Genomic DNA, 64,397 nt, shown 5'->3' with positions numbered 1-64,397 from the left:
GCCATTTCAGTCTGTTTATTTTACCTTTGAGTTCAGGATTTTCTTCAAAAAAATGCTTCGCACGTTCATTTGAACATTCCACGATGTGCGCTACAATATCACCTGTGATGAATTTTTTCACGCACTCTATCACTGATGAGTCACTGCTTATTCCAAGGTTGGGATTCACACCACTATAGGCCTGCCTTAGGGGAGGTACTGAGTTAGGCCTCTTATCGGCAAAAACATCAACACGTGACCATCCACCACCTAAAGAAAGGAATGATTCGTCGTCACTTTCATGGATATCACTCTCCATTGACGTATAGTCTTCACTGTCTGAATCCCCCATATCCTCCTCTGGATGATATGAATCATCACTGTCCGAAATTTCAATGTCAGACATTATGAAATCAACACAAAAAAGGCAAAAACACAGCAGAAAACGTTCGTATGTCCGCCACCAACAAACAACTCCCGCGCGACTGCTGGTGATGCTGCTTCCACAAAGACGAATGCCCAGTTTTCTTTTATTCTGGAAAATCCCATTTTCTATAGTAGACGAATAAGAGCACCACAGGCATTACGAATAGGGAAAACTAATCTATTGTGGCCATTCCGACTTTCTTTATGTCTCTGTGGGATTTAATATAACCTTGGGTCACCCGTTCGACCCATCGTAATATATACGGCAAAAATGATGGGACACCCGTTCGACCCGTCGTGCGGAAGAGGTTAAGGGGACGAGAGGCGTTAACCAACGTACAGACGTTCCCTCTTTGGTATCGGACGTTTCTCGTCAAGATCGCCCTTACCATAAGACGGGTGAGACTGTGTTCTCCTCGTCCTCCGAAGACTTATCGCACAAGAAACCTTGGCGCAAGGTTTCTAGACCCTTGAAGCGAAAGTCTGTCCCTTCAGGACAGGTCCAGCGTCCTGGCTGTAGCCATTGGGACAGCTCTGACTTTTTGCAGTCGTCGGAAGACTGTTCGCCTATTAAGCGCAAGCGTAACACGGGGTCCGAGGGTCGCGGTAGAGGCAATGTTTTGCCAACGCAGACGTTACCGACGTCACGGCCCGTTCCGACTCCCGTTGATCCGAAGTGGGTTGTCCTGCGGGACATGCAGTCTAAGCTTGCCTCCCTTATGGAAGAGTATGACGTTGAGCAGGTTCGCGATGATCCTTTGCTTTCGAGTCGCCATTACGCTGAACGAGACTCTGGCCGTCAGCCGCCCAAACGAGTATTCACTCGTCCGTTTGACGTTAGTGCTGACGTTTCTAGTACTTTGAAACGTGATGTCAGTAGTCTTTCACGTCAGTCACGTGACGTGGATCCTCCCTTGCTGCAGTCTCGTACTGACGTTCAGCTGCTGCCGCCGCAGCCCCGCACTGACGTTCGCCGACCGGCTCCGTTGCCTCGACGTGACATTGAGCGTCAGTCACCGCAGTCGGAGGTTGTTTTGCCTGCTCAGTCTATGCAGTCAATGCAGTTCCGACGTGACGTCGAGCGTCAATCAACTTCAGCTGTTGTTGGTCAGTCACAAGGATTTCAGTCTTTTCAGCAGCGGCGTGACGTCGCTTCCTCTTCTGCTACTGCTGCTCCTTTGCTTGTTGACATTGCCTGTCAAGCGTTGCCGCCTCGGCAGGTCTCTCCTTTTCATGAGACTCGGCAGTTGTCGGACGAAGTTCCGTCGGATGAGGAAGTCGCTGATCCCCTTCCAACTGATATTCCTTTGGGGACTTTGTCAGACGGTGAGGAGCCTAAAGCTGCTCAGCCCTCTCTGGACTTTAAAAAGATCATGCTGATTTTTAAGGATCTGTTTCCTGACCATTTTGTAACTGCTGCTCCTCGTTCGCCTCCGTCAGAGTTTACGCTAGGCCTAGCTACTTCGACGCTTTCGTTTACTAAGCTAGTGCTCTCTCGCTCTTCTAAGAGAGCTTTGCGTTTGCTAGGCGATTGGTTGATCTCCAGGAGGAGTTTGGGGAAGACAGCCTTTGCTTTCCCCCCTTTTAAACTGGCTTCTAGAGCGAGCGTCTGGTATGACACGGGAGAAGTTCTCGGCTTGGGAGTTCCTGCCTCTGCCCAGGGAGACTTCTCAAGCCTCGTAGACTCTCCCCGTCGCCTGGCCATGAGACGCTCTAAAGTTTTCTGGTCCTCTTCGGACCTTGATCATCTCCTCAAAGGGGTTTACAGGGCCTTCGAAGTTTTTAACTTCTTGGATTGGTCGCTGGGAGCCTTGAGCAGGAAGATCTCTTCGGCCGACCGTGATGTTTCCGTGCTTATTATGTCCTGCATGGACAAAGCTATCCGTGATGGCTCTAATGAGCTCGCCGCTACCTTTACGGCAGGAGTCCTTAAGAAGAGGGAGACTCTTTGCTCATTCCTTTCGGCAGGAGTAACTCCCTGCCAAAGGTCGGAGCTTCTCTTTGCCCCGTTGTCATCTGCCTTGTTTCCTCAGCAGTTGATTAAGGATATTGCGGCTTCTCTGGTGCAGAAGGATACCCACGACCTGATGGCTACGTCGGCGCGCAAGGTTGCTCCTTCATCATCTTATGTCGTAAGACCCAACCTCGATACCCCAGCTACTAGGTTTATCCCGCCCTTTCGTGGCAGAGCCCCCAGTAAGGGAGGCGCTCGTGCCGACAGTAAAAGAGGCAAGAGGAGAGGATCCAAGTCCTCCCGTGGCAGTCTGACTGCCCACGTCCTCAGACAGCGGTAGGGGCCAGACTGAACAACTTCTGGCAGGCCTGGGAGAAGAGGGGTGCAGACCGAGAGTCTGTCTTGTTGCTCAAGGAGGGGTACAAAATACCTTTTGTACGGAGACCTCCTCTGGTAACAGTTCCTTTAGACCTCTCTCCCAGGTATCGAGAGGAGTCAAGGAGACAGGCACTACAACTGCAAGTGTCTCAGTTGCTAGAGAAGGGAGCGGTGGTGAAAGTCTCGGACCTTCAATCACCGGGATTTTACAACCGTCTCTTCCTAGTCCCAAAGCATACAGGAGGTTGGAGGCCAGTGCTGGATGTCAGTGCGCTCAACGTTTTTGTTGTCAAAACAAAATTTACGATGGAGACCACGAAGTCCGTCCTAGCAGCGGTCAGAGAGGGAGACTGGATGGTCTCTCTCGACCTGCAGGATGCGTACTTCCACATTCCTATACACCCGGATTCTCAACCGTATCTGAGGTTTGTATACAGGAATGTGGTGTACCAATTCCGAGCACTGTGCTTCGGCCTCAGCCCTGCTCCTCTTGTTTTTACGAGGCTCATGAGAAATGTGGCAAAATTTCTTCATTTATCGGGGATTCGAGCCTCCCTGTACCTGGACGACTGGCTGCTCAGAGCGTCGTCCCGTCATCACTGTCTGCAGGACCTTCAATGGACGTTGGATCTTGCAAAGGAGTTGGGACTGTTAGTGAACTTAGAGAAGTCTCAGCTGAATCCCTCCCAAACGATTCTCTATTTGGGGATGGAGATTCGCAATCTAGCTTTTCGGGCTTTTCCGTCTGCCACCAGGATAGATCAAGCCTTGCTCAAAGTCCGCCTCATGCTGAGAAAAGACCGTTGCTCAGTGAGAAGTTGGATGAGCCTCCTAGGGACTCTGTCATCCCTGGAACAATTTATCTCTCTAGGGAGACTTCACCTTCGCCCTCTCCAGTTCCATCTAGACTCCCATTGGGACAAGAGCAAGACTTTGGAAGCTGTTTCAATCCCGATCTCCGAACCAGTAAAGACGTGCCTGAACTGGTGGGACAGCAACATAAGTCTTCGAGAGGGTCTGTCCCTGGCGGTCAAGAACCCAAACCACGTGTTATTATCAGACGCGTCGGATTTGGATTGGGGAGCGACTCTGGACGGTCTGGAATGTTCGGGTCTTTGGACGTCGGATCAGAGGAGCCTTCACATCAACTGCAAGGAGCTGTTGGCTGTTCACTTGGCCTTGACGAGTTTCGAGAGTCTTCTCCGAAACAAAGTGGTAGAAGTGAATGCGGACAACACCACAGCCTTGGCGTACATCTCCAAGCAAGGAGGCACTCACTCCCACACACTGTTCGTCATCGCAAGGGACCTCCTCATCTGGTCAAAAGATCGAGGCATCTCACTGTTGACAAGGTTCGTCCAGGGGAAATTGAACGTCTTGGCGGACTGTCTCAGTCGGAGAGGTCAGGTGATCCCCACAGAATGGACCCTCCACAAGGACGTGTGCAAGAGTCTTTGGATGACTTGGGGTCAGCCCACCATAGACCTCTTTGCGACCTCTTTGACCAAAAGGCTCCCGACCTATTGCTCTCCAGTCCCAGATCCAGAGGCGGCCCACATAGATGCCTTTCTGCTGGACTGGTCTCACCTGGACGCTTACGCATTCCCGCCGTTCAAGATCATCAACAGGGTTCTGCAGAAGTTCGCCTCTCACGAAGGGACAAGGTTGACGTTGGTTGCTCCCCTCTGGCCCGCGAGAGAGTGGTTCACAGAGGTACTTCAATGGCTGGTAGACGTTCCAAGGAGTCTACCTTTAAGGATGGATCTCTTACGGCAGCCCCACGTAAGGAGTCTTCATCAATGCCTCCCCGCGCTTCGTCTGACTGCCTTCAGACTATCGAAAGACTCTCAAGAGCTCGAGGATTTTCGAAGGAGGCAGCCAGAGCGATCGCGAGGGCTAGGAGATCATCTACTATCAAGGTCTACCAGTCGAAGTGGGAGGTCTTTAGAGACTGGTGCAAGTCATCCTCTATTTCCTCTTCCAGTACCTCTGTAGCCCAAATTGCAGACTTTCTCCTGCATCTGAGAAATGTTCGCTCCCTCTCTGCTCCCACTATTAAGGGCTACAGGAGCATGTTGGCTTCTGTGTTCAGACATAGAGGCTTGGATCTGTCAAATAATAAAGATCTCCAAGATCTCCTTAAGTCCTTCGAGACCTCTAAGGAGCGTCGTATGTCAACTCTTGCTTGGAACTTAGACGTGGTCCTAAGGTTCCTAATGTCCGACAGGTTTGAGCCATTGCATTCAGCCTCCCTGTAGGATCTCACCCTAAAGACGCTTTTTTTGGTGTGCTTGGCTTCGGCTAAAAGGGTCAGTGAGATCCATGCCTTTAGTAAAAACATCGGCTTCTCTACAGATAAAGCCACATGTTCGCTTCAACTTGGTTTTTTGGCCAAGAATGAACTGCCTTCTCGTCCTTGGCCTAAATCTTTTGATATACCTTGCCTGTCAGAAATCGTAGGCAACGAGGTTGAAAGAGTACTGTGCCAAGTTAGAGCTCTTAAGTTTTATTTAGCTCGTACTAGACCTTTACGAGGTGGGTCTGAGGCCTTATGGTGCTCAGTTAAGAAGCCCTCATTGCCCATGTCTAAAAATGCTTTATCGTACTTTATTAGATTTTTAATCCGGGAGGCACATTCTCATTTAAGTGAGAAAGATCGTTGTTTACTTAAGGTCAAGACGCACGAAGTGAGAGCGATAGCAACTTCGGTGGCTTTTAAGCAAAACAGGTCTCTGCGAAGTATTATGGACGCGACCTTTTGGAGGAGCAAGTCGATGTTCGCTTCATTTTACTTAAAAGACGTCCAGACTCTTTATGAGGACTGCTACACCCTGGGTCCATTCGTTGCAGCGAGTGCAGTAGTGGGTGAGGGTTCTACCACTACATTCCCTTAATCCCAATATCCTTTTAATCTTCTCTTGAAATGTTTTTAATCTGGTCTTGGGTTGTACGGAAGACTGGGAAGTCTTTCGCATCCTTTTTGATTTGGCGGGTGGTCAAATGTCGTTTTTTGAGAGCGCCCAGATTAAGGGTATTGATGAGGTCCTGTTGTATGGGTGGTCGCCCTGGATATAACAGCTCCTGGGAGTCTTTCAGCATCCTGAGAGGATGGCTGGGCTTCGTGAGGAAAGCGGACTAATAAGGCAGAGTAATCGTCAGAGTCAGCTTCCTTACCAGGTACCTATATTTAAGTGGGTTTTTTTATGATATAATTGTCAAAAACTCATGAGTATATACGCCTTTATTGCATTAATACTGGTCTCTACCCACCACCATGGGTGTGAATCAGCTATTATATATTCACCGGCTAAGTTTAATATTTAAAAATGATATTCTGATTATAAAATAAATTTTTGAATATACTTACCCGGTGAATATATAAATTAAAGGCCCTCCCTTCCTCCCCGATAGAGACCCAGCGGACTGAGAAGAACTGGAGAACTTGACAAGTATATGCGGTATCTGGCCGATAGTCGGCGCTGGTGGTCACACCCGCAACCTTCACGGCGATCGCTCGCGAGTTTTTGGTATCTGTCGAGCCGTCCGAGACGTCAGCTATTATATATTCACCGGGTAAGTATATTCAAAAATTTATTTTATAATCAAAATATAATTTTTTTGAAAAATTATCTTTGACCGCAAACTTGCAAAGCAACGCAATTGAAAAGTATCGCAATATCTTTGTCCAATGACCCTTTCTTCCCTTTTTAGTTATCCAATTGACTTTTAACTATTTCAAACTAATATTTTCTTTAAAAAATACTGTATTTCATTTTTTCCGTAAACTAATTTTGCAAAATTAAAGATTAAATTTTAATGTCATTGGAAATTATATAATTTACTTTACTTAAGGTATCTGCAATTAATCCTGACTTCATTCTACTTTAAAGAATAAAAGTTTCCATATAACATCATAAATTCCAATAATTATAACTTAAGTACGATGCAGTTTTGTGGAAAAAAAGAAATAATCTATTTCTAGTATTTAAATCGCTGTTACTTATCAATTTGGGTTATATCGAATCAACTTTGTATCAAAATGACTTTGAAGAGGGTTTGCTGTACTTGAACAGCAGACGATTTACAACATGAACAGCAAACGATCTACAACATGAACAGCAAACGATCTACAACATGAACAGCAAACCAATCTTGTCTATACCAAATTATAGATACGGAGGATTTCAAGTTTTAGGAGCAGATACACTTGATGGAATGGATATTGTGGTAAGTTTATGATTTTTAAACATTAAATCTGTGTAGTTTAACTATGAAACAAGATCCCTCCAGACATCCAAAAGACAGATGATATTTTGCAATGACTTTCTTGTTTTCTAAGTTCTTCGTTAATGTGTACAGTATTTGACAATTAACATGGGATACGATGTTATACTCTTGAGTACAGTACCTAAGAGTGTATACGAAAAACAAATCTAGTAGGTTCTGTTGTGCATAGGGTTTCCCTGTGTGATAGGATCAGGGAAACAGCCTTTAAAGTAAAATGAAAAGATAATTTTCGTATGATTAATACAATGTTTTAAATATTTAACTTAGCCGGTGAATATATAATAACTGCAACTCTGTTGCTTGACAGACAAAAAACAGTAAATACTTGCCAGCGATCGCTATACAGGTTGCGGGTGTGCCCACCAGCGCCAACTGTCGGCCAGATACCATACTCGATGTAAACAAAGACTCAATTTCTTCTCTGTCGACGTGTCGACAAGACGTACTTTACTCGCTGTTGAAACCTGGAGTTTTTCCCATCATATTTGGTGAAGTACTTTAATTTGGTTTGAGCTTTCGCAGTACAGGTGTTTTTCTTCAAATAAATCCTTGAACTCTTTTTTTGTATCGGATTAATTGTTGATGACTTAAATCGTTTTTTGGAATTTTCCCTTGACCAATTCAAAATGGCTGACCTTTCACAAGTTCCCAAGTTCAGAAAATGCAATGCTAGGGACTGTCATAGGCGTCTTCCAAAGGCTTCTCTCGACCCTCACACTGTTTGTTCCAATTGTCAGGGTAAAACCTGTCAATTGGAAGATCGGTGTGAGGAATGCGTGGGCCTTTCGGAATTCGATTTTATCGAATTTGAGAAGTATACACGCAGACTAGAGAGAGATAGGGTAAGGAGAAGTTCTTCTAGGTCGGTAGATTTTTCCTCTCCTCATGCCCCTCAACCTAATCCTTCCCCTGTAGTGGTTGTTCCTAACCACCCTCCTAGCACTCAGGAACCATCGATGGCTGACATGATGCGTGCTATCCATGCCTTGGGGGAGAGAGTTGAGTCCCTTGCTAGTGACCGCAATCAACTCTTGGCGGACGTAAAGGAACTAAAGTGCCAAAGTGCCGCGGGAAGTGTTAAAGTGCCTAGTGTTTCTCAAAGTGTTGTGAACAGTGTTGCGCTTGAGGGTTCGTCTGTTCGTGCCTGTCGTCCTCCTAGTCCGGGACCTCTTGCAAGCTCCCAAGCCCAGGGGAGAAGCAATGTCGTACGACTCATGGGTTCGAGAGGCCTTGATCAGCGAACAGACGTTCCCTCTATGGTATCAGGCGTATCTCCCCAAGATCGCCCCTACCAACGTAAGACGAGAGAGCCCGTTTTTACCTCGTCGTCCGAAGGTGTTTCTCGTAAGAAACCTTGGACCAAGGTCTCACGACCTTTGAAGCGTAAGTCGGTCCCTTCAGGACAAGTCCAACGTCCCGGTTGTAGCCACTGGGTCAGTTCGGACTCGTTGCCGTCATCTGATGACTGCTCGCCGCCTAAGAGAGGCAAAGCGGTGCCGCCTCAGTCGCTCACCCCGTCTGTTGCCGCACCTGCTGCCGTAGACCCTAAATGGGTGTTGCTGCAGGACATGCAGTCCAAGCTTGCGTCCTTGATGGAGGACTTCAATGCGGAGAAGGTTGCTGCTGAACCTTCTGGCCAACAACCATCCAAGCGGTCTGTTGTGCGTCCTGTTGACGCTGAGGTAACTTTCTCGCGTCTACCAGTTGGGGTTGTACCTCCACCGATGCGACCCAGTGTGGGTTGCCAGCCGCACGTTGACGTTAGGCGACGCATGGAGGTGGTTGTTGACGTTCAGGACGTTCAGCAACCATCAGAGGTGACTTGTTTTGACGCGGTGCGTCAACCTCCGCAACCCGGTATGGTGTTGACTGCACAACCCAGACGGTCTAAACAGTCTCGGGTGGACGCTGTGCGTCCTCGCGCACCCATGGTTGTTGACAGTTCACAGACTGTGCAGCAGTTCCATGACGCTGCGTCCGGCTCAGTCACGCATGCACCAGTGCGACCGGACTCAGCGAGCCAAACGTTGCCCACTCCTTTGCCGTTTCCTCATCAGTTTTCGGATGAGGAACTATCAGATGAGGACGTTGCTGAACCACAAGAGGATTAACCTTCAGAACTTGACGAGCCTAAGGCAACTCAACCATCATTGGACTTTAGAAAAGTCATGGCTGTATTTAAGGAGTTGTTCCCTGACCACTTTGTTTCTGTGGCTCCTCGTTCGCCGCCGTCAGAGTTTGTATTAGGCGTGCCTGCTACCGCACCTGCCTTTACTAAACTCGTTCTCTCTCGCTCATCCAAGAGAGCTTTGCGGCTGTTGGGAGATTGGTTAGAGACTAAGAAGAGTTTAGGAAAGACAGCATTTGCCTTTCCCCCATCTAAACTCTCGTCTAGATCGAGCGTCTGGTATGCCACGGGAGAAGTTCTCGGCTTGGGAGTTCCTGCCTCTGCCCAGGGCGACTTCTCAAGTCTTGTAGACTCTCCCCGCCGCCTTGCCATGAGACGCTCGAAGATTTGTTGGTCACCATCGGACCTGGACCACCTTCTTAAAGGGATCTTTAGGGCTTTCGAAGTCTTTAACTTCCTAGACTGGTGCTTAGGAGCCCTGAGCAGGAAAATCTCTTCTGCAGATAAGGATGTTTCCTTGCTCATTATGTCCTGCATGGACAAGGCCGTCCGTGATGGGTCCAACGAGCTAGCCGCCTCATTCACGTCCGGAGTCCTGAAGAAGCGAGAGTCTCTCTGTTCTTTCCTGTCTGCTGGAGTGACGCCATGCCAAAGATCTGAGCTACTCTTTGCTCCCCTTTCCAAGTGCCTGTTTCCTGAAGTCTTGGTAAAGGAAATTGCCTTATCTTTAGTTCAGAAGGACACCCACGATCTAGTTGCGTCCTTGGCTCGTAAAGCTCCCCCTTTGCCTACATTGTCTGCTAGACCGAGGATAGACACTCCAGCGTCTCGCTTTATTCCGCCCTTTCGTGGCAGAGCCTCCAGCAGAGGAGGTGCTCGTGCCGAAGGGAAGCGAGGGAAGAGGAAAGGATCCAAGTCCTCTAAGGGCAGAGTCTGACTGCCCGCAACTTCAGACAGCAGTAGGAGCCAGACTCAAGAACTTCTGGCAAGCCTGGGAGAAGAGAGGCGCAGATCAACAATCTGTGAAGTTACTCAGAGAGGGGTACAAAATCCCTTTTGTACGCAAACCCCCTCTAGCGACGTCCCCCATCGATCTCTCTCCCAGGTACAGAGAGGAAGAAAAGAGACAAGCCCTGAAACTGGAAGTGTCTCTTTTGCTAGAGAAGGGAGCGGTGGTCAAAGTCTCGGACCTTCAATCACCGGGGTTTTACAACCGTCTCTTCCTAGTATCAAAGAAGACAGGAGGTTGGAGACCGGTGCTAGACGTCAGTGCTCTGAATGTCTTTGTCACAAAGACGAAGTTTTCCATGGAGACCACAAAGTCAGTCTTAGCAGCGGTCAGAAAGGAAGACTGGATGGTCTCTCTAGACCTAAGGGACGCCTACTTCCACATCCCCATTCACTCAGACTCCCAACCTTTTCTGAGATTCGTCTTAGAAGATGTGGTTTACCAGTTTCGGGCCCTGTGCTTTGGCCTAAGCACAGCTCCTCTCGTATTTACGAGGCTGATGAGGAATGTGGCCAAATTCCTCCACTTATCGGACATCCGAGCCTTCCTTTATTTGGACGACTGGCTTCTCAGAGCCTCTTCCAGTCGTCGCTGTCTGAAGGATCTCAAGTGGACTCTAGATCTGACCAAGGAATTGGGACTCCTAGTCAATTTGGAAAAGTCGCAGCTGGTCCCATCCCAAACTATTCTGTATTTAGGGATGGAGATTCACAGTCAAGCTTTTCGGGCTTTTCCGTCGGCCCCCAGAATAGATCAAGCCCTGCTATCCATCCAGAAGATGCTGAAGAAAGAACGCTGCTCAGTCAGGCTTTGGATGAGTCTGGTAGGGACGCTGTCATCCCTGGAGCAATTTTTATCACTAGGAAGACTACACCTCCGTCCTCTTCAATTCCATCTGGCTTTTCACTGGAAAAAGGACAAGACACTAGAGGCGGTCTCGATCCCGATTTCCGGAAAGATAAAGTCTTGTCTGACTTGGTGGAAGGACAATATCACCTAAGAGAGGGTCTTCCCCTGGCTGTTCAGATACCCAACCACGTTCTCTTCTCGGACGCATCGGACTTGGGCTGGGGCGCGACGCTGGACGGTCGGGAATGCTCAGGTCTGTGGAACTCGAGTCAGAGGAGCATGCATATCAACTGCAAGGAGCTGTTGGCAGTTCATCTGGCCTTGAAAAGCTTCGAGTATCTCCTTCGAGGCAAAGTGGTGGAAGTAAACTCGGACAACACCACGGCCTTGGCATACATCTCCAAACAAGGAGGTACCCACTCACTGACGTTGTACGAGATCGCAAGGGACCTGCTCATCTGGTCAAAAGGTCGAGACATCTCCCTAGTGACGAGGTTCATCCAGGGCGACTTGAACGTCATAGCAGCTTGTCTCAGTCGGAAAGGGCAAGTAATTCCAACCGAATGGACCCTCCACAAGGATGTGTGCAAGAGACTTTGGGCCAATTGGGGTCAACCAACCATAGATCTCTTTGCAACCTCGCTGACCAAGAGGCTTCCAATCTATTGCTCTCCAGTCCCGGACCCAGCAGCAATACATATAGATGCCTTTCTCCTAGATTGGTCACATCTGGATCTCTACGCATTCCCACCGTTCAAGATTGTCAACAAGGTACTGCAGAAGTTCGCCTCTCACGAAGGGACAAGGTTGACGTTAGTTGCTCCCCTCTGGCCCGCGAGAGAATGGTTCACCGAGGTACTTCGATGGTTAGTAGACGTTCCCAGAAGTCTTCCTCTAAGAGTAGACCTTCTACGTCAGCCACACGTAAAGAAGGTACACCAAAGCCTCCACGCTCTTCGTCTGACTGCCTTCAGACTATCGAAAGACTCTCGAGAGCTAGAGGCTTTTCGAAGGAGGCAGCCAGTGCGATTGCTAGAGCAAGGAGAGCGTCTACCATTAGAGTCTACCAATCGAAGTGGGAAGTCTTCCGAGACTGGTGCAAGTCAGTTTCTGTATCCTCGACCAGTACCTCTGTAGCCCAAATAGCTGATATTCTCTTATACCTGAGAAAAGGTCGATCCCTTTCAGCTCCCACTATCAAGGGCTACAGAAGCATGTTGGCATCGGTCTTCCGGCATAGAGGCTTAGATCTTTCCAACAATAAAGATCTGCAAGACCTCCTTAAGTCTTTTGAGACCACTAAGGAGCGTCGTTTGGCTACTCCTGGGTGGAATTTAGACGTGGTACTAAGATTCCTCATGTCAGACAGGTTTGAGCCTTCACAGTCAGCCTCCCTGAAAGATCTCACTCTTAAGACACTTTTCCTGGTATGCTTAGCCTCGGCTAAAAGAGTCAGTGAGATTCATGCCTTCAGCAAGAACATCGGATTTTCGTCGGAAAAAGCTACTTGTTCGCTGCAACTTGGTTTTCTAGCCAAAAATGAGCTACCTTCTCGGCCTTGGCCTAAATCTTTCGATATTCCCAGCTTATCGGAGATCGTAGGCAATGAACTAGAAAGAGTCTTATGCCCTGTTAAAGCTCTTAAGTTCTATTTAGATCGTACTAAACCTTTACGAGGCCAATCTGAAGCTTTATGGTGTTCAGTTAAGAAACCATCCTTGCCTATGTCAAAGAATGCTTTGTCATACTTTATCAGATTGTTAATACGAGAAGCTCATTCACATCTGAGTGAGGAAGACCGATCTTTGCTTAAGGTTAAGACGCACGAAGTTAGAGCTGTAGCAACTTCCGTGGCCTTTAAGCAAAATAGATCTCTGCAAAGTATAATGGACGCAACCTATTGGAGAAGCAAGTCAGTGTTCGCGTCATTTTACTTGAAAGATGTCCAGTCTCTTTACGAGAACTGCTACACACTGGGACCATTCGTAGCAGCGAGTGCAGTAGTGGGTGAGGGCTCAACCACTACAATTCCCTAATTCCATATCCTTTTAATCTGTCTCTTGAAATGTTTTTAATGTTGTTTTTTATGGGTTGTCCGGAAGGCTAAGAAGCCTTTCGCATCCTGGTTGATTTGGCGGGTGGTCAAAGTCATTTCTTGAGAGCGCCCAGATTAGGGGTTTGATGAGGTCCTGTTGTATGGGTTGCAGCCCTTGATACTTCAGCTCCTAGGGGTCTGTCAGCATCCTAAGAGGATCGGGAGACTCCGTAAGGAAGACGTACTTACAAGGCAGAGTAATCGTCTAAGTCGACTTCCTTACCAGGTACCTATTTATTTTGTTTTTGTTATATTGATAACTTCCAAAATGAAATAAAAACTCTTAGCTTGTACGATGTAAACATATTTAACTGGTCTCTACCCACCTCCCTGGGTGTGAATCAGCTATTATATATTCACCGGCTAAGTTAAATATTTAAAAATGATATTTTAATTATAAAATAAATTTTTGAATATACTTACCCGGTGAATATATAAATTAAACGACCCTCCCTTCCTCCCCAATAGAGACGCAGTGGGATGAGAAGAAATTGAGTCTTTGTTTACATCGAGTATGGTATCTGGCCGACAGTTGGCGCTGGTGGGCATACCCGCAACCTGTATAGCGATCGCTGGCGAGTTTTTAGTGTTTTTTGTCTGTCGAGCAACAGAGTTGCAGTTATTATATATTCACCGGGTAAGTATATTCAAAAATTTATTTTATAATTAAAATATAATTTTTATACATAGCTTGTATATACATGTAAAAACCTCAAGATAGTAGTACTGTATGTGTAAATAGACTTATGCAGTATTTAACACTTAACTGCTTTTTACATGAAATGTAAGAGAATTATTTTAAGATATCATTCCAAGAATTTTTGAATTACAAAAATGCCATGTTGATTTTGAGAGACTGCTAACATTACTGATTTGTGAAAAATTTTTAAATGAAAATGAAATAGATTGAAGTACTGTACTTAAGAAATAAGTGGAAAAGGGTTTCCAGTTTTTGGAAATGATTGTTAAAATTTGCAGGTGTGTGGGCTGGCTTTGGCATCCACAGTAAACAGCAAGTTCTTGGGAACAAGTCAAGATCTTTACTGTTAATGGACCCACCATGATTAATGTTAAGGTAAGTCAGGGATCTTTGAATACCCTTATTTCATTTGTTAGGTTTGATCATTATTATTAGTTAAGCTACAACCCTAGTTGGAAAAGCAGGATGCTAGGAGCCCAAGGGCTCCAACAGGGAAAATATCCTAGTGAGGAAAGGAAATAAGGAAACAATTGTGTGCTTGAGTGTACCCTCAAGGAAGAGAAGTCTACCCTAAGACAGTGGAAGACCATGGTACAGAGGCTGTGGCACTAACCAAGACTAGAGAACAGTGGTTTGATTTTGGAGTGTACTTCTCCAAGGAGAGTTGCTTACCATAGCTAGTCTCTCTCTTCTACCCTTATCAAATCGAAAGTAGCCACTGAATAATTGCAGTGATTTAGTTAACCCCTTCAGTGAAGAAGAAATTTTTGGCTATCTTTGTGGTTTCTGGTGTATGGGGAAAGAGCTGGTGGAAAGAATAGGCCAGACCATTATGTATGTTTAGTCTACAACACTTTTGGAGACATTTTCTTGCGGTTTTTACCCATTTTTATTTGACTAAGGGTTCATAGATATACTGTCTAGTAAAATGCAGCAATTAGTTATATCAGAAAGATTTTATTTTAATCTAAAATTACCTAAATGAGGACTCATTCCTATGCTGATACAAACTTCTGCATCATTTATAGGGAGTTACTACTAATCATGTTTTCTACGACCGGCCTATCATAATTTGGTTGATTGGGTCATGCTTCATGCTGGGTAAATGCAGCGCATGCACAAGGAGGAAGAGGAAGGTTGCTCACAGCGTCTCCTCACAACACTGCTGGTTGGAAAGTGAAGAGGTTTTCCCACTTCCACTGTATGATTGAGCCTTTTGCATAATTCTTGTTTATCCTTTTAGTGTTTAGCTCTCTTGACTTCTGTTTTCTCTTAATTCAAGGTCATTTGAGTGACTGTTCGTTAACTGTGAGTTACGAGTGAGTACTTGTGTCCCAGTAAAACTATGTATTTTTTTCCCAGGACGGGATAGTAACTATTGTGGCGTCCTTATAAGCCGGGCGGGCATAGAAACACACACTCTCTCTTGCCTAGACTAGAGATGTTCAAGAGAATCTCCATGTAGATACTTTAGGGAGTGAACTTGCTCCCAATGGGGGAGATTTTTTTCTCTTCCTGGGAAACTTAACGAGATTTCTTTGCCGAGTCTCCCCCCAACAAGAGTTAGAAAATCTTATTCTTTGCAGCGGGAACCCCCCCTTCAGTTAGTTCATATTTTTCAGATTATGAGGATAAGATGTTCACCTTTAGAAGTGTTTCCAATCAGAACAGTGAAAGCATCTCGTTCTTGGAGAGGGACCTTAGAGTTATCCCTGTCACTTCCCCCCTTACCGGAGCAACCGTATTAGAAGTTCATGATTACCAGTCTCCATCCCATATTGAGGAGAAAGGCCTGCCTTGTATGTTTAGAGGTCCTGAGCAGAAAACAACTATAAAGAGTGGCCAAAATGAATCACTGGGAGGGTGGTCAGACTGCCTCGGCTGCATCCCCCCCCCCCTAAGAGTTAACAATGTCTTCATTGCTCAAAGCAGGGCTCTCCTTCCAAACCTAATAATGCTGGGAAGTAGAGTGTAACTATTACTGCCTTACTAAGAATTTCTTTGAAGAATACAGTTAGGCTGAACATTGAGATTGACAAATCCGAACGCGCTGCTGTATTTTAACAGGATGTCGTCACTGTGAGCGTTGTCTCAGCGTGTGAAGAAAATTTTTCATGTGTATGACAAGCTTACAACTCAAATTCTTCATGCTCAAGGCAGGCTTATATTCATCCCATGGTATTCCTCACAAGGGCAGATCATATGCTAGTTTGTGTGAGAACTTTTCCCTGCAACACTTCAAGGTTGAGACATCCTCCCTAAGAAGTCCAGGTGGTGGGCAAAGTTATCGCCCCAGGGACATTATTAATGAACATACAGTAGAATGATGTCTGCTTAGGCGATTCCCCTTCACGTATCTTGAAAGGTGTAGATACGAAAGAAACCTTATACCTTTAGCCTGCAATGTAAGACCACGGAGGTAGGAGCAGTAGGGGATTCAGCGTTATGAAGCTTCATCTGTGGTGGATAACGGGGGAGGGTGGGCTGTGGCACCCCTAGCAGTACCAGCCGAACTCGGTTGAGTCCCTTGTCAGGCTGGGAGGAACGTAGAGAGGAGAGCTCCCCTTTTCTGTTTCATTTGTTTGATGTCGGTTACCCCTCAAAATTGGGGAAAGTGCCTTGGTATATGTATGTAACTCCAGTATGCCTTAAGAGTCAACCTGACTAAGGCGTAGATGAAGCAGAGGCTTTTCAGTCGTGAAGTTGTTTGCTTGTAATGTTCCAAATCTGGGAAAAGTACAACATTTGACTGATGTTGAACGGATAAGAAGTTTCCCCACACCTACCTTCGCTGCCTCATCTCGCCTAAATGTGCCTACGGCTGGAGAAAGGAAGGACGTTCAAGACACATTCTGCTGTGAGCGCTAGGGCTGACCCAACAGAAGTCAACCCTCTTGGAACCTCTGTTGTTTTCAGAGGTGCCTCAGTATACAAGGTCTAACAGGTCTCTCAATCAAGGAAGGTCGTGGAGTTGTATGCTATCGTCCGAGAATCTCCCCCTTGAGGCTCTAAGGATTCCTGGCACAGACAAACACCAGCACCCTCACTTGAAGCATCAACAAACTACTCCATTTAGTGGAGTAGTCAGGGTACGACAACATAATGTGCTCTTTGATCAGTTCCTTGAAGTGTGCAAAGGCACAGTCCATTTCTGCAATCCATTTAAGGGTAATGGTTCCTTGCAATTTTTGTCCACCAGTCTTTGCAGATACTGGTTTGGCTGTCTGTGAGCACGTTTGGATAAACTTCCAACAGAAATCCCCTAAGCTCATGCGCAGAGGTAGGTTTATGGAAGTCTTCCACTTTCTGGATGTATTCTGGTACCTTACACATACCAGAATGTCCAACCAGATGACCAAGATACTTAACCTCGGCTTGAACCCAAGAAGACTTCCCAAGTTTTATCTTGAGCCCATGCTTCTGAAGAGCAGCCAAAACTCGTTCCACCAGTTTCAGGTGTTCCTCGAAAGAAGCCACAAGGATCAAGATTTCATCGATGTAGACAATCCCCTTAACTTTTGGGAACTCTTGTGAATACTCTGATTAAGGTTCTAAGGTCCCTAAAAGTGGCACCATACAAACCTCTTTGTCGAACCTCAGATCGAGACCTCTCCTTAGAAATGGTCTTCCTTTTGGCTTTAGCCCCATCTAAGTGTTTCACACTCCAAGGGGGGGAAAGTTCTGCCTTTCTTTTTTGTCCCAGAGTTTGTGGAAAACCAAGAATCCATACATTGTTGTTGACATTTGATTCCTTCTCCATCACAGCTATGAGAGGTAAGTGATAATCCGGACATTCTTACTTTTTCTTGTACGGTCAGTTAAACATTACCTTAAGAGAACTGCTCTTTTTTTTTACCCAATGCCCTTAACTTATTTTTGAGTACAGGTTGCAACAAAAGAGGGTAATAAAGAACACACACTCCTTTTGGTTGCGAGAAGTCATACTTAAAGCTTATAAATCTTTTGGAAAAGTGTTGAATGGGGCCCCTGCCTTTATTGCACATTACCTTGAGGACTGCACCTACAGTTCGCTGGACACTTTGTATGGGTCCAGTAATTGTTGCTCAATAGGTATTTTAGAAATACCCTTACAGGACAACTAACCATTTGTCATATTGTTGGTTATGTTCAGCATAAGTGAATGAGTTCTTCTCTTCCTTGCTCCTTCTGGACATCTCCCACTCGGGAATATCTACATTATAGAAACACTTACGCCGGGAGTTTTTTTGTCATGTGACATTTACTTAATTTTGAATATATTAAAATGAAATTATCATCTGCCTATGGTCGTGTAATCCTTCTGAGGCTAGTAACACTGTCACTTGCTTGAGGCTGACTTCTTGACCTCTCCTCATTTGATCTGGTCATAGAATGTCATCTTTTATTTTGTGTGGGTGAAGGGTTAGACAGACATTTGCCTGCTGTAGGACACTTCCTCCCACTTTAAAGAAGCCTCCCTGTCATGGGTAAATACAATAATTCACTCCACTGTCGTCAGCATTTTTGAAACAGCTTCAACGAAGAGCACCTGCATCTACAAGGGAACTGTCTTGTTTTGACCAAGATGTCATCGCCTTAATCAGTGGAGTCGGCATATTTTGAGAAACCCATCCTTGAGGGATATCCTTGTTTATAGAAAATGTCATCACAGGTGGACATGTGCTGCGCTTTTGTTATGACAACACAGGGTCCAGATTGCATCAGAAATTTGTTCTAGAAGTTTCCAGGAAGAGGGTTTGTTTTTACGTTGGAACAAGCTACTAATTTTAAAAGATAACGAGTTATTTTAAATGTACCGCCTCACCCCTTAAGCCTTGATCATGAGATAAGGGAGGCTGTTTTGCTGACTCAGCTGCTGCTCGTCAGCATGAATGGGATAGCTCGTAACCATACAATGTTACCAGAATCCCACAACTTCTTTAATTCTGTTCGTAAGTAAATGACGTAGAATTAAACATAAATGACTCGGGTTTGTGTAGCAAGGAGAAAGACAATTATCTTCAAAATTTGAATTTTTTCTTGACTTGGTAAATAATCAATGAAGTATCTTTAGGATTTTAGTAATGCAGACTAATACAGTTATGTTTAATTTACTGATGTAGTAAACATAATTTGTTAATGATCTTAATATGATCAGCCAAGATTTCATATCTTTAGTTTTGATAATTTGATCTTCAATATTTTGGTTATCTCCAGACTCCCTCAATGAAAAGCATCAATGGCAAAATGTCCATTAGTTTAGGTATAAATATTCTATATGGTACTGTATTACTTTACAAATTTCTGGTGGTTCTTGCAAATGTTTACTGAAAGTTCTCGCAATGATCTCTTTCTTTTATAAACTAAAGTCTATTTCAGGAAGTTGGTTTGAACAGCAGGTATTTAGAGAAAGAATCGGTAGTATCTAAGAACATGTAGCAAATTTTTGTGCGTGACAGTATGATTGAAAATATATTATTATTATTATTAGCTAAGTTACAACCCTATCTGGAAAAGCATGATGCTGTAATTATGCCCTAGGGCTCCATCAGGGAAAAATAGCCTTGTGAGGAAAGGAAATAAACGATATGAGAAATAATTAATAATTAAAATATTTTAAAAACAGTAACATCATCAAAACAGATATTTCACATAAAAATTATAAAAAGGACTTACGTAGCCTATTCAACAGGATAACATTTGCTGTAAGTTTGAACTTTTTAAGTTCTACCAATTTAACTACGGTACCTTGTTAGGAAGATCATTTCTAAAGCATGTTTGACAACACATTTAAAGTCCGGCAAAAATATACAGAATTTACTGCTCAGAACCACCCCTCACAAAGTATATTTAATGCTGTTTTTACAGTATTAATAACTTGGAATAGCATTAATATACATTTTTTTTTGCACAAAGCCTTTATTGCCAAAAAGAGCTGTCCGAACATTTTTACCAACTTCATTCAGGAATGTATGTTTTTATATTTTACTGTGGAATATCAATAGGAATGAAGCTGATCTATCATGATCAGTGTTTTTTTTTAACTGATGATTTATGATGTATCCTCTCGTATCCTCTCATACTGAAACATAGATCTTTCTTTTACAGGTTTATTAATGTAGCAACGGGCATAAACATCTGCCGATGAGAACATTCTGAAATAGCCGATGAAAACACTTGGGTGTCTGTGAAGGAGAACATTCGGACATCTGCAAATGAGAACATTTGGGCTTCTGTGAATAAGAACATTTGGGCTTCTGTGAATAAGAACATTTGGGCATTCGCCAATGAGAACATTCTGGTTGGTTTCTGCCAATAAAAACATTTTGGCATTGCCAATGAGAACATTTGGGCATCCGCGAATGAAAACATTTGGGCATCCGCCAATAAGAACATTTAGGCATCCGCCAATGAGAACATTTGGGTATCCGCCAATGAGAACATTTGGGCATCCGCCAATGAGAACATTTGGGCATCCGCCAATGAGAACATTTTGACATTGCCAATGAGAACACTTGGGTATCTGGGAACGAGAACATTCGGACATCTGGAAATGAGAACATTTTGGCATTGCCATTGAGAACATTCGGGTGTCTGTGAAAGAGAACATTCGGACATCTGACAATAACATTCTCAAGGTGCATGAAACAGGTCTCAAAAGCAAACTCAGATAAAAGCGGAAAATCCCTTTGTTAATCAAAGACCGATTGGATAGAGATATGATTTCCAACCCACAGAAGCTATAGTTTCCATAATGAATCTTTTGTAGTAAATATTATAAATTAGACATAGACTAACATGGAGGGGAGCTTCCATGATCACGATGATGGAAACGCCACAACTCCTATGAAAGGAAATACTGTACGACTTCAGTCAAGTTCAAATTAAGAAGAAAATTAATACAATTGATCATATAGACAACTGTACGTGGCATTAGGGTCTTCTGGTTATGAAGTCAGTGAGGATCAAAATTATGTAAAAACAGGGTCAAGCTGGGAACTATCTGGAGTAATTTCCATTAAAACTAAGAAAATTTTTTTTTGTAGAGTGTTTTGTTGTAACGTAGAAGTAAAAAGGTGCTTTAGTTTGTTTGGCTGTGTATTGAAGTTTTCTAGTTTAAGCAAATGTCTATTGACATAATCCAGCTAAAAGTGACTGGCAAACAGCACCTGGTTGATTAGTCATGTGAGGTCTCTGTGATGCCAGATGAGGCCCTACTGTAGAGCCAAACGAGGACATAGTAGGCCTAGATGAGGGCCAATTTCAGGGCCTGGTGATAGCCATTTGCAAGGACAATAAAGGGCAAGATGAGCGCTAAAAGTAATGCCAGATCGAGGCCAATCTTATGACTAGACGAGAGCTGATATTAAGGCCAGAAGAGGGGCGTGTGGGCAATGGGAGAGCTTTGACAGCAGACCTGGAATGTGATTTGGCCTTGAAGACCAAAATGAAAATAACTTCATCCGTAAGGTATGTACTAAGATGAGTCAAGTTGAATGTCCCCTGAAATGACCTGGACTTGGAGTGCTATTTTTGTTGTTCTTTTTGAGAGGTAGACACTCGGTGCTACCAGCTAATTCCCTATCAGCTTTTTACTGGAATGGAATTCACACTACACATCTTAGGAAGCTGGTGTGAGCGGTAGAGATTCAAACGAGGAATACCACTTGGTACTGAACTGTGTTGGTATTATCACATAAAGTCATTAGATAACCAGTTTTAGTCACCATAAGAAACAAGATCATTGGTATGTGTAGATGGCATTTTATTCCAATTAATCACAAAGGAATTGATAATTAATTACTGTGGAACAAGGAAACTGTCAAAATATTTCCATTTAGAGCAAAGTCAATGAGACAATTAAGAATAAGTGGGAACAGAAGGACTGAAAATAATGGAGGGATATAGGTATCTGGTATAGTAAAATAAAAGGAATGAAGTGGAGTTCTATCAATTTATCAAGGCACTTCCCCCAATTTTGTGGGTAGCCGACATCAAACAAAGAAACAAAAGGGGACCTTTCCTCTCTCTTCTGCCAGCCTGACGAGGGATTCAGACAAGTTTGGCTGTTACTGCTAGGGTGCCACAGCCTACTCTCCCCCGCTATCCACCACAAATGTTCCATATGCTGAATCCCCTACTGCTGCTACCTCAGCGGTCACCAAGGTGACCGGAGGAAGAAGCAGGAGAGTTAAGTATATTAAAAAGAATGTTCCACCTCTCAGAAGGCACTCATTACTAGTCAGTTGGTAGAGATAATCTTTGCAATTGATTTTAAAGCTGAAGTTAAGCTAATTTCATACCTCTATTACATAGAATATGGAGCCAGTCTGGGTGATAAGACAAAGGGAAAAGGGGAAAATGCAGACAAAAGCTGGTCATAAGACACTTTAAACTGAATAGTAGTTTAAAAGACCACCAAAATATGTTGCTTACCTTGGAAAAATGTAACTGCTTTACAAGAGAGAGTAGTAAAAGCTGGTGTAATTATAAGCTTAGAAGCTTTAGCACTATCAGTGTAGCAATAGTGTCCTTGAATATCTTTGAAATGAGCAATTAGTGACCAAGGTTAAATGAAAAAAGGACTAATGAATGAATAACTCTGGACACGAGTAGAAAAGGACATTGAGAAATAACTAATGTTCATAAAGTCATAGGAAAGTAGAAAAGCAGCTTTGGTAACATAGGAGCTCTGCTAAAGGATTAACGGAACATCTCTGGATACAAGAAAATCTGGACCAAGTTATGCACTCGACTTGTTGCAAGTCCAATTTCAGAAGGATGTCCTAGAGGGCGCGCGTGGTAGGTGTCGTTGGGGAGTTCAACCATGTTCTCTAGGGCCTGTCGCGGCCCTCCTCATTGATGAAGGGATTATCTAAATGGAAGACAACCTGTGAATAGTGGTTTTTCACACGCCTTTGTTTAATACACGACACCTACAAGGTGTTCGCGCGAGGGTTGTAACCTCTGCATTCCATGCTTTTATCTTTCTCTAGTATATTTGGAAGATTTATATTAGGAAAGGTATAAGGAAGGACCTTTTTCACCGGGCGTCACAGGCCTCTTCCCAGAAATAGATTTTTCCTTCGTCAAAATCCCTTCAGTATACACAATAAGCAATTAAGATCTGATCTCACGCTAATCTGGCAATCAATATGTGGAACTAGGAGTGTATGTTGTCTTGTATATCATATGGAAAATACATCACAAGGCCTCAGATGACCTCTCTGTCATCTGGATCTCCAACTTCTTGCCAATAGAGAATAAAGCTGAACATGCACTAATTTTATACCTCTGATACAGAATATAGAATAAGGAGCCAATCTGGGTGATAACATAAAAATGAGGGCTATCTGTGGACAGAAAAGAATCCAAGACAAGAGCTGGCCATAAGATTGTGAAACTGAATAGTTTAAAACACTACCACAACAGATTGCTAAACCTGGCAAGAATGTTGCTATGTTGTACAACAGAGTAGTAAAAGCTGCTGTAACTATAAGCCCAAAAGATTTTGCGCTATCAGTATTGTGATAGTGTCCTTGGACATCATCTCTGGAATGAGCAATGAGCAATCAAGAACAAAGGAAAAAAGAACTATTAATGAAGAAATAACTTCGAGACGAGTAGAAAGGGAGATTGGAGAGATAACGAAGGTTCATCAAGTCAGGAAAGAAGAAAACAGCAGCTATGGTGAAATTGGAACTCGACAAGTCTGTGCAAAAGGATCAATGGAACATCTCTGACAACAAGAAAATCTGGACCAAGTTAGTCACAGCAGGAAAAATGGACGAAAAGATGAAAGAAGATCAATTGTAAGGAGAAAAGTGAATGATTCAAACAAGGCGTAAGTGCTTTGTATCTACTTGGCAGAATTCGCAAATGGAAAGGCAGATGTGAATAGAACCACTAAAAACCAGGTACTATCCAGGTTTATGTTATGGAGTTGATGCCCGTAGAGCAGTTGCCTACAGAAAGAGCAGTACCTGGAACATAGGAGCCAACCTTTGTGCTTCAAAATCTGTTTCTCCCATAGGTGTGTTGAAGTATTCGTTATAGTCAATAAACAGTTAAAATCTAATTCTCTTATGATAAATTTTTGATGAAGTTTATAATAGTAACCATCTTTCAGTTTTGGAAATTTTTTTTTTTTTCTAAAGTTTATGCATCTGGATAAAAGGTTTATTTGAAAGTGCTATGAAAGACTTTAATGCCATTTAAGATAATCAAAGTTTAGTAGACTCTAATGACTATTTTTACAGGCGGATCAGCTTGTGACACTATATACGGAACTAAGAATGTATGTCGAGTCTTATGTATCATAAAGAAAATTCATCACAAGGCCTCATATGGCATCTTCATCATCTGGATCTCCATTTTCTTGAGGTAAGACACTGATTAAGCTAAGGTTATAGTACAGAATGTTTGTTGTGAATTGCCCAGCGCTTGAGGTACCCTTTGCCTCTTGTACTAAGGTTATTGTACAGAATATTTTTTTAGTGTAAATTGCCTGGTGCTTGAGGTACCCTTTTCCTCTTTTACTAAGGTTATTGTACAGAATATATTTTAGTGTAAATTGCCTGGTGCTTACGGTACCCTTTTCCTCTTTTACTAAGGTTATTGTACTGAATATTTTTTGGTGTAAATGGCCTGGTGCTTACGGTACCCTTTTCCTCTTATACTAAGGTTATTGCACAGAATATTTTTTGGTGTAAATTGCCTGATGCTTGAGGTAACCTTTGCCTCTTTTAGTAAGCTTATTGTCCTGAATTTTTGTTGTAAATTGCCTGGCGTTTGAGGTACCCTTTGCCTCTTCTAAGGTCTTTGAAAATTAAGGTGACAGTGGGGTTATAACCCCAGCAACATTGAGGTTCCTTCACTCAGAGAGAAAAGAGAATAGCTGCAATTCCTGAATCCCGATAAAAAGAGCTATTTTAAACACAAGACTTGCCTGGTAGTTATGTATATAGCTTATGTCCCTGACGTCACAGCAGAAAATTCCAAACTCTCGCCGATTGGATAGCCAGGTGTACTACTTGTGCACCCCTAGCAAGGATCTAGAAACCATCTCATGGATATCCATATTTTCCCTGCCGCCTCAGCGGTAACATAGTTTGAATTCTTTCTCGCTGTAATCGGTATATTTACAGTTATTTTGGTGATGTACAATTTACTTTTAGCCTTCGCTGATTGGGTATTGTTTTTACTGAGTGTTAGTGTTTTAAAAACGGGTGTAGACTTTACACATAGGTTGGGAGTTCTTTCCCCCTACTGTAAAACTAATGTAAATACTCTTTAAAACGTGATGGCGGAGATCGTTTCCGCCAACTCTATTACGTCACGTTCGTGTGACGTAAGCTATGATGTCACAATCGTGTGACGTAGCTACATAGTACTACGTAGTTTGTTGATATATTCTTTTCTTTGCACTTGTAAAGAATGAAAGGAATTCTAACTTATAATAAGTATTTTACTTGTAATAGAAAAGACTTCATTATTTTTAAGAGAATTTTTGTCTTATTAGTTTTCGTTCTTTTAATCACCGATCTATTTTCTAAGATTAATAGAATAGCGTATTGTTAATTTTTACGCTGCGCAGTCTCATGACAAACGATGCAGTTCCAACAATTCTTGGATATTGTTGTTTATTTGTTGGGATTTCAGTATTTTTCATATTCACGTTTGTTCCAATTGAAAAGTGTAGTAAACCGCTATTTTTGGAACCCTTTAAATTAAGGGTTGTTTACATTTATATACGTGATCGCTTTATCTGTTCATTTTTAGCGTAACAAATCCTTATTTTAAACATAAGACTTACCTGGTAGCTATATATATATAACTACCAGGTGAGTGTGTTCAAAATTTATTTTGTATGAAAATAAAATTTTTTGGGAATCCTTAAGAATTAAGGGTTGTTGACATAATATATATATGTTATTCCTATATCTGTTCATTTGAATCATTTAGCTTATAGTTATATGTAACGGACGGTTTAGTGTGTTCAAATATTTATTTTACAATAGAAAATATTTTGTTACAATTTGTATGAATAAGAAATGAACGATTTTGCATTCTTATTCAAGCCCTTGGCTGAGATTAAGATCTCTCACAACGGACAGGGCTTAGTCTTTTGTGTAAGAGCTTAAAGTGCAAGTTTCAGTGCTAAATTAGTGCAGTGAATTTTTTCAGCACAGTGGAGGATGCGTCTGCTCAGTTCTGTCGTTATCCTAGCCTTAGACCTCTTCTAAGCTCCCCAGCCCCTGGGAGAAGGAATGTCGTTCGGTGAAAGGAAACGAGAGAGAGCCTAGCTATAGCTCTAGAGCAGACGTCACCTCGAGCGTTCCGGTTGACGTTACCAGAACGCTCGCCCTTGTATGGGAATGTCTCATACTAACACTGCTGGTTGAGTCTTGTATTGCATTTCAGGACGTTTGGCGCCTCGTCTTTCAGGACGCTCGGCGCAACATCTTACAAGAATAACCTATATAGACACGGTTTTTTGCCCCAGAGTGCCAGGCGGCCATGAGAACCCTCTGAACGGAACTTTTTTAACCGTATGTGCCGAGTAGCATAATGTAGATCATTTTGCTAGATCGCTCGACGCCTAGTCTCTAGTTTTTTAGAAGGTCAAGACACATGCAGTTGGTGCTGTAACAACTTCAGTGGCCTTCAAGCAGAATGGATTGTGACAGAGCTTTATGGACACAACCTTTTGGAGGAGTAAATCTGTGTTCACCTCACAATATTTGAATCTTGTCCAGACTCTTTATGAGGACGGATACACTCTGGGACCACTACGTTCCCATATCCTAATACCTTTTTCTTCTCTTGGAACTTTTATATTTTTATGGTGGTTGTGGCGATTGCGACAGTCGCCCACAATCATTGATTTTAGTCATGTTCTATTTGTTCCTTGAGAGTGCCCCGGAACAAGACCGGTTTGACAGCTCCTAGAGGTCTTCAGCCTCCTGGGTGGATCGCTGGATCTCATAAGGAAAGTTTGACAGAATGAAAGGATTCATTGAAGTCAGCTTCCTTATCAGGTACGAACCCTTAACTTTGTTTATTAACGCTTAAGTAAAATTCCATCTATATCGGCTGTCTCTAACCCTCCACCAAAGGTGTTAATCATATATATAAATAACCACCAGGTAAGTCTTATGTTTAAAAATTTTATTTTCATTATAAAATTTTTTTGAACATACTTACCTGGTAGTTATGTATAATTAAAATCCCCCCCTCCTCCCCTCTAGAGACTAGAGGCATGGAAAATATGGATATCCATGGGATGGTTTCTAGATACCTCGCTAGGGGCGCACAGGTGGTACACCTGGCTATCCAATCGGCGATTGGCGCGAGTTTTGAATTTTCTGCCGTGACGTCAGGGACGAAAGCTATATACATACCTACCAGGTAAGTATGTTCAAAAATTTATTTTATAATGAAAATAACATTTTGGGGAATGAAGAGGGAAGAGGAGTAGGGGGAAAGCAGGCAAAGAAAGAAGTGTAAAACTCTTAGGATTCAAAAGATTTAGTTGTAGAATTAGATAGATCTGAATTTTAGCTTGAGAAGAAAGCTAAAAAGGAAGTGGAAAAGTAATAAGTAGGAGAGAAACCTTGGTATAAAAAAAAATTCCTTGAACTTTGGTAGCTATGACACTACCATTGATTGACATAATATAGTCTGGCATAATTTTTTCTACGAATCCCAATAAGGAATTTCTAACAGACAGGATATAAAAAATAGCAACCCACCTGAAAACGTTATTAAGCATGAGAGAGATGTGGGTTTAATAATGTATAATTATTGTCTGTTGTAAAGAATTAAGAGGGGAAAATATTGTTGGTAAAGTTGAGATATTTAGCATATATGCAAGCCTTTTTATATTTATTATTTTCCTCTCATACCATTCATTGCCAAATATAGTTTAGTTTTGTCTTATTAAAATATATCGGTTTTGTCTTGCTAATGGGGCATTAGCAAGACAAAACCGATATATTTTAATAAGACAAAACTAAACTATATTTGGCACTGAATGGTATGAGAGGAAAATAATAAATATAAAAAGGCTTGCATATATGCTAAATGTATTTTATTCATAATTGAATATGATGCAGAGGTTTGTATTAAACATGTATGGGATATTGTCTGGACTAATTTCATGATGCATCATTGCTTAAGTAAAATTGATGTCAGTAGCAGTAAGGAGCCATTGTTCATATGGGTTAAAAGGCAGAACAAAAAAGTGCAAATAATTTGTTAAATTTAATTATTAAGGCTAGCTGCAACTTCTGTTCAGTAGATACTAGTTGTAAAAGGTCACGCAGAATATATCTGAAGCCAGTGAGCCTCATAGCTTGTTTGATACTTGGGTTCCTAGAGGTTGTTTTTTTTCATCAACCACTGTTACTCCTTAAATCTAGAATTTAAGTTTAGTTATACAGTGAACCCTCGCTACTTCGCGGTTCGACCATCGCGGATTCACCACTTCGCGGATTTTTTCCATAACCCATATATATACAGTAATATATATATATATATATATATATGTATGCATGTATTTATGTATATATGTAGGTATGTATATGTGTATACATATAAATATATATATATATATATATATATATATATATATATATAAATATATATATATATATATATATATATACACACACACACATATATATATATATATATATATATATATTTATATATATATTTATATATATATATATATATATATATATATATATATATATATATATATATATATATATATATATATATCTATCTATATATCTAAAGTAGGAAGATGTGATGTAGTTCTAAGGGAAAAGTATGGGAAATATGTCTGGGTAATAAGCAAAGCTCTACCTCCAGTTTGTTTCTACATTATGATCAGAGATAAATGTAAACAAAACATTGGTTGCCATTTTTTATCGTGCTTTTTAGCATGTTTAGGAAATGCATGATATAAAATCACCTTTAATATTTGTGCCTGTTTTAGTTTAGGGTACTGTAGTACATGCATTAAGTGTTCTGTACATTAAAGGGTAGTTTGTTAACAGTACTACGTACAAGGGAAGGTTTTAAAAGTCTGAATATACATGTTGAATAAATAGGTAAATATGGTGTCACTACTTCGCGGATTTTCACCTATCGCGGCCGCGACTGAAACCTATCTACCGCGATAAACGAGGGTTCACTGTACAGTACTTTTTACTTTTCAATTATCTTGAATTTCATCCCCAAATCTCATAAAGAATTGACCATACTCTGCAGCTCAAGACTTTCTAGAATAACTTTTCTGGGCTGTAGCTTTTATTTATGTCTTTGACAAGGCATACTGGAAGTCCAAAGTTTTCATAGATTTTAGGTTCTTGTAGTAGAAAGTTTCCTTGGAGTAGATTAGTTGTGGAGTATGGACGCATGCTAAAAAACCTCTCATTGTCGTCCAAGATCGTTTTGTTATTTCTTCAATTTCACATAGTCAAAATAAGTATTAAAAATTCTGGATTGAGAATTTAAAAGGTATACAAAAATCAAATTGGGAAAGGTGGTCTCAATGTTAATTTATTCTATATAATTGCAATTAGCACTTACGGTATTCCTTAACAGAAAGAAATATTTAAAGGAAACTTGAAATAACCTTAGGAAAGTGAAATATAAGAATCCCTGTCAATTAGGCTTCAATTCTAATGTATTATCCAGAAGGTTTTTTCTAATAACTAGTTTCTTGATATGGAGTTAGCTAAAGTAGTCAGCTGCTGCTATCTTAAAATGATTGAACCCAACAGAAGAGTAATATATGAAATTAGGACAAAAATAAAGGGTAACATATCCATTAATTCTCTCAATTGCAGGTTTGGGTAAGCTTTAACTAATATTCACAGTAATTTTTAGTCTTGAAAAGGATTTAGTCAGGTCAATTAATAAAAAATGAAAATAAAATCAATGATAATGGTGTTGATGAGGATAATCTGGATAATAACTAGTAATGATAATAGTAACACTAATTCATGTATATAGACTTAATGACATCTACCATGTGATCAAAGTTCTTCCTATAAAATTGTGTATTATAATCCTTGAGAAAAGTGTGGGTAATGAAATGCAACATATTACAACATGAGCCAAGCGTGGCTGTGCAATCAAAAGCCCTATTTGGTTACTGGAGCCTGACTGTTATAAGAAGCTTGAAGCTAAGTTATATATATCTTAATGACATTTTTTTTTATATTAAGATTTTAATGGCTGGCTGTTGTAAAAAGCTTGAAGCTGAGCTATATATATATCTCGATGTCTTTATTCTTTAATATTGTTAATAAAGACTTTAAGGTATGCCATTTAATTAACTCATTTCTCATTATTTCAGAAAATAAACTGCAGGTTTTCGGGAGGAATCTTGAGTTCTACGAAGTTATAAAATCTGCAGAATGTATGACTTGACAATTCGTGAAGGAAAGGATCCACAAATTTTGAAGGAAATAATGCTTTTGTAGCATTACAGTAGAGTAGGTGTTTCATGAGTACAAAATATGCTTAATTGGGATAAATGCACAAGTGTGGAATGGTGATACTTGTTTAAATGGAGTCGAAACTACAGAAAATTTTTGCATTAACTCAAAATAACTAAATTGAAAATTATGGTCACTTTTCTAGAGATGGAACGAGAATAGTGAAATTATAGTTGAAATTGAAGTTTGTACAATGTCCTTACCAACAGATTTCCATTACAAAAAATAGAAGGAATTTTGGAATTGCTGTACAATCTTTTAATCATCTTGTAAATTTTTTTTTTTTTTTTTTTAAAGTCTTGCAGTTTGTTGATTCTGGTTTAAGTAAATTTGGCATTTAACAAGTAGAGTGAGTAAGTAAGTGGGAGTAAGAAGTTAATTATATTTAAAATTAAGACGAAAATTTTGGGAATATTTGGTGAATTCAAGTAAAATTAGTGAAGAGTTTATGGGAAATTTCTGCACTCGTATTTTGCTACCAAATTGTATGAATATTTTGAAATTGTCTGATACAAGTTATATAGCCAGGTCCAAGTAATAATAATAATGATAATAAAAATGATGATAATGATTATAATGATAATCGTAATATTCGTAATATTCTTAATATAATATATAATAATCATAATCATATAATATATCATAATAATCATAGCAAGTCACATAATTTGATTATATATCTTTTTAGATAAGTGATTAATACAATTTGGTTATCTTTTGCCGTAACGACAAACAAAACTTCAGAAAGATGCCCTTGATAAATTACTATATATGTCCAACACTTTATATCTCTCTGCCCCAACTTTTACCCTTTTGTAATAGAGGACTATATACTCTTGCTTAAGGCCTGGTTATAACTCATTGTCTACATCCTAATGTTTTTGCAGCTGATCGATTTTAGTGTGACATAACAAAATTAATTTGTTTCACGACTCCTCAGGTGTCTTCCGTGGATGTCTAATGGAATGAATGGTGATCAATAAAGTTTCAAATTGATCAAGATATCATCAAAGTTTCAAATTGATCAAGAAAGCTTCAAATTCATACATCAAGATCCCAAGAAAAATAGAAGTTTCTGCAGCAATAGGATATTGCATTGTGTTAGAACATAGCAGATGCATTTTCAAGCTAAAGAAAGAACCTTGGGTCCAATAGCTCAAAAAATATTTTAAAGTACCATAGTCCCAGTGAACAATTTAGGTCATACTTTTGCAATATGTGATTGAATTGGTTATTGTCATTTTGAAGAACCCATTGGTTTTGTATATACCAGGTAGTTCAGTATACCAGTTCCATAATGTCAATGATGGGCATGCTTGAGATTCAAGATATGTTTATTCAAATAAGGTTTGTCAGATAACGGGGAAATTTACTATTTCAAGGTGCACAATCTCCCAAAATTTTAAATGAAATCAGGTAGCTATTAAGTTCAGTGCATAGTTATCTCCCGGAGATGCAATTTTTCTCTACAAAATTTGTTAAACTAATGAGGTACAGTAATTAGCATAATTTATAGTAGTTTTCTTGAAGTTTACATGCATTATTGCAGGTCATGCAATAGTTAGAAAGAATAGGATTGATGTTTTGCAAACATTAATAGTAGTTAGGAATAGTTTTGTGACATAGCTGGGCAATAGCTAAAATGCCCAGGTGTTTCTTGGCAAAAGAAATACAAAAAGAATGATAGTTTTATGCTGTTCATGGTGGAACTAGCTTTCCTTATAGTATGGATTTGTAGTTAGGGTATTCATTGGAATTATGGCAAAGTTCAGAATGAATATGCAAGTCTTGCTTTTCTTTGAAAATTCATAAGCATTAGTGTTTCAATACTTAAATTTTCAAAATTTTGTTGTAAGTGATATTTCAGGCTGAAGATCTTAGTTGGAGTTCATGATAGGAAATACATGTATTACGAAGGGTTTAGCCGTTTCGAGAATTTATAGTTGAACTAGCTTCTCTTATGGTATGAATTTGTAATAAGGACATCCATTGCAATTGATTAATGCAATTAATCAATAATAGTAAAGTTCAGAATGAATTCTAAGTCTAGCTTCACCGTAAGGTTCATTAGCATTAGTGTTTCAGTACAGTACTTGAATTGTCAAAATTTTCTTCACTGCAAGTAGCATATCAGGCTGTAGATCATAGTTACAGTTCATAATGGGAAATATTTAAGAGGTTTTATTGACAAACGCAGAATTTGTCATAAATTTCAAGGGTTCTATAGTTATGTAAATTTGTTTTAATTTGCCATGAAAATAATGCATCATGTTAAACTTTAAGGATGTTTTGATAAAAGATTGTTTTAAATTTGATTTAGAATCTTATCAAAAGCCTTGTTTTAAATTTTATTTGAATCTTATCAAAAGCATCGTTATCATGGCATATCCACATATTTCAAGTCACTGCTGGCGGATGGATATCCCAAATGGAAAATGTTACTTCTAAGGGAGTTTAGCATTAATAATTGCATTTTATATGTATAGGGTATGAAAAGTAAGCAACCTTAAATTAAAATGGCTTATAAAGTACACTCAAAAGTGTTTGCTATGTTTATAATCTTTTTGAAGGTATTGAAAACTCGTTGAAGTTACCCTAAGAAGTGTAGTTTAAACATATGAACAGCTAAATAACTTCAAACTAAAATTGTTGCTTCAAGAGAAGTTTGATAGGCGTGTTAAGATTTTACTTAACTATTCTCTAAATTAGAAAATTGTCTTATGTAGGTGTTTGATATAGCAGAGAATAATGTAGACATATGAACAGATATGTAAACTCAATAAGTACTTTTGGTAAGCGTACCCATATAGACAATAGTTTTAAGTTAACTCAAAATGGGTGGATGTTTCATGGGATTTTAAATAGTGAACAAAGATATCTCGGATATTTATTAGAGATTGATAAGTACAAGGCATCAGTTATGATAAAGTTGTTCTGGTTAATGTTTTTTTTGAAGGAATTCAAAATCATCTTAAAAGTTTAATACCTTACACCAGAACACTATATATTATTATAGACTTTTTTTTTTGTAAAAAGGAAACTCGTTGATTATAGATTGCTAATTTATTTGGTTAGTTGCTCTTCAAATAGATGTATGCGTAAAGTATCTACAGTACTAAGTAGCTACATGCAATGTAGTAGACTTTGTAGCACTAGTGATATTTCGTGCAGTTAACAGGAATAAAGTCTTATTCAAATTGGTTTTGCATCTTAGGAATAGTCATTTCAGGCAGTGTTTAGAGTTGTATTTTAAAAAGAAAATACTAGACATTACAATTTTTTTTTCATTTTGAGAATAGAGTACTGTAATTTCAGGTAGCATTTAGAGTTGGATTTTAAAAAGGAAATACAAAACAATCTTGCAAATGTATAAATGTGAATGAATGTCTCGAGAAATAGGCTTTTAGTATTCCTGATTTATAGCGATTGTAGATTTTAGTTCCTAACGCTGCAGTGTCTTGACATATGGAGTATATTTTTAGGTTAAGGAATCATTTTTATGTGAATTTTTAATGTGCTTCACACAATTCCCATCAATCTTTATAAGCTTTTTATCAAGTTAAAAACTGAAATTTGCAAATTCAAATGACGAGGAAATTTTGTAATAGCAATTTGTACAATAATTTTATTGTAAAATGGACTTCTGAATTTCAACTCTGTTCTCATCATCACAATAGGAACTTGTGGGTGATTTGCTCCGCTCAGTTCTAATTAAGTCTAAACCTAGTGGGATTAATGAAATCTAGTGTGTTTGTAGGTATGTCTTAGTGTGGCCATATAATCTAGGTTTGAGATTTTTTGAAGGAAAAGAATGCGTAATCCATTTCTTTGTTAGTAGCTATAAAAGACCATAAGATAAGAGACCATTCTGGGTATTCATTGTTAGAAATGGGATCCCCTCTTTCTCTCCAAAGCATATTTTCCCACTGCAATATGCTCTGTCCTCTTAACATGCTCCAAAGCATTACTGCACTCTTTACACTTAGGCTCTAGTTATCTCGTATTGAATGTTGCTACTTTAAAACTTCTTATTCTTGACATTCTGTTAACTTGGCAGGATTATGAATTATGCTTAAACATGGGGTGTTGATATATTAGTGTTCAACATAGATTATATTTAAATTTTAAAGTTTCATTTCCAATTTCGTGAATAGTGAACGTTTTGTATTGGAATTCAGTTAGCCTACATTTTTCTTGTCCCAGTTTTTAATTAGGAAGAACTAGAGCAATTTCTTTAAACAATGCCCCATAGAAAGCGCTGAAAATTATTGCGTCTTGCTTCCTGGTTGAAGTTAAAGTACAGAAGTTCCATTATATGAAATGTGTAGACAGAAAAATTCCGAAAGAATGTACGTAGTTAGAAAAAATTGGAAAGACTTTAAAATAAAGAGAGCTCCTTGGAGTCAGCATTGCGGTGGCCCAAGGGAGTGTTCTCGGCAGGGAGTAAAAAGCCAGTTATCAGCTTTTAAGCAAATTCAAAGACCCTTTTTCTAAGCTGACAGCTGATTGCTGAAATGGTAGAATCTCCCCTTCCCTTGTGCTCTCCCAGGTACATAACCGTTTTCTGTCACTGTTGGAGACTATTTAGTCCCTTTCTAATTTAAGAGAAAACTGCTATGCGCAGAGGTCGTTGGGGCTGGTAAGGTTATTCCCAAGACGAGCCATCTGCTTATCTTCTCTCTCATTAATGACTGAGATTTTGTACATAGGCAAATACTTATTCATACTTGTAATGGATTTTGGAACATGACTTAAAAATGTGTAGTTATTCCAATCGAATTTGTGTAGCAATGTCAAAGAGTAATTACCTCTGAAAATTCTTGGTATAATTCCTATATGAATAACACATGAGGAACTTTACTGGGTTTAAGCACACTCTTCGATATTTTACTTTTGTTTTTCTTGAGAATTACCACAGGTCGTTTTGTTGAGAAAATCTGTTGTTTCTAACAAAACCTCATAGAAAACTTAGGATTAATTTTTTTTTGTGATTTTGTCTTGTCGGTAAATATTTAATGTGAAAGCGTTTGTTAATTTTAATTCAAATCTCTTGACTACTTGGTCTCAGTCAATTTTGTGTAAATTTGGTGATTTGATATGGAAATTAATGAACTATTAGAGCCTGATTTGCTGTTTAAAACTAATTTTGTAATTATTGCTTTGTGTGAATTTGATTGACGGTACCACATGCTGATTTTTACAGTATACGTGAACTGTATTTTACAAGACTATGGTAAGTGTTGATATATTTTCATATCTTGTCAGATGTCTGAAAAGGTAGAAATTAGTAAATTGAGGTTTAAGTTTAAAAGTTATTCCTTGAGTTGAGGATATAGCAATACAGTACTTTATTTATACTTGGACACATGCTGTTGTTTCAAAAGGTGATACCATCTTGAGGCACAAGTAACTCAAAAGGTGATACCATCTTGAGGCACAAGTAACTCATTCTCTTAGGCTCAATATCTATTAAATTTACTTGATATGAAGGAGGGATAGATACCCTGATGGCTGATTTTAGAAATTGTTGGAGAAATTAGACAGTGGGGTTTGGTTACTGGTCTTGAAGGTATCTTGATGAATGTCTGCCTTGGAGGGGATAGAACGAACTATTAGGGAAGTCTTGGAGGGAATTTTGTAATAACTATTCATTAACGTTAGAAAATTGCACCGTCATAAAACACCCACTAAAGTGTTTACGTTGGAACCTTAATGGCTTTGCTAGGCATCAATTGTTCACTGAATGCAAACGCTGATTTAGAGAAACTATTTTCCTCTCCTTGAATAGTTACATGGAAACCTATCACCTGTACAGGTCACCTTTCTAAGGAATTAAGTGATATGGAAAAGTCTTTATCATTTTGCAAACCAGTGACTTTAGTTTTAGTACTTCTAAAATTCGTGGTTAAAAAGTATTAGATTAGTCTTTCAGAGTAGGAAATGATAAGATTGTGTTTTTCTTCTTACTTTGTATCAGTAAATTTTGCTGCACAGGTTGTCTTGTTAGCTTGTGATTGTCGAAGGTAAATCATGACGCATTTAAAGAAGTATCTATTTGTGGCGGTACTGGATTCGCCAAGAATTTGTTCTTGATCTAGTTTTGGAGAAAAAAAAATGTTCATGACAATGGAGTATGAAATTCTGAAAGAATTAGGTTTTAATGCTTTTTTTTTTCATCTAATTTAATATTCATCCATTGTGACATGGAATTTGATGTTCCTGTTGGTGATGATTACAGAGTGTCGAGTTCAGAATGAAGAGTTCTCAAATGTATTACTGTTCCTCCCTTGGTCAGTGTCCTATCTGTCTTGTATGCCTTGCCATGTGTTTGAAATGTCAAATGAGGATTTCGGGATATATGGGCCTATTGTCTGGTGTGTTGCTGCTACCTTTTTAACGTGATATGTTTGACTGCTCCGGAACAGTAACCCCTTTAATATTCATTTTCCATACAAGGGTTTCCTTCCAGGTTAGACTTTGGAATTTTACATTTAAGGTTTACTTGGTTTCATATTTGTAGCTCTTCTTATGGTCACTGGTCCTTCAGTGGCTGATTTTTTGTTGTCCCTATAACATTTAGTCGGGAGAAGCTCCTCAGGCATACAGTTCACACAATTCAGAATACTGTAGTTGATGTTTGGTGAACATAACTTCTATGCTTGTGCATCCCATCCATTCCAGAATCTTGTGCGTTGGAAATCTGATATTTTCATTTATGGCACATAATTTTCTGCGAACAGGAAATATGAGTTTCTCAGTTGCTTAAGTTGTTGTCAATATGAGTCCAGGACTCTGCACATTACAGTGGATAAAGTTGAATCCTAACAAAAGTCTTAAGATTTTAAGTAGGTCAAGTACAGTGGCTCTTCAACATCCAGACCTTAGCATTGTATGATTCTTGATTGCAAATTTACTTTTGAGAAACACGTCTGGTGTGTCTTCATCGATTGCACAATAAACTGCCATATTGAGAAGATCTTATAAGATTTTTGGTGATTAATCTATCCTGTTGAATTGTTTTAGCTCTATTTTACCGTGTTTGGAATATTGTTTTGTTCGGTCTTCAGCTACTGACTCTCGTCTTATTTTTTGGACAAAAACTAGGGATCTACTGAATTGGGACGTGAATCTGAGCACCGTCGCTCAGGTAACTCTTTATCCTAATTCTGACCATCCTTTGCATTCAGATCTTCCCAGATTACCACCTAGTATCGGCGTCAATGACCTTCGATGTCAGGATGCCAGAGAACTTCAAATCACTAATTAATTCATTCATTCATTACCACTTAGTACATAGAACTAGTTATACATTTAATTCTGAGTCTTGCCTTCTCTATCGTAAGGCGGACTAGTTATACATTTAATTCTGAGTCTTGCCTTCTCTATCGTAAGGCTCAATACTACAGTGTTCTAGAAGTTTTATTCCAACTGTGCTCAGATTGGTGGTTGAATTGATGGAACATCTGAAGCTAAAACTTGCTTCAAATGCTTTTCTGTTGAACAGGTCAATACAACTAGTCATAAAGACTTGTTTCATGGTGAGTTTATATATGACTGATCTATATGATAGTATTGATCTTGATATATTTAATGTTTTCCTTATCAAACAATTTTTACTCCATTTCCTTTCTGCACTAAGCTGTTTTCCCTGTTGCAGTCCTTGGGCTTGTAGCATTCTTTTTTCCTACTAGAATTGTAATAATGATGATATTAGAGAAGGAATACTGCTTTATATACTTTGATTTTAGTGGACATTACTGGATGAAACAATGTTATGAAGGTATTTGAAAATTGGTGTGTATCAGTAATTCTGATTTAATTCTTGTCAAACATGCAGTTCGTTAATGTTGCTTGTTCCAAGGTCTGAGCTCTTGAGTGTTGGCAAGAAACTTGAATATATTTTTTCACGTCACTGGTATTACCATATTTGAGCTATAACATTTGTTTTGGTTTCATTTATTTTCAAATGGGTTAAATTTTACTACAGAATAATTAGAATTGCAATAAAATGTCTATCTATAATTATTTTATAGGGGCAATAAAGAAATGCTACTTATGTATAAAAAAGCATGTCAAAAAAATTATAGTAGACAGAAATTCAAAGAATGGTCGTATTTGGTTCTTGAATCAATTTTGTATAGAGGGTTTACTGTATAGGTTTTCTGATGTGATGCAGAAATTTTCCATGAATTATGAAAGGGAGTGTATAAAATGGCTGACTAAAGCATCTGGCACATAACACTGCTGATGTGCTTGTTGATTCGTTACTCCAGTCCCATACCGATGTGCAACTGAGGCTATACCATTAGCATAGAGCTAATTTTCGATTAGGTGTGAAATTTCATTGTTAATGAATATTTGGAAAACATTTCTTTGACATATGTCCATCAGTCATGTAGCGGGTGAAGTCTGAAGTCTTATTTCACATACGTAGGTTGTCAGTTATTTGGCTGTTCTATAACATCTGTTTTTCTTTTATATATATGCAACTCTGTGATGTAGGAAAAATAACATTATCAGCTATTGCAGGTCATCCAATCGGTAGTTAGCTGTTTTTGTATGGGTTTGTAATCGTTGTTGCATAGACTATAGATCAGGTGTTCTGTGTAAGCCCTGTTTTCTTTCAAGTTTTTCAAGCAATAAAGTTGTCGTTGAATAGATTGAAAAAGGACAGGGACCAGAACACCCCCTTGCTTTACTTCTGTTTCTTTTGGGAAGACCTTTCCTTAAAAGGTTTTTTTCCATTTTAGAATAAAAGAGCTTGAGTATAATGAAAAATTTCTGCATTTTACAAGCATCTTCTATAGGAGCTTAAGGGCACAATATGTCAAAGGCCTTGCTAAAGTCAATGTTAGCTAAGTATGTATATTCTTTTAAAATTTCTCCGGTATTCGCTTCGGAGTAAAATCCATGTTCTCCTCTTTGTGGTCTTTAGTACCACAGATTTGGGTACTGTACATGTATAGCTAAGAGCAAGAACATAACTTATAATTTTACCAGCTACTGATAGGAAGAAAATACCTCTGGTGTTTTTGCAGTAGCTTTTCTCTACTTTAATCTCCTGTTATGGAGTCTATCAAGGATTTAGGTATATTCTCTCCTCTCCATAGAGCACAGCTTATCTTGTGTAGCTGATTATTCGGAATGTAGCTCACCTTGAAAATTTCATAAGGAATACTATCATGACATAGCTGCAACTTTCTTTAATGCTTTTGATTGCACTTGGAACTTTGTTTGATTAATGATGGTTGGGTATAGCATTGACTTGCTTATCCTAGTGGTTTAGATATTAAGTTTGTTCATTGGAATGGTTGTCCCATCAGGTGTTCTTAAGTGATTTTTTTTTTTTAGGCTCAGAAATGTATTTGATGACCTAAGAATCTTGTATGTTGTTTGGGTTACCTTAGAACTTTCTAACCACCAGCATTTGTGTAGCATACGTATTTGACACTGGCCCTCAAGTCCTACCAATCTTTAAGCCAGTGTACGCGAGTGAGAGTTTTCAATAAATGCATCATAGTGCAGTATATAGTGTCAAGGGTTCTAGTCAAACAAGTCTGTATGAGAACAATTAGTCAAAGACAGTTATTGCTTCTGCAATATCTCGTATTGGTTTGCAGAATATTTTCCACTGACGGTCTTCCTCAGGAATTTTAGCGAGGGAAACCACTGTAATTTGAGATTGAAAGGGGTTTTGTCACCTGCTTTTTCAGCAAAAGAAAAATATTTCTCGGGTGCAGCCTACTTGTTAGTTTGAGCTTGAAATTTTAAATTTGAAGATGGATGTAACTAGTCTATGTCCTGTCCAACAATGTCCCACATAAGCCATCACTATTCTTTCTATCATAGAACTTCCCCAAATTTTGGGAGGTGGCTGATATGAAAAATAAAAAACAAAAAAATTAATTTTTATTCTCACTGTTCCTCTTTTTGACGAGGGACTGAACCATGCTTATGCTTATATCATTAGTGGCGCTTTGCCTGTATATGAGTGTCTTAGCATTTACCAGTGCTTGGTTCTTGGATACATTCTTAGTTCAGAACTTGTCCTTGAGTGGGAATATTGTGTTTTTAATGACAAAATCATGCTAGCTCATTCAGTAGGTAATCAGAGGCCATTAGAGGAAATGTTGCCATTACCTTGGTTTTCCAAATACTAGCATTTAAATTTTGATGCAACACTGCCTCGTCAATCTTGAAGTTTTGTATATCGGATGTTGTTTGATCACATTAGGATATTCAGTTATTAGGTGGTGACAGCATATTTATTATTCAACTATAAGTATGTGGCACTGAAGTTTGGTTGTCAGAAATTTTGTGATGATAAAGTTTGGTATACAAAATCTAATCCCTTAAATTGAGCATTAGTTTTCAACATCAGATTTAGGTTGCGATATGGATTTTGAGCCTTCGTTTACTTGTTTTTATTGAATGTAGTTTTTGTTCTAGTAGTCTAATTTGCAATGATGGAATATATCATCTTTGGTAAACTGTGTTCATGATATAAAGTTTGCTGCTTATAACAAGTTAGCTGATATTTGGAATAAATTGAGATCAGAAAACATTAATTGCTTAAGGGTTTTTATTTTTCTGTAGAATATACCAGGATATTTGAACCTGTCTTTAAGACTTAGCCAGAAAGTATTTTCTTTTTAGATTTTGTTTCATCCTCGGAGTCGAGTTCGACCTTGGTAGTCTTTACATATACTGTACAAGCTTCTGTTAGTTTCAGATAATTTCTACATTTCTGGATATCAAGTTTTGACACTTTTAAATAGCAAGTTTCTGTGACAGTATTATGAATTTAAGATTTTGCCATACTAATGCAGTCATAAGGTTTTTCGCTTCTTTTGTATTCATGGGTTTTGCCCCTTTTGCATTCAAGAAGTTTTTTGTCCCACTTTTGCATTCATGAAATTTTTTTCTCCACTTCCATTCATGAAGTCTTTGCCCCAATCCTGCAATCATAAATTTTTTGCCCCTTGCATTCATGGAATGTTTTTTTTTTTTTTTTTTTTTTTTTTTTTTTTTTTTTTTTTTTTTTTTTTTTTTTTTTTTTTTTTAATACAAATGGCTTTCAACTACAGGATGCCCATGTTTGTGCAGAAATTTTTGTTTCCCTTTTTTGTTTTAGGTAAGATACCTATAGGCTACAGTTAGTTAAATTTTTCTGGTCAAACTTTGTTTTGTGGAAGCTTAGGCAGAGCATTGATATGGCTCATTAACAGCATTAACGATGATTCAGTCTAGCATTGAAATGCTCATCACAGCAGTTTAGAATTTAATTCCTTTCTTTTGTATGATATGCCTAGGGTGTTTGAGTGGAGTGATTGTGTATTTGATGGGACTAAAAGCTTTGCAAGGTAATCTAGTTAGCAAAGGCATGAATTTTCTTGGTCTTCTACCAACCAGCAGAACTTGAGCATGCATATTTAATGTTGTGACTAGACCTTAGGTCTCCCCTCATCTTGAGACATTTCAGGTGAATGAGGCACTGCAAGATATGAGTCTTGTGGTCCTCTGTTACTCACGTAATGAGTGAATGGTGTCAGAATTATCACCAAACCTATCTGCGTGAGAGCTTAGTGAAGCTAATTGTTACACCTGAACTCTTGTATCAGTTTAGAGAATTTAGTCCACTTAGTGTCAGGGTCTTCCTCATGAATGTCAGTTAATGAAAGTTTTCTGCAACTTGTGCTTGAAAAGAGTTCTGTGCAACACAGTTCAATTTCTTGAACGTAGCATGCCTGCAGATTTGAAGTGGAATTCTGAATTTTAAGAGGCATCACTGGTTAATGAATGTTCAACACTCCTCCCCACACCTGATTTATGTTTACATCATTAGGGTGGCTCTGTCTAGTGGCAATATAATCTAGCATGTGCCAGCCCTTAGATCTCGGTAACAACCCTGAGTTTTTTAGCTGTTCTTTGAGCTGGAATATTATTTGTAATGACAAGATCATGTCATCACTTGTGCCTGTTATTTCCTAACATACACATTGAAATCTCTATACAAGATAACCTTGACAGTTCTGTTGATGTTTTTTATATGTAATGTGTTTTATGACAAGATTTGATATCCATTATTTACCTAAATGGTTTTTATTCAACCACATCAGAATATGGCGCTGAAGTTGGGTTGTAAAATTAATTTGTTATAATATACTTTGATATACTAAATCTAATCCCTTAAGAAGTAAGGGATTCAGAAAACCTTCATTACTTAGGATTTTTGTTTTCCATTTGGTCTGTCTCAGGTTACTTGAGGCTGTCTTTAAGGAGGTTTCAGAAAGTGTTTGTTGTGCTTTTTCTTCAGAAAGTCAAGCTAGACTTAGGTGGTCTGAATTTACAAACACAAAGGTTTTGATAAATTTACATTTCGTATATGTCCAACATTTATAGAGTTTGCAACTTTTTTTGGGGGATACTTGTGCTTTTAAGATTATTCTTTTATACTTGTGTGTTTGCCAATTTTGCATTTATTAAGTTGTTTTACTACATAATTGCATCCATGAAGTTTTCCCCCACACTTTAACATTCATGAAATTTTTTTTTACCTCACTTTTACATTCTTGAAGCTTTTTGCCACACTTTTACATACTTGAAGCTTTTTGCCACACTTTTACATACATGAAGCTTTTTGCCACAGTTTAGGATTTTTACCCCACTGGCCTTCATGTTTATTGCTTCTTTTATATTTGTGAAGCTTCTCTCCTCAGTTCGGCATTCATGAAATTTTTTGGCATACTTCTGCATTCAGAAAGCACGCATTAGTTTTTACAACTTGCTTGTAACTATCGGAAGCCTTGTTTTATAGAAATTGTTATCTTGCATTGTTGGAGTTTAGCCGAAATCTCTTATTTTTATTTATGTTAAGATAGAGATTTTTCAAGTGCAAGCTTTACGCTTTTTGTTTTTCTCCGAAGAATGCGTTTTGGTGCGAGTTATTTTTTTCCATCGTTTTGCTCTGACTTGAAGTTGCAAACTTAGAAGTCTGTAATTCTCATAGTCTTCTAGCTGAAAGTATGTTAGGTGATCATTGTGTTTATCTGTTGGTATATTCCAAAACTATTTGGCTATGATGCTAGTTTTTACGTAGAATGGTGTAAGGTTTAAGAATTTTTTGGAGAATACTACTTGAATATTTTTTCTAATGAAGTATGAGAGTTAGTTTCTTGGGTTTCATTCAAAATGTTTTGGGAGATATTTTAATTAAATTTATTCTGTTTTAGAGAACTATTTCACCTGAAATATAATAGTTTTCCAAAATTATGATTATTAAAGATTTTCTTTTCCTTCAAATTTCTTTTTGTTCTTTCTTATCTTATAGAGATTTTCCCTTTAGAAACTTTTTGTAAGATGATGTTTGCTTAGTGTCTGCTGCTTAGGAAGATGGTGGTTTTTCACCAAATGTTTGTCAGACTTTAGAGAGGCTTTTTGCTGGATAGTAAAGTATTTTCCTGCTCAGAAGAGAAATGTTTACCTAGATTGAAGAATTTCTTTTTGCTTTAAAAGCAAGAGGTTTTAGAACATAAAGTGAAGAAACTTTGATCTATGAAATGAAGAATTTGTAAAAGAAAAAAAACTTTAGCATGAAGGCTAAAGAGATTCCTGTTAAGGAAGTTGGAGAATTTAGATTAACGCGTGTTCCTTAGAAAGTGGAGAGATTTCTCCTAAGGACTTTGCCCAAAAAAGTGGATGGATTCTTATTAATAAAAGTGGAGAGTTTTCTGTCCGGCACCTGATATTTTCTACTTAGGAAGTGGATAGCTTTTTTGGATAAAAAGTAGGAAGGACTTTTTTTTTTTTTCTAGAAATGGGGAAGTTTTTGTCCAGGAAGTATAAGTGTTTTGCCCACTAAATGACAATTTTTCAGAGGTTTTCCAGAAAATGAACTAATTATCTTAGAAAAGCTTCACTGAGAAGTGTGTTATTTTGAATCTGCACTTACATTTCTGGTATTGTTTATCTAGACAGTTTTTATTTTTAAAGGGCAATTGTTGTTTCAAATGCATTTTGCTAAAACATTTTTTAGCTTTTTCCAAAAGTATTTCCAATTCATGTTTATTTCTTAAAAGGTTTGAATTTGAGATAGATTCTGTTAAGAAAACCTGTAAGGCATAAGATAGGTGTTTTTCAAGTATGCCTTTTACAAGAAAAAATGGAAAGTGCATTCTGTAGGCATTAAAAAATGGAAAGTCTGCATTCTGACAAGCTCTTTTTCAAAGTCTTGAAATCTTGAATGCGTAAGTGCCAAGAAACTGCTATGTAGGAAATTTATATTGAAGTCTCTCAGTTTGAGAGAGATTTTGTAAACTCTAAATTCTGTTAGCTTTTTGTTCTTTGTAGAAAGTCTGAATGGTTCATAAATGTTTCAAGGAAGATTGCCAGTTTGAGAAGTTTTGCTTAATAAATCTTGTCAGGTTGAGTGAGCATTATCTCTGAGAAAGATTGCCAGTTTTAAAGTTTTTTGTCAAGTCTAAAATTTGGAAGTTTCTTTTCCCTTGAAAGGTAGTCTGAGTATTTTATATGAATTCAGTTAGGTTTGGGTTTCTTTTTGTATGAAGTCTTAGTCTGAGTGTGGTTGGTAAGGTGGCAAGTTTTAAAAATTTTGCATTGGAAATTTTAGTTTACGAGATTTGTTGCTCGAAATCTGCCAGTGTATATTTTTTCCTTAGAGAGTTTAGGTTTGCATTGCAAAGAAAGACTATCAGTTGTATTTGTTTTTCTTAGGAAGTCTGTTAGTTTAAGAGTCGATTTGTCTTGATCATCCATCAGGTCGAGATATTTTTGTGTTGAATAGAAAATCTTTTTGAGAAAATTCTTTTAGTCTGATAACAGGGGCAATAATGTAGGTTTTGTATTTCTTTGTAAATTTTGGTTACAAAAGCTAGCTGTCCAAGAGTTAATGAATTTATCATCATAATCATCTCCTACGCCTATTGACACAGGGCCTCGGTTAGATTTCGCCAGTCTTTATTTTGAGCTTTTAATTCAACACTTCTTCGGAGATTCATCATCTACTTCACGCTTCATAGTTCTCAGCTGTGTAGACCTGGGTCTTCCAACTCCTCTAGCCTTATGGAGCCCAGCTAAACGTTTAATAAATTAAGATTAGAATATTGATTTAGTATGAATAAGACATGAATTGATTGCTCTTTTGACAATAATAATACATTGCAGCACTGTTTGTAACTTTGAAATAGGCATGAAGTATTTTAATAGTTTTAAAGTTAAGCAATATATTCCGGAAATAATTGTTTAAAGTTCAGGTTTATCAGTAGATTGGTAGTATTCCGTAAGAAGGTCTTGATATGTGTAAAGTAAGAAGTAAACTTTCCAAGAAATCTGTTCAAATCGGCGCTAGCTTGTCATAATCGTAGCAGAGGTACCTTTACCCGATTTGTAATGTGAAAAGGCTATTCAAGGTGTTGACCTGTTATAGTGACAAGTGAGAAAATTTGTTTTTAGTCAATCAAACACCTTTCGGCAAACAGTATTGAAACTTGTTAGTCCTCTTCTGGGGATTAGCTATAGCGTTGATTCACCAATAAGTCTCTGTAGCCTGTGCCTGTCCTGGTGAGAAATTTGAAACTGAATATTCTCAGTGATATAAAAATCAGGGGAAAAGGAAATTAAAGTACCCCAATAAAATATCAGAAGGAATAGTAAAATCAAATGTTGGACAAAACTCTAATTGCCTGTCAGTGGGATGTATTTCATAATGTCTAGCTCTCGCGTACTAAAATGGCCCGATGCTTCATGTGTACAGTAAAGGTTACTAGACTTGATCATTTACATGTGTCGTTTGGCTCGAAGACAATTTAGGAATTTTGGGTCCCTTCTCTGTTTTTGAGAGAGCAGTATGTGTCTTGGTGTAAATAACTATTGTTATAACAAACTGATGGATGACTTGTAATTATGAATAAAATGAAATTTAGAAGTTTTTTTGGTTTATGAATTTCCCAATACTTTTGTTTAAAGACATCTGAAAAGAATATGCATAAATATATTCCACACTTAGCAAGGTTTGTAGACAGTCATGTAAACTGTTGTTTATGAAGCTAGCACCAAATTAAGCAAAGCCTCTTGTTAATATGTTTGAATTAATGGTATGGGGCTTTGAATATGAAATATAAAGAAATTACAAACTTTAACCCTCTCAAAATAAGCCTTTGAATAAGTAATTCAAGTAACTAAATGAAATTCCCAAAATAAATTTTATAATTTGTAAAATAAAGCTTAATTAAATAAAGGAAAATAGTATCCAAAAAGAAAGAAAAAAAAAAACAAACTAATTGGCCATGTCTGAGTACGTAGTTGATTAAATAACGCAATTAATCCCCCCTAGAAACTGAATTTTTTAATGGAAATAAAATTAAATGATGTGTTTAATCAAATTGAATAGTGAATCTTTTGAATGTGTAATAAGAATAAATACTAAGTTTAGTAGCAAAAATGTTTAGTCATATTACATGATGAAATTATTCCCCAAAATTGTGCTTAAAAGTAACAAAAAAATTACCCCATTTAAATTATTTAGTTTAGTGCAAAAAAAAAAAAAAAAGTTTTAGCCCTTTTAAATTAATGATTTTTGTTGAGGCCTGACATGAGATTATATAAATTAACCCTTTTGATTAATCTAAATTGAAAAAAATTCTCCAAACGTAAAAAAGATCAAGTAAATTGTGATAAGGTGCTATCTATCATATATTAAAAAATCAGTACTGTGTCTGATAGAATTACGAGAGCATTTTAAGTAACGTATTTTACTTGAAAAACCCAAGTGTTTATTTAGGTATTTATTTTTCGGACCAAATTAAAGATTGCAATGGATAACATTTATGATATAAAACAAATTGAAATTTCTATTTTAATAGTATATTGATTTGGATGTTTAAAGTGCGAATAAATTATTAAAGAATCGGCGAAGGTTATAAGAAATAAGACTAAAGTAAATTAAAATTTTAAGAATTGCAGCGATTATTGAAGATGCAACGAAAGGTTAACCAAATTTAAATTTAAAAAATGGTGAATATTTCGTCTGGGTTTATTAATGCGTGTTGAAATTCTTATAAAAAAAGTAAGTAAACTAAAATAAGCAAATATATAAAATATTCAGCAACCGTTTTGTTGACATTCTAGCAAAATTCGAACTAACGAATCAATAGAAAGGAAGAGTAAGAAATAAACGAAAAAAGTAGAGAGATAAGTTCATATCTTACAATTTCAGCAACTGAAATAAATCTTGGTGTTTTTCAAGTCGTAACTAACCCATACGAATCAAATCCACACTATTAAGGCTGGGGAATATATTTAACAATATCTATGTTTATAAAGTAAACTTTAAAAAATCAGTCTAATCCGAAAGAATTTTTAGTCACTTGAATAGAGTATTATTTCATGTGTTGAATGTGGTTACATTTCCTGACATACTTTACCTTTTCTGCAGTCTGATTTGACACCCAGGAACCAATAATGATGGTGAAATTGATATTTTCGTGATCATAATACTTATAATCATGGGACGGCTTAATTTCCTCTCATGTATTGATATCTTGAAGTTTAATCTGACGTTAAAATGCTCGAAGATGTCGGGTAACGGCCTGAGTTGTAGTCCTTTAAACGTGCTAAATATTTTATTAATAGTTAATATCGGGAAATTAAAGTAAATATTTGTCATATTAAGCTCCGAAAGCAGTGATAAAATTTCCCCGTCGAGTAATATTTACGATTAAATCGTCATTTACGGCTCTAAGTCAATTCAATATTACGTTGGGTAAGATATTCAATGTAGCGTTGGGTTTCCAGGTTTTCTATGAAGTAAAATAGGAGCACACATTTTCTATAACAACTCTGTAAATATCCTGTGAAAATCTCCAATAAAACTGAAAGTAGGATGTCGAAAAGTATGTTTGCACCCCGTAGATTTTCTCGTATGCATAGAGGATCTTAACTGAATTTTTTGGGGGTAATTTCGCTTTGTCATTGGTACAAAATTCTGATAGAAAACTCTACAGGTTTTCACGTCATGTTTCATTTGACGTTGCTTGTCAGAAAGAGTTTGTCTTGTACAAAATCACAGCCATGAGAGAGAGCGTAAGCTCTGGCTCTTCTTGGGGGTACCCCTACCACCCCAAAGGACCTGCGCATAGCAGTTTTCTTTTACGTTGGAAAGGTACTAACAGTCTCTTACAGTGATAGAGAAAACGGTTATGTATCTAGGAGAGTTCACGGGAAGGGGGGAACTTCACCATTTCAGCAATCAGTTGTCAACTTAGAAAACGGGTCTCTGAATTTGCTTCAAAGATGATAACTGGCTGTTTACTCCCTGCCGAGAACACTCCCTTGGGTCATTGCAATGCTGGCTCCATGAGCGCCAAAATATTTTTTTTTCTTACCATTTTCCTGATATTTATAAGGGTAACTAATCTATTCTTGAAAATGTATGTATTAGGATTTGAATAAAAGTTCGTCCGTTTAAAGGAATTTTTTTTTATTGCCTTAATACTTCAGATGAATATATAAACATTAACAAAACTGGTAAAGCAAGTCATCAATAACTGTGACGTAACTTCTACACTACGAACTACACACAATGTAATGACGTCACGAATAAATTATTGGCCACTTATGACTGAGCAAGTGCATCCAAATAAGTCATGAATATAATTACGTATGCTTGAAATTGGTGGTAAACCTTTAAGTGACCTATATAACCAATGCCCTTTTCCAGACAGCAATAAGATAAAGATTGATGAAGTTAGATGCGAAAAAAGGGGCAGAGTCATCGAACCTTATTCTCGCTACCCATGGTGGGGTTGCTTTTACTCCTGCCCTACTCGAGATTACCCTTTTAGTCACTTAAGAGGCAGATTTAAAAAAAAAAAACCACAAGCAGACTAGCCTGTGACGTCATCGAACCTTAATCTCACTCCTCCCCATGGTGGGATTGCATATTGCAAGTTAGTTCGTGTAGATAAGGCTTTACTCGTCCCCACTTGAGATTACTTTTTTTTTTTTGTCACTTTAGTGGCAGAAAATATATATATATAAAAACCCACAAGCAGACGTCTGTGACGTCATCGAACCTTATTCTCGCTACCCGTGGCGGGGATACAATTGTACGGTAGTTCGTGACAGGGCTTTACTCCCGTCTCTACTTGAGATTACCTTTTTAAAGTAGCTTTAGTGGCAGAGATTTAGAAAAAAAAAACCACAAGCAGACTAGCCTGTGACATCATCGCACCTTAAAATTGTACGTTAGTTCGTGTAGACAGGGCTTTATTCCTGTCCCTATTGCCTGTGACGTCATCGAACCTTAAAATTGTACGTTAGTTCGTGTAGACAGGGCTTTACTCCTGTCCCTACTGGAGATTACCTTTTTAGTCACTTTAAGTGGCAGACTATTCTGTGACGTCACCGAACCTTATTTTCGCTACCCATGGCGAGGTTGCATTTTGTACGGTAGTTCGTGTACACAGGGGTTTACTCGTCTCTACTCGAGATTGCCTTTTAAAGTCACTTTAGTAACAAAGATGTGAAAAAAAACTGTTTTTAAGTCTTTAAATTTAGACTAATGTGAACTGGTAACTTTCCATGATAAGTAGCTGTACTGCTTTGCCATTCGTGATAACCTTTAAGGTCTCTCACTAGATTCGTTGCTACATTATATTTTTTCCTCCATTACTTCATTCAACGTTACAAGGAAGATTTTTTTTCTTTTTAGGGCATTCAGACCTTAGCTCTCAATTTAACAATTAGTTCGTTTCTTAGCAGCAATAACAAATTCCTGGTGTACTTCTTACCTTGGTTACAAAAACTCCATCAGACAGCTATATACACCAACAAAGCAAGGATTAAGAAAACTACCTGAAGTGCATGTCGAAGGAGGTAATTTTAATACATTCAGTAAAGCAAGAACTATGAACACTATATGGTGTTAGCAAGGGACCAACATCATAGGATTTTCGACTATGGCATACTATCCTCATAAGTGGGTGATTAGACACAAGTGGCTCTATTTTGGCTAAGCTCAGAAAAGTAAATTTCTTTTTTGTTCTATTAAATTCCTACTTAAAAATTATGGTCTAACATTGGGGCCCTGAAGACCTCTCATCAACCACTTTGCCTCATAGCAAAAAAGGGAAGACAGCCAATTGAACAAAAAGACTGACAAAATAGAAGTTGGAAGAGTAGTAGTAATTGACAATGGTGAAAGCAATATCTGAAGTGATGCAGCAAAGACCAATAATACTATGCCTCAAGAAAAGTATACTATCAGACTTTTTTCCCAATTAAAAGTTGATGAGGAACAAGCAGACTAAACAGGAACTCGAACAAAAAGTCCATAAGGAACCAAACCTTTGATCTTGCTCTACAAAGCTGCTCCTCCAAAACTGGAATAGCTCTTGAAGGAAAATCAAGCACAAGTCAAGGTTGCGATTAAGCAGTGTAAATGCATCAACAACCATTTAGTTTTGAATCTGGGAAATAGTCAAACCTTAGCACTCTAAGAGAAAGAAATTACACACGAGAGATGACATACTGCATTGAGAATTTCTATCCTTAACAAATTGAAGGGCCAAGCATAGAAATTTTTCTAACGACCCATCAATCATAATTAGCCTTAATTCAGTGTCAAATTCCCAAGACACAACATTTGAAGCTGTACCATATGGCACTGTGGAGGAAAACCTCACCATTCCGCTGAAAGTTAACGATGGAAAAAAAGGGTAAAATACATTACAAAGTTCATGCACAACAAAGACCTATAGCAATATCATCAGAGCACAATTATTCTTATTACTGGCCAAGCTACAACCCTAGTTAGAAAAGCAAGATGCTATAAACCCAAGGGATCCAATAGGGAAAAATAAGCCCAGTGAGGAAAGGAAATAAATAAATGATGAGAACAATAACAAATCATTCTAAAACAGTAACAATGTCGAAAAAAATATGTAATATATAAACTATAAAAACTCATGTCAGCCTGGTTAACATAAAAAAAAATTGCTGCAAGTTTGAACTTTTGAAGTTCTACTGATCCAACTACCCGATTAGGAAGATCATTCCACAAGGTAATGAAATGACTGAACTAATACCTGGGTACCTTTAAAGATAAAAAAAAAAAACAACAAGGAAGTCAATCACTGAAGGATATATGTTCATGCACACTGGGTCCACAAATGGAGCCTCAATCTTGTAAAGGAACAAGCTTACTCCTTGATATTCCCACCAGATAATTCCTAGATCATAACAAGAACCAATTGCTTCATCACATGGTACATATCAATTGACAAGAACAAAATAAACATTTCCTTACAGATGCGAAGATCTGGAAGTTTTTTAAAAAGGCGCCACGCCTCGGTAGGATATTTCCAAAAGATTAGTTAAAACTTACATCATTCTCTACTTGAAGATTTTTTTCTTTTTGACCCACAGACAGAAGAATGATGTTTACTAACTTGGAATGGTCACGAGAATAAAATCCCAAAAGCAAGTACAGTACATGGTGCGGGCTAAAATCCCGTGGATGGAAAAACTGGCACGACAGAGGTTACAACATATGATAAAAAGAAAATATACTGCAATAAAATCATGGCTGTTGTCACGACAACAGGTGCCTCATGACAATCACCAAGCAGACACTACTGGCACTAACGTTGACCGAAGACAACCAATACTGTATATGAACAAATGAAAGTGCAGGACTCATAGGTTCAGCATTAATGTCACAACAGCACCAAAGGAATAGGCACAGCACAAAAACAAATATGCAAAGAATAACCAGCGGCGTATACTTCAATGTATTTTCTGCAAGAGCAGTCGAGCAGATATCACAGCTGTAGTAACAAGTTTAGAAGAAGGCAAATATACTGCAATAACCCAGTTGGCTTCAATTCTCTGGAAGAATTGCAGAGAACGTGCAGTTCTAATGGCAGGGCGACAGATAATGCAGGACCAAAGTGCCACCAAACGTGGTTATGTAGTTGTTGTTTCACCATCAAAATAATTATTTGTTTCTAAACTCAAGACAGTATGGGGATCAGGATGGATGGAAGGGTGGTTGTTGTTTCACCATCAAAAGCAACATCAAAATAATTATTTGTTTCTAAACTCAAGACAGTATGGGGATCAGGATGGATGGAAGAAACAGCAGAAAACCTAAAAGATCAAACATTCCAAACGAGTAGTACGTAAGTGAACAGATAGGTATAGGGTTATTTGACAGAGAGGGAGCTGACCAGTTATTATGCAAAGGTGAAAAGGTTGGACCTGAAGGACCTATATTAATGTCAAAACCACGGGAACAGAGGAGTTTCAAGAATCACAATGGACGGACGAGCACCCAGTAGTGATGCATCTCTGGAATATTGAAATTTTCCTCTTTAAATTAAGAAATATTCAAAATCGGATAATAAGAGCTTTGAGTAACAATGGAAAGAAATTCAAAGTAGGTTACAGGTAGCATAAATTTCTTTCCGGTTTGAAAAGATTTCTGCTTTTTTCAACAGAAACCAAAGTTCAGTTATCCAAAAATGCAAAAGCACCATTACTCGCAGCAAACAGGTTATGCACACACGGGACACATTAATAAAAAAACATGACATGATATAGATTAACGAAGATACCAAGTCAACAGCACAGTTGGCTACCTATATCAATACCAAAAAATAAAATACTAAATTTTAAGTGAGAAGATTTGAAGGTAAGGAAAAAAGAGGACTTTTTCTCTATCAAAGCTAATGGTGGGGCAACATCACATGGTTGAGTTGTCTTAACAGCCATGTAAAGAAATGTGGCCATCAGGTCTTTCTAGGAAATGGGTCAATGATCAACTTCAGAGGTTAAGTCACTGGGGTAATTTTACATTGTGAATCAAGCTTGTTATGAATAATGGGTTTGCCATGAAACTACGGCCTTCACTCCCATAACATTTGTTTTGTCGACAAGAGTAATAACCACCAATCAGAAATGAAACAAAAAATATTGCTTTGTCGACAAGAAAAATAACCACCAGAGGAATGAAAAAATAAATAAATACGGATTTGCTTACAAGAAAAATAACCACCAAACAGAAATGAAAAAAAATTTCTGCTTTGTTGACAAGAGAAATAACCACAAAAAAGAATGAAAAAAAAAAAAAAAACTTTTGACATGAGAAATACCAACCAAACTGGAATTAAGCTGCTAAGAAAACTAAGAAATTTCTTTCGTATATCAATAGCTTGTATGATGGGTGATTGAGAGGTAATTCAACCAGTATAGAGATTGTTTGACAAGATAAAGCTTGACAGTCAAACTTTGGATAAAACATTGTTAGGAATTAATTTTCCGAACTTAACAACCTGTCATTTGAAAAAAAAAAACGTTTTAATTCGGAGGAGAGAACACAGGTTCTGAATCTTAATAAGGCTTGAATTGTTTAAATGTGAAAATAAGCATAGGAGCAAAGACATGTTTCCTATAGTAGTTGAAAAGATCCTGAAAATCTGTATTATTATTACTACTACTTGCTAAGCTACAACCTTAGTTGGAAAAGCAGGATGCTATAAGCCCACGGGTTCAAACAGGGAAAATAGCACAGTGAAGAAAGGAAACATGGAAAAATAGAATATTCTAAGAACAGTAACATTAAAATATTTCCTATATAAACTATAAAAACTAAATAAACAAGAGGAAGAGAAATAAGATAGAATAGCGAGCCCAAATATACCCACTTTGTGAAGTTCATTCACCTCGCTTTTAAAATCATCTGCCACTGACTAATGAATAGGATATCTCCTGAAAGACTAAGATGGTACACACGGGGAATTTATGACACTAATATGTGGATACGTGGAATGGGTTATCTCTATGTAGAGTTAAGGGAAGCAGTGTAATTTAGTACATGAAACAGTAAGGATAGTAAGTACAGTAAAAAAAAAAAATTGGAATAAGAATGCTATATAGAAAAAACTAGGTGAGAAGAGGGAAAAAAAAGGGTCAAAAAGTTTTATTAACCGTAAAATGAAAACATTAAGGATAAGGGAGGTGGGGAATATGGAGAAAGGATAAGTACCCCTGGATACAATCCAGTTTATAGCCCGAAGGCAGGTACTCGGGATGGGAAACAATAAGGAAAAAGGGAGAAAGAGAAGTACAGAGAAGAATAAAAGAGAGGGGCAGACTCTCATGCAATATTAGATAGCATTAGAATCAGTTTGAGAAAAGAAAACAAGCAAGGAAAGGAAAGGTTTTTTGGTTCTATGTCTAGCCCTTGCTTCAGGAGTCTGTTCGTCTGACACCTATTTTGTATATGAAAACATTCATTTCATAGGAAAGATGTAATTGTAAATGACTGAAGAAAAAAAATTTACAAACATACTTTTAACTGGAATAAAATTTTGAAACATTCTGAAAACAAACTGATAACTAGTGCTGCCTTTCAAGAAAATAGACAAATGCTGGAGAAAGATTATTTGATGACTACAAACACATAAGAGATATTTTAATTAAAGTGGTGGCTAGTCTTTCAGCTAGATCCTTTACACGGTATCTTGCCCAGAATAACGGGTAGTCAATGTTGAAAGAATTGTGCCAAGATATCGTATGGAAGGCAAAATAAAAAATATATGAACATAAAAGATATGCCAATGAGCTTAAAGAGGTTAAGCTACAAGATGATGATGAAGCAAAAACAACCAAGCTTAAGTGCCAGTGGATGATGAGGAGAATCTAGTGAACTTAGATGATGATTTGGTATGATGGATGGTGAGCAGAATAACTAAGGGAATATAAAATACAGTGAGCAGTGTTGGTAGACAGAAGCCAAGAACTAACCAACGGGATGAGATATCTGTTAAAAAGATAGAACAAATGAAAGTGTTCAGACACACTACAGGAGATTAAAGGAAAACTAAGTCCTCATAAGCAAAGAGAAAATAAAATAGTACACAAGTTTGGATATGAAATGATGAACTACACTAGATTGTAAAACACTAGATTGTAAATAGTAGACATTATGAAAGATTTAATAGATGGATCTTGACCAAAATATGAGCCACCCACTTGAGAAAATAAGGCCCTTTAAGAGAACAGCTTAAAAACTGATGAATTCTATTAAAAAAAAAAAGTCCTAGTACCAGCAGTTTTTACTTAGGCGAAACAGAGAAGAATCTCTGGGGTAGTTAAAACAAAGAAAGTCAATTAACACTACTCGATGTGAAAAAAATATAAATTCTGGTAAAATAGCCGACAATTTAAAAGGTAATTGGCATACTAATCAAAGATGAAATTCAGATGACTTGAAATAAGCAGGGAAAATAATTGTAAGAATTATGAAGCATGATCTTAGGAAAAAGAAAAGCAGGGTTTTACAGAAAGGCTATTGGATGCAGCAATAAATGCCTTAGTCAGATAGGACACCAATAAGAAGAGACAAAGGAATGTGTAAGAAAGGACAGAGCTACTGTTGATGTGATTGCAAGATACAGCATACCAGCAGAAAAGCAAAATTTTGTTCGCTGGATTACCTGGTCGTTAGGCTCAACAGGGCTGTTGTGGCAAACCCACGCCTTCTACAACCGAGGAGTGAGAAAGTCTTAGAATTCTGCCAAAGCCAAGAATTAGATTGCTAAATACAATCTTTTAACGGATCAAAAGAGATGCTGCCAACATAGATAACCGTCACCATGTCAAGAAATAAAGACTACAGGAAAGAAACAGGCTGTTAAGTCATGCCAGGAGATGCAAGCAGATTACTGCAAGATTTAATACACACAAAAGACAAATAAAAAAGGATAAGTTACTAGATAAAATAAAAACTGAAAAGCACAGCAGCACAAATTGGTAATATCAATCACTGGAAGAGAGCATTAGAGAAAGCTAGCAGAAGTGGGCAGTGACACATCAGGGTGGAGTCACAGAAAGAGAGAGATGTGGTGGGCAAAAAAAAATGTATAAAGGTCAAATAAAGAAAAAGGAACCGGGATTAGGCACAAAAGATGAGGTAGATGTATGACGGTAAAAGGCTGGTAGCAAGGGCAATAGAAACTATTTGGGAGGAGTGAAATCATAATCCAAACACAGCAGAGGGGACAATGAAAATAATCACGATTGTTAACAAAGATGCTAAAAGTATGGATGAAGTAAATTCAATCTTTTCAGAATGAAGGACGTTATCATAATAAAGGAGTTCAAAAGAAAGTACAGTATAAAAGCCAAGAATAAAGGATCCTTGAAGATAAAAAATGTTTTAACAAGAAAATATAAAAAAAATTAGTATACAGAAATAGACTAAATGAGGTAGAAAACGTCATACATTAATTGTATGCAAAGGAAAAGGAGATTATATTACATTCCTCGAACAATCTATGCAGATATAGTCAGAGAAAAGATGTTACACAAAATGTTGAAAAAATGGGTAAAATCAACCTACAGGTGGTCAGCTTGGGTTCATGCTGGAGATTCACCATGAAGTCACTACTGTATAATAATACAACTCAAGTTGAAATAGCACAAAGTTAGGTGGAAGGTATCACAAAGATTTGTCAAGGTGGTGATCCTACTCTAACACTATACAGTAGAATAAAGAGCGGGCAGGTGTATCAAAAGAAGTAGAGATAAGTGTTGGTGTCCATCAAGGATTAGGACTAAGCCCTTTGCACTTTACAGCCGAAACGAGAAAAGCTTAAAAAGGAACGCTGAAAAGGAGGTACCTGGAAGTTTTATATTTATCTACATTAACGGGAATGAGAAAACAGATCTTGAAATGTATAAATAATGAGTTTGTAATGAATAGGAGTGAACTAAAAATCCTTGTAAGCAAGAAAGAGGATAAAAGTGACTGAAAAAGTAGTGAAAATTATCATGAGGGAATTTTATAAGAAAGTCTTTATGCATGAAATGTATTACAAAATCAAATAGGAAAGAACAAGTGAATAAGTTTCAATGCACAGTTCCAAACTAAAGTACACCATTATAACAGAAGAAATTAACAGTATAAAAAGCAATATATAAAAATGAAAAATACTAAATTAGAAAAGCTTCAAGGATAGATGGTAAACACACTTGGTGATATAATTCCTCTACTGAGGAAGGTTTTAAAATATGCAAGATAAAATTACATTAGTTATAACCAAAAAAGGAAAAGTATTTAAAGATTAGGGATTGGTTTAATAAGTATAGCAAGAAAAACATGCAGTATATGAATGAAACATTTATGGTGGTCAACATTTTTGGTAAATACTGTACAGCTACGTCAACAAAAAATTAATGGAATCGATAATTGAGTTTCAATAACCACAGTGTACCGACAGCTGGAAACCAAAGGCAGAATGTGGCAGAATACAGCACAAGAAAATTATGCTGCCTCACGATACAATCCAAGCAGGTGAGAAAAAGTTAAAAGAAGCTTTGAAGAATGAAGCGAAAATTCCTGTGTAAAATTGCCAGACAATTTGTTTGAAAATCCCATGCAATAAGCTTAAAAAGACATAAAAGGAATTGTGTAAAAGTCTTGAATAAAAACAAGTAGAAAACTTTGGTAAAGAGAAACGTAAGCAAAATTCTGATAATAAAAAGACAAAAAAGCTGAGGTTTTTTGAGAAAGATAAGTAAAAAATTACAGGAAAATTACTATGGATATTTAAAGAATCTGCTGGACTGAGTTTTGAGATGAAGCTCAATAGTTTCTTGTAGTGTCTACAAACATCCTTGTGAGCTAAGGATGTGGGGAGTTTTGAGAGTTAATAGAAAAGCTAGTTGAATCTGTGAAGGCAATATTGCAAACTATTTGGCTGCGGGGCAAGTGTTGATCACTAAAACTAGAAGCAAAAGAGTATCTTGTAAGAAATATAGAGAAATAAACTTTAGAGGAAATATATGAACAAAACACGAAATAACGTCCTAGGAATAACAATGACTACATTTGACTTTTAACTATCCTAGAAGGATTGTGCACTCTCAGATGTACTTGTAGGGCAAGGTATGAGGAACCAGCAACTGGAGGCAATAAGAAAAGGAGGAGCTACACCATACAGTATTAGAAAAGGAGAGAGATCTAGGCTACTGGTATATAAAAAAGTACTATTATGATTGGACCAGTTCAATTGCTATACAAGACTAGGTAAAGAAAAACAGGAAAAATAAAAATCTAATTATAATGAAACCAGCAAAGGCTTCATCTTGATGTACAAGACTTGTAAAACTATGAAATAAAAACATTGAAGACATCAAGAAAAACTGAAATGATTTTTGAAAGATGTGTGTCTGCAGAATGTTGCAAATTATGAGCAGAACAAGATGGAAAGATCATATTATGAACATGGAGGTATTGGTGAGCTGTGGTGGCATGAGGCTGCAATATATACCAAGACATTAATGATGTATTGGGTTTGAACATGTGATGGGAGGAGATGAAGAATAGTCCATCGTAAAATCAAGAGGTATTGAAGGTCCAGAAATCTCAGAATAAGGAATGAAGACTTATGACCTGTTAGGAGTTAAGGAAGAAAGAGAAAAAGACAAAAGAGTTGGGGGAGAGAAATTAATTTCCAGCCTAACTCCAAGAGGGATATGCCAATTTTAAATTACAATGTTAATGTTGATAATCATCATGATTACAATTTAAAGGATGGAAATAATGATAAACAGAAGATAAAACGACAGAAATAAGGCATCAGAAATGACAGAGAAAAGTTTCGGAGAGTTCATTATGTAAGACTGGTATCAAGTAAACAGACCTGAGCTTCAAAAAGACATTGAGAAAAAGAATAACTATAACCCCACACATCACAGAGGAGAAAATTCTGTGACTTGCACAAAAAACTCAAGCAGTAGTGTTTAAGGGAGTCATTAAATTATATATGAACAGGGATTTGAAGGAATGTGAAAGCCTAAAATACATATCAAAGAGAAACACTAAGTAAATTTTTAGTTTGTCACGGTAATGAACATTCTACAGCAGAGAGAGAAATATTAAGGAAACTACATTATGCAGATTACTGTACATTATAATACCCTTTCACTTTGAACAATATGTCAAAATCACACGAAAGCAACAAGAAAGCTTACCAAGAGATAATCATAAGGTAGAAATGCAAACTGATAATTCAGAACCTGTTTCTCCTGACAATATGAGCATAGTATTACAGTACCAATTAGAGATTAACATATCTAACAGGTTTGATAAGTTTGGAGAGAGAATTAAACAACAACAAATCCTTTATTAGCCTTAAGATCTAAATTAAAAAAATAGACAAGTACAAAATTCATTACATTATTTTATGATCACTAATGAAGGCTTTCTACTGACCCTTCATTCCATTTTTCTTTATACAAACTTTGAAAAAGTTGCTAAGCTTTACAAGAGATTTATTTTGATTTTCACAGCTCAAATAATGATTGCACTAAATTTAGGTCTGACACTGGTTATATCTTGGAGCAAGTTTTTCAACCTCATAATAGAGAACAACCATAGCCTATCTGCCATTTATATATATATATATATATATATATATATATATATATATATATATATATATATATATATATATATATATATATATATATATATATATATATATATATATATATATATATATATATATATATATATATATATATACACATAAAACTTGGATGTGCAGTACAACATCTATTTCATAAAATATCAAGCTTAGTCTTTTAGTTGGTTTGGAGCTTTAGGAGATTCAATGTATGTAAATATAAATATAGTATTAAAGAAAGTAGTTTTGGTCCCTAGCCCTGATTTCTCCAGAAACGTGATCTCGTTACTCATGCTGATGGTCAGGAATTAAGAAAAGGGACCCTAGAAACAAATCAGGGGGCTAGGTTTTCTCTTGGCATTAAAACATGAGTAGGAATAGGTTGAATAGTAGATTCAACATGTGCAGACCTGAACCTATTCACAGCTTTATCCGGTGTTTCCGTAAAATTATTGATTTGTCATGAGTTTAAGACAATGAATTCAGTTTTAAAATCTGACATAACTTACAATTTAAATTCAATACAACAAAAAGATGCTCCACTCAACAACAACTCAGCCTTTCTCTACCAAGAGTTAACTAAAGCGAGATCCTAAAGCATGCAATACAAATTAAAGTCTGGGATAAATTTCTAGCTCTCAGTTACCTCTTTCTATGTAGCATCTCTAACAATTCTTCTCTTACTTTAAGAGTTTGGAAACTTTATCCCCAAAATTTGAATGGTGCTTTGGTTATCCTTACATACCTTGCACAAGGAATGAGAATGTAAAGATGATAAATGGTATTAAATTTGACAAGATGCAATACTTTTATAAACTTTTAGAAGACATAACTGTTGGTCCCTAAAAAAATGTATGAACAGTGAGAAAAGGCAGTGAACATAAAAGCTTCAAAATCAAGATTCTGAAGGCTAAACAGCTTATCATGCCCAAGGGTGGGTGAATTCATTCACTAAGATCTAATATTGTCCTGAATGGGGCAGAGTAATTATGGTCATTTTCCATTTATAATAAAATCATAAACCTTTTGCTTAAGATATAAGCAAAGAGCATCCTAAGTAAGTTCATACTTTCTCATGGCAAAAAATTAGTTTACAAACATTTATACTGTATTTCTTGAAATCTATGAAAATTAATAGGCGAAATTTCAGAATTTAGCAAAATCGAATGCATTTGGATTACAATTACATTTCTATTTTAGTTTTAAACAAAGAAAACAATATTAAGATTCAGTTCAAAATAAGACCAAACAATATGAAACTGGAATGATACAAAAAATTATATATAAATTAGAAACTTTCAAGCTATAACACAATTCAAACGATAATCTGGCAACTTTTGAGTAGAGTGTATTTAAGACTCTTTGATGTTAAATAATATAAATTCAAAATATAAGACAATTTTCACACAATTACATTAATCATAAGACATCTTCTATACAATGAAACACTCCCACACCAACTTGTCTAGATCAAGGGTGAAAGGATACCAACGTTACAATCCCAGTATCTACTTCAGGCCTCATACCTGTGACCAAAATGCTAAGAGGAAATGAGCACTTCAAATATGCTGAAGAGAAAATACTGTATGAAAAAAACTTTTGATAATATATTACTCTTACCAAGCCATAAACCACAAAATACCTGAATAGCTATTTAGGAGGGAGGACAAACTAAAGCAAAAGAACGGCTGAACTTCTAATTCTTCTTGTAGAACTGCCCTAATCTCCTAGAAATGTGGTAAAGTAAGAAGTTGGGCCAAGCACCAAGGAACAGGAATATACATCACTTGCCAGCAGTCCTACTGAAGAAATTTATCTTCAAAAATAAGGCATCCATTCTTATCCCATACAAATGGGAAAAAAAACGTTAATGGATGAAAAAACAAATGATTGAAAGGAAAGACTTAAGATTTGTTTATATAAAACTATTATGTGGTCTTAAATATGAAAAGTTATTGGTAGGCTTTCTATATATGGAAACTTAAATCTATCAGCTTGTAAGTCTAAAAATTGGATACTGTTATTTTCTTCATTTTCTATAGTAAATTTTATGGATAACACACTGAAGGAATTATATAGTTAAAAAACCCATATATATATATATATATATATATATATATATACATATATATATATATATATATACATATATATATATAGTGTATTGTGAAATTCTGAACTGTGTAGCCTAGAACGTAAGATGCGCATGTCAATAAAATAAGCCATCTATGATTACCACTATCATAAATGCACACCAGTGTCAATATCCTGTTATCAAGTAAATATTTATTATAAATCCAGTTATCAAGTAAATATTCATTGTAAGTATATTTTATCTTAAATTTCATTTAAATATAGTTTGGCCCATTTCGTTGCATGATCTCACTGATTTGGACGAGAGAGACATCTTGAATCTGGCAACCCTGTTCCAGGGCCCTAGCTATTTTTCCCACCGGGCGCTTTTTAGTAGGACCCCTTGCCAGATAAATTAAGTGCAAAGGCAGATACTTTTGATACTGTTGTATGTAGAGACTTTTAAATGTGCCAATCTAATGACAACGGATGAGGAAAAGTTGTTCTTTAAAAACATGACAAAGATTTCAGAATACTTCTCAGAGGTTGCAGAAACCTAGGCATAAAAAACAACCTGCAGCTGTCCACTGGGTGGAGGACAAACAAAAATATTTCATAGTTCCCAAAACAAGACATACTAAACTATGAAAGATGAGAAGTGACTTTTCCAACACTAGTTGGAAAGGTAGAATACCACAAGCCCTAAGGCTCCAACAGGGAAAATAGCCCAAATGAAGAGGAAATACAGTAAAACTATATATAAGAAATGAGTAAAAATGTAAAATACCTTAACATCTGTAACAATATTAAAACAGATCATTCATTTATAAACTATGAGACATGTCAACTCGTTCAACATAAAAACAATCATACTTTTCAACTTCTATAGTTCCACCAATACCACTGTCTGGTTTGGAAGATTGTATGAAACTTGCATACAGTACTATTAAACCTATTTTTAAGTATTTTGAGATTTACTTTCCATTCTGTCCTCAGTGAAATCATTACCAAACTTAACTTGCATAGGTACATCTCAAAATGTTTGAGATTCGATAGATTATTCACATTGAAAAAAAAAAAAAAAAAAAAAAAAAAAAAAAAAAAAAAAAAAAAAAAAAAAACCAACAACCACCACCACCACCACCACCACGAAAAAATGCAAAACAAAAATATTCACATATCTATTAAAAAAAAAAAAAAAAAAAAAAAAAAAAAAAAAAAAAAAAAAAAAAAAAAAAAAAAAAAACTTAAAACCAGATAAAATGTGTCAATTTTAATACTGATGCATAAATCTCTCTTAAAACCACTAGTTACGCAAAATATTGTTGTCATTTCAACTCCAAGTCAACTGCACATTTATGACAGTTTTGCCTAATAATTTGTTATCTTCAACTTGTGGATGATTTCCCGAAGAAACACTATCTGGTGTCATTCTTGTAAGACAATTTGCAATCTTCAACTTGGCACTGCCGATGATTTCCAGTAGAAACACTGTCAAGTGTCCTTCTTGTATAACAATTTGCAATCTTCAACTTGTCTTGCAATGCCGATGATTTCCAAAAAACACCGATTTCTTGTTGTGATTTTTTCTTTTTCATTTGATGCATCATCACCAGTAACCTGAAATGAAGTAATTTATTTAGTACCGATATCATTCTGTTACCATTACTGTGCATAAACTTATTTTCTAGACACTGCAAGTACACAATTTACATGAATACCACAAGATATTTACCTCAGTAAAGTGTTCATAGATTTATTCTAATTATCATCATTTATATTAACAATACTTATATCAATCTTCAATATCATATCCAGATACTTAAATTTAATTTCTGGCCACCAAGGGCCTGTCCTCAATGAACCATCATGCACTGTTGCAACAGATTATTGCAAAGTAACCAAAAAGGTGAGCCGACTAAAAGCAGTTTGGCTGGTGGGCAAATTCGCAACAAAAATATACGATATTTAAGGTAAACCACTCTTACACATTTATAAGCACCATTCTTACTCAACAGATGTACAGGAAGCCCAATTTGTTTTGGATAAAATTATATCTAACCCATATAAAAATAAAGCAGTCATAAAACTCAACAGTTTGAGCCACAAAAACTAAATATCATATATGATTCAAAACGCGATTCACTGGGAAATCGCATTTATCAAACAAACACTTTTCAGTATGTAGCACAACACCACCGCTACTGCTTTTTGCCAATCATTTCCCACCATTGCCTTTCTACCCTTTCCACACCACTTCCATTCATTCCTTTTGTAACATATTTGTACATTTAGACAACAACAACAAAGCAACAATAAAAACGACAAACTCTCACTCAGAAACAAAAAGTAATGGATAGTCACCAGGACATGATACCAGTGACAGGGGTAAATGGTTCAGAGGAATGAATGTACGAGGGGTAAATTTTTAAACTTCACTGGTTGAAATTATTAGTTGCAAAAGAAGTTTCGCATCTATGTTTACTGTATACAACTAAGTCTAAACGGCCGTTCCAGCTTTGTTGAACTTA

The 64,397-nt window shown here is 37.4% G+C and overlaps 1 protein-coding gene and 1 long non-coding RNA gene across 2 annotated transcripts in view; one reads left to right on the top strand and one right to left on the bottom strand.

The window, feature by feature from the left end:
* LOC137615985 (piggyBac transposable element-derived protein 4-like) overlaps positions 1 to 385 on the bottom strand; it is a 1,744-nt gene extending 1,359 nt beyond the window's left edge. The window contains exon 1 of the mRNA XM_068345667.1: positions 25 to 385. Within this exon, the coding sequence (XP_068201768.1) occupies positions 25 to 385 (361 nt within the window). The remainder of the gene's footprint in view (positions 1 to 24) is intronic.
* Positions 386 to 6,355: 5,970 nt separating this feature from the next.
* LOC137616199 (uncharacterized) lies at positions 6,356 to 21,508 on the top strand. Its single transcript, XR_011039334.1, has 3 exons — positions 6,356 to 6,964; positions 14,084 to 14,180; positions 19,893 to 21,508. It is a non-coding gene; the product is annotated as an uncharacterized lncRNA (long non-coding RNA).
* Positions 21,509 to 64,397: the final 42,889 nt, after the last annotated feature.

The sequence above is a fragment of the Palaemon carinicauda genome, chromosome 22 (genome assembly GCF_036898095.1).
Source record: "Palaemon carinicauda isolate YSFRI2023 chromosome 22, ASM3689809v2, whole genome shotgun sequence".
Taxonomy (NCBI): Eukaryota; Metazoa; Arthropoda; class Malacostraca; order Decapoda; family Palaemonidae; genus Palaemon; species Palaemon carinicauda.
Note: the sequence above shows the minus strand (reverse complement) of the source record. Positions and strands in the feature narration are given on the sequence as shown.